The following is a 64246-nucleotide window of genomic DNA, read 5'->3' as shown; positions in this document are numbered from 1 at the left end:
GTGGTAATTTTTTTTTTTTTTTTTTTTTTTTTTTTTTTTTTTTTTTTTTTTTTTTTTTTTTTTTTTTTTTTTTTGAATTTTGGGGGTTGATGGAACTGTCTGTATCCTAAAAATGGCAATGGTTATATGACTCGATGCCTTTGACAAAACTGTACACACCCCCCCCAAGAAAAGAGTACATTTTACTGTATGTGAATTAAAAAATAAATTTTAAAAATAACAATAATGTGCAGGGGCCCAACGGAGTCCCATCCGAACTTCACTCTCAGACGTGCCCACCACTGGATCTTTTACTGATGTCAGGGCTCATGGTCTTTGGATATAACCACTGGCGCTGGCACGCAGTAGCCCTCCGTCCACCAGCTAAACACCAAGTTCCAAGGCACTCTTCCATCTTTGCTCCCAGCTAAAGGGTGTTTCTCCAGGCACAACTACTCCCCTTGTTGCTATACCTTCCCATCCCGATCGGCAAGGAGGTGTAGGGCATAAACTCTGCCTTGCCGTCTGTGGCAAATCCCTATGTCTCTCGGAGGCCAGTGTTCAGAGTTTCTGGACTTTGACATGAACAAACACTGTCAACTTGGTTCTGGTGTCTGACCAAAGCCTTTGCACACTGAAAAGGATGCTTACCATTACTGGTGTTTCTAATAATATCTTAGTTATTAAAGCTGTACATTTAAAATCTTCTTTGTGTTCTTAACATTGATTTCCAAATCTTGTTCTAACTATAAACTGTTGGTTTTGTATATAAACACTTTTGCTTATTCCTTGATCGATGCTCAATCAAAACGTAATGGGTTAAGCTGTAAATATTGTTTGTACACTTAATCTAGTTTCCTTAGACATTTCAAAGTCACCCACATATTTCATCTGTTTGATTTCCAAAAACATTTCCAATAGCTAACAGGACAGACCTAAAATCGAATGAAGACTTCCTGAGCATTCAAATACGAACATACTTAAACTCATAGATTTAATAAATCAAAATCTTTTAATAGTAAATGTTTGTAACTTAAAATGTCTTCAACATTTTTAAATTAAGATCGCAGATCTAATTTCACATTCCTTAAGCATTTCAAATTAAATTCAAAGTATCAGATTCTCTAGTGCGTTATCTTATATAACGAAATATCACAATAATCAGAAACTTATTCCTCACTTTGACATGGATTACTGATATCATGGGTTTGATTTACCTGCCATAATCTCTGTGGATGTTTTGACATCCTACCAAGGTAACCTATCTAAACTCAGGACTGTGATACATTCCTGGTCCGAGATTCTGGGCTGGTCAAGTACTGGTTGCTACTTCTGCAATGGTTTTACCCAAATTTCGGGTTAACAAACTAATCCCCTTGCAGTAGTAATGGGTTTTCAAGACCACCCCTATCTTGTACCTCACTCCATTGACAGAATTATGTTACCACTTCTGAAACCCTTAATAGCCTGATTTGCATCAGTTGAGCTTCCTCACCCACTACCTAATAAATTCTGCTTCCTTTCTATTTATTACTTTTTTGACTGACTCATCCACCCCATTCTAATTATAGAAATCGTTGAAGGAAGCAACTCATTAGCAAGATTTTTCTTGTGTTTTGTCATTACATGACTTCAGGTTGATGAAGGGAAAACAATCTTAGAAAATTATAGTGTTTAATGCGTTTTTCTGTGACAGACATCTGTGGTTTTAGGTTAATTTGGTCTGCATTACCTTTGAAATGAAAGTAAATGTCAGAGATCATCATTTGGCTTTAGTCTACTCATCCATCCATGCATCCATCCATCCATCCATCCATCCATCCATTCATTGTGTGTCTGCCATGGTGGTGGTACTGTGTAGGTGCTGGGATACATGCACAAAAGACACAGTCTGCACCTGAAAAAAGCATGCCAAAATTAGGTCTACAATGGAGCCAACTCACTAATTTATGTTCTCCAATCTTTGATCAGATCATCTTTACTGTGCCAAGGCCATAATCACAATCAACTTTGAAACCCAACATAAGAAAGAACTGAATACATTTCAGGCAGACATGTACTGAGAATGAGTAGTTAGGAGAAGCAAACACTCATTTTCAGGCAGACATGTACTGAGAATGAGTAGTTAGGAGAAGCAAACACTCATTTTCTCCATCAGCTTGCTCATTGATTGACTATCTGTTCAAGGCACTTGGGCCCACGCTTGCTCAAGGTGTTCCATTTTAGTTGAGAATGCATGGAATGAGAGATTTGTGAGCAGGAAAATGGGATAGGTGAGCCCCAAGTCAGAGCAGAAGGAGATTTCTATTGGCTGGATGGTGTGGAGCTACTGAGGTCGGGAGAGACAGAGCCTGTGCTGGGCCTGCATTGACCAGGACTGCAGGTCCATGACTCTGATTCATTGATTGAACACATACTTACTGCATTCCCACCTTATGCAGACACTTGGATTGGGTACTGGGAATACATCTATAAGCAAGACAGATCAAATTCTTTCTCCCAGAAGATCAAAATCAGGGGAAAGGAGATAGCAATAAGTAACTATATAGACTATGAAGTGATGGTAAGTGCTATAAAAAAATAAAGTGGGGTAGAGGGACAAATAGTTGGGGTGGGGGTGCCATTTCAGGTTGGTTGTCAAAGAAGCCCTCTCTGATGAGGTAGTATAGTGAGTTGAGTAGTGTCCCCTCAAAATTCATGTCCACCCAGAACGTCAGAAATGGGCATTTATTTGGAAATAGGGTCTTTGTGGATGCAGTAAATTGAAGGTCTCAAGATGATGTCCTACTGGATTCAAGGTGGGCGCTAAATCCAATGATGGGTGTGCTTATAAGAGGAGAGGACACAGAGGAAAGCTATGTCAAGATGGCAGAGAGATTGGAGTGATGCTGCCCCAAGCCAAGGAACACCTAGGGCCATCAGAAGCTGAAAGAGGCAAAGAAGGATCCCTGAAAATGTTAGTAACAATCAAGGGATAAATTGTTCACTGGCCTAAAGTATATAGAGTCCCCAGAAGTCATCCAAAAATAAGTTTCATATAAATATAAGTTGACTTTCTACTCTAATAAGATCCATATGTCTGGAAATTTTGGTTAGATTGTCCACAGGGTTGCTGAGAGGATTAAATGATTTAATAAAGGCTAAAGCTCTTAGTATAGTGCCTGACACCTAATAAATGCTCAACCTATCTTAGCCATTTGTAGCTGTTTTGATGATGATGTTAACTGCAAACTCCTTTTCTGTCAGCCACAATACCAACCACAGGCCTGGGCACACCGTATAACATTGAAGTAGACGCTCAATGAGTGATCGGTCTCCAACATTTGGGATTTCTTCCCCACTGTGAAATATCAGAGCTTATTTTATGTCTTTTAAAAAATGTTCCAAGTATTAGTCGATTTAAAACAGCTGGTGATTCAACTCAACTTTATTTTATTAATTTCTGCTTTTGTCTTAATGTTCAGAATTTTTTGTTTGCTAGTGCATTCGTAATACATTTTCCTGAGAGCACTTGTTTGCATCCCACGAGATAACAAGGTGTTCATAGTGACTCTATTGATAATTAAGCAATGATGCATATAAGGCGCTTAGCATAGTGAGTGCACAATAACGGTCCGGTGCTTTAACCTCATCCTGCACTTGGCCAACACCTATTTGACATTCTCGGGACACCAGGTAAGCCGTTGCTCAGCCATGCCACCTTCCGCGCCTTTCTCCACTTTTCTTTTGCCCTTGTAACGCCTCCCAGTCTCTCAGGGGGCTCGGGCCAAGTCTTCCCGCCCCTAACCCCACCCCCGCCACGTTTCCTTGACACCATGCGCGTGTATCACAAGTTCTATAATCCTCTGTCTCCTTCCGCTTTCTAAAAGCAAATCTGCAGGACTACGATGGAAAAAAATAGTCCCTCGACTACAGAGTTCTTTCCACAAGGAGGCGGAACCGGGGCGGGGCTTAAGAGCGGAAGGGACAGGAAGTCCGCGATACTTGTGGCAGGATTGGGCTCCGCGCGCCCAGGGGGCGGGTCAAGAAGGCGGAGGGATCCGTGTTACGCAGCGCACGGCCCACCGCCTCCATTTAAGGCGGGGAGAGCGGCGCGGGCGGCAGTTGCTGTGGTTTCCGAATTGAGATGGTTTGCTTTTTGTGGGAGCTGAAACTCTAGGACACAGCGTCTCGCGTCCAAGTTTAGCTGCGGGTGACTACAGATCAGGCGGTCAGGAGCGCAGCTTCTCATCTTCGGACCACGGTCGGCCCTGCTTTCCCTTCGCCACTTGGTTCCCGTATCTAGGTCGGCTCCGGAGCGGCTGGGAAGGCCGCGGGCGAGATGTTCAAAAACACATTCCAGAGCGGCTTCCTCTCCATCCTCTACAGCATTGGCAGCAAACCCCTGCAGATCTGGGACAAAAAGGTTAGGAGCTGGGGGGCGGTGGCTGGGCGGGGTGCACGGGTCGCGCCCCCTCCTCGTCCCGGGGCTGGGGACGGGTTGGCGGGTAGTTGTGCCGAGTTGGAGCTCCAGAGAGGCCAAGCGGGCGCTGCTGTGACCTGTCCCCAGGCTGGCGTGACAGAGGCGCGAAGTGGGGACGTCGTGTCGGCAGCGGGGGGCGGGGGGGTTGCATGTGGGGTGGGCGCGGCTGGGGTTTAAGTGTCCTGAGGCCATGGTGTGGTTGGGACAGTGGTCCCTCGCCGCCGTCTTGACTTGGTCAGTCAGTTCCTCAGAGAGAGCCTTGGTTTCCCCCTTTATATAGTGGGATCGATAGTGCCCATCCCCTAGTGTGAAATGCATAAACTTGAGGTTGCTTTGGGAACATACAGATGAAAGAAGCTGCTGTTCACTGATTTCACAAATATTTACAGATATCCTGTTTTGTGCCAGGCACTGTGCTGGGCACAAGACACAGAGCCTTTGTTCCAGGCACCCTTATAGGGGTACAGCCAGAAGGCAGTTATGTTTGGATTTCATTCATTTGCTCCTTTCCTTCCAGTGATGTCAAACAAGGCAGAGTTCGTGGCCTTTGGTACCTGCTCCACATTCATTGCTTCTTGGGGTCTGCGCTGTGCCTTCCATGCTTATGTCTACATCAGGAAAATTGCAAAATGGTGATAAAGTTTTGTTTGGAGTAATAAGCTCAGAGCCAAGTACCAGCCTCATTATTTTTATTGAGGTATCCACTGGATAACACTTTCACTGACCCCAGGAGATGATGACCCTGTCCTTCATCTCCTGTCTTTTTGGAGCTATTGAGTAGGGGACACGTGTGTCAAGCATGCTGTGAGTTGGTCTGCATTTTATTACTTCATTGTTCCATTTCTCATGCATGTTCCCAGTCAGCTGTACCCTTTTTTTTTTTAAAGGGTGAGTTAAAACAGGTACTCTATTGCGGAAGACAGGTGATTCCTCAGGGGATAACGGAAAGAAGTGTTATGTTGAATGGTGTTTTTATAGAGATGGATGTGGAGTAATCTAAATAAGCAGTTTATTGGTAATGAAGCCAAGAATCTTGGATTTCATCTCAGAACAAGTCTTCGTCTTTCTGTATCCACAGAGAAGCGTTTTGGGTCATGCAATGATTGGGAGAGAACACAGATAGCCTTCTGCCTGTCATCACTAGGGATTTCTGCATTTCCAAAGTAGCTTTGAGGGTGGTGTGTTCTTAATGTCATTTTTATAAGATAGTTGAAAGATCTGAATATAGTGAGTTGTTTGGGCCTTATGCTTAGGTGAAAAATCTGACCATCTTTCCTCTTTCACAGTGCTTCTATCCACAAGTTCAGGCTAATACCAAGAGTATTACACAGGAAAGTGGTTCCTCAATGTTTTCCCTGCATTACTGAGGTTTTCAGTTCCATGGTTTTGTTCACATTGGAATAAATACTGTAAACTCTGAAATTGCATCTCTGCAAAGAGAACCTGAAGTGAATGTCCCTGAGAACTTTGTAAGGATGATGGGTTCCCAGCTGTGGCTCGACTTACTTATGGGCTGTCAGGAGGCATGGAGAGAGTGACCTTGTGTGCTGTTGAACATGGAATTGTAACAAAAGTGTCAGTATGAGGCAGTTGAACTACAGGATGGGACTTGATCTAGGAGAGGTTTACAGAGCAGGTCAGAGAACTTAACTAACACTGAAAAACTTCCAGCAGTAGAGAGGCCTCAGCATTTCTAGTAGGTGAAACTTGCCAGAGTTGTCCATTTTAACCCTTCCGGGGCCTAATCTTTTGTAGTGTGTTTTATTTTTCAAATGCAGCTTTTTGACTAGTCAACATGTTTACACACGGAATATAAAAGCAAAGTAACCATGGTGCACTGTGTCCCTTAACAACGCCACTAGAGGTCGGATGGTACCCTAATGACATAAACACATGTGAAAACATTAGAACAACTGGCGGGGTTACATGGAGTAAATTAAACAGACATTTTGGCAAAGAAAACATTTAGAATAGCACTCATTTTGAGCAAAGTTCTGATAATAGTAAAAGTTAATTATGTTTCTACTTTTCGTATTTAGACTGAAAAGTGTTTAGGGGTGAATTTTTTCCCCTGGGGCAAGAGAAGGGAAGGGAGGAAAATGGCAATTTTGGGGTCAGATCCATAGGCTTTGTGCTATATGACAAAATACTCGGGAAGTGTTGGGGATCCAACCCAGTTGGGGAAACACTGGGAATTGATATACTTATCAAAGATTTATGGAGCAACAGTTAAGTCACAGGCACTGTGTAGATTTGGGGAGATAACAATGAGAGAAGAAGACATTTTCCCTGCTCTCAGGAAGTAAAGCAAAGTTATAGTAAAGGCAAAGTTTGATGGAGGGAGGGATGGACTGCCCACATTTATCTAGAAATGATCCTGACCTTTGCCAGTAGGTACATATGGCTATTTTTACTATTTTGATTTCACAAACTTTACTATTCTCCTTCCCAACTTTATGAAGACAGAATTTCTATAGTTTGTTTTCTGTGAAGAATAATCTTGGAAAAATTAAGTTTGTCTTCTGTTTAGGCTCTGTGTCTCCTTATGAACGTGAGGAGTGAATGCCATATTCCTAATACCAGTGAATTGACAAACTCCATTTTCATGAGTGTGGTTACTAACATTTGTAACATCTGCATTTATCCTATACTCTTTGAAGTTCATACCCCCCCCCATTCCATCCTTCAGATCTCAACTTAAACATTATTTCATTGGAAGCTTAGGTTAGGTCTCCTCTATGCACCTGTGGCCCTCTACATCACACTGTATGGCGGTCGCCAGTTTATTGTGTATTTCCCACTAGACTGCAAGTTCCTTAAGGGGAGGAAAAGTATTTTACCTTGAAACCCCAGGGCTAGAGTTGGGACAGTGTGGATTTGTGTCCTGGCTCTGCCCTCTGTCCTGTGCTGTGTAACCTTGGGCAAGTACTTACCTACTCAGTTTTCTCATTTTGTGATGATGCCACCTCCTCCCATGGTCATGGAGATTAGATGACAATGTATATAAAATGCTTGGCAACAGAGTTATGGCATACAGTGTTAAATAGGGTAGGAAACCGAGGAATTTGCTCAAGAGTAGATAAGTCTAGGGGCGCCTGGGTGGCACAGTCGTTAAGCATCTGCCTTCGGCTCAGGGCATGATCCCAGCGTTCTGGGATCGAGCCCCACATCAGGCTTCTCTGCTGGGAGCCTGCTTCTTCCTCTCTCACTCCCCCTGCTTGTGTTCCCTCTCTCGCTGGCTGGCTGTCTCTCTCTGTCAAATAAATAAAATCTTAAAAAAAAAAGAGTAAATAAGTCTATAACTGATGCCTAGGAATAGGAAGTGCAGTAAAGTCAGACTTCAGAAATTAGAATAATTTTGTCATTGTACCAGGGCTTTCCCAGTCCAAAAGCCTTAACACGGCTCTCAGAACACACAGCACATAGTCTGGTGCCCACTTCACTGGTTCTCCAGGCTCACCTCTCCCAGGCTCCCCACCTTAGCAGTGACCTCCTGCTGAACTCAAAGAGGTCGTGTTCTCGAACCTTCAGGCTTCTTTACCTGCTGGGACCCACCCTGCCACCTCCTCATTAGTCTCTAAGTCACAGTGCAAAGGCACCTCCTCAGGTTACATTAGTTTATATCCACTCGCCCCGACAGGTTAAGTTCACTTATATACCCTTATAGAACCTCTACTTCCTTTTCATCATACTCCTCATACTTGAAATTAGCTTCCGAAAATCTATGCCTGGTTACACTGTGAAATTCCTGATGGAGACCTCTGCAATAAAAAGAAAAACAAAAACAAAAACTTATGTGTTTGAGAGCCCGAGAGAGAGGGTAGGGGAGAGGGGCAGAGAGAGAGGGAGAGTATCTCAAGCAGAGCCAGAGGCAGAAGTGGGGCTTGATCCCACGACTCTGAGATTATGACCTCAGCCAAAACCAAGAGTTGGACCTTAACTGACTGCACCATCCAGGAGCCCCAAGACCTCTGATTTTTCAAACCAACAGCTTAGGAGAAATTGATGTTCCCTTAACTTCTGGGACCAGCAAATATTACATTTACTAAAGGACTTTTATGTTTGATGTAGACATTACTTCTGGTTTGTAAAGAAAATACCAGATGGTTCTATTCCCATTTATGCCTGTATAAATCATACAGTTTTCATATTTCAACATATAAATATGTCTAAAATGCTAAAAGTCTACTAGATGAGGATGTTAATTTCATATCATCTTCTATACCTTTCTCTCCTCTCACCTTGTCTTTCAGCTGCTGCTGATTCTTGCCTGTTCCAAAGCTAAATATTAGAGCCAGACTTTTTGTGGTTGTTCTTGGATAGTATTAGATTCCTATTCCCTGTTCCTAATTTTATTTATTTATTTTCCCTGTTCTCAATTTTAAAAATGAATTGTCTCCAGAAAAGTAGTTTCCACACCCTAGTTTTTAATTAGCAAACCTTACTGGTAAATTGTTAAACTGCTGCGGTTTCCAGTAGCAGAGTCCGAGGGCATTTGGATGGGAAGGTAGTACAACTGTTTTTTTTTTTTCCCCAGACTTTCCCTGGATCAGTCTGATGATGTTTCGTATTCTGAGGAACAGCTTTTACTATAATTGGACGAAGGCATGGGTTTTAGTTATACTTGCCCTTGCAAGGCATTGCTACTGGTTAGCAATGCACTTAATTGACCCGTTGGAGCCTGCGAAGCCCAAGCCTCGAGACAGAGCTATGCCCAGCTCTCCCCCACAGAGGTCTCCCTCTGCCTGTTTTCAGACTTAGATCCCAGCCCCTAGCTGTGGGCAGAATNCATATGGCTATTTTTACTATTTTGATTTCACAAACTTTACTATTCTCCTTCCCAACTTTATGAAGACAGAATTTCTATAGTTTTCTGTGAAGAATAATCTTGGAAAAATTAAGTTTGTCTTCTGTTTAGGCTCTGTGTCTCCTTATGAACGTGAGGAGTGAATGCCATATTCCTAATACCAGTGAATTGACAAACTCCATTTTCATGAGTGTGGTTACTAACATTTGTAACATCTGCATTTATCCTATACTCTTTGAAGTTCATACCCCCCCCCATTCCATCCTTCAGATCTCAACTTAAACATTATTTCATTGGAAGCTTAGGTTAGGTCTCCTCTATGCACCTGTGGCCCTCTACATCACACTGTATGGCGGTCGCCAGTTTATTGTGTATTTCCCACTAGACTGCAAGTTCCTTAAGGGGAGGAAAAGTATTTTACCTTGAAACCCCAGGGCTAGAGTTGGGACAGTGTGGATTTGTGTCCTGGCTCTGCCCTCTGTCCTGTGCTGTGTAACCTTGGGCAAGTACTTACCTACTCAGTTTTCTCATTTTGTGATGATGCCACCTCCTCCCATGGTCATGGAGATTAGATGACAATGTATATAAAATGCTTGGCAACAGAGTTATGGCATACAGTGTTAAATAGGGTAGGAAACCGAGGAATTTGCTCAAGAGTAGATAAGTCTAGGGGCGCCTGGGTGGCACAGTCGTTAAGCATCTGCCTTCGGCTCAGGGCATGATCCCAGCGTTCTGGGATCGAGCCCCACATCAGGCTTCTCTGCTGGGAGCCTGCTTCTTCCTCTCTCACTCCCCCTGCTTGTGTTCCCTCTCTCGCTGGCTGGCTGTCTCTCTCTGTCAAATAAATAAAATCTTAAAAAAAAAAGAGTAAATAAGTCTATAACTGATGCCTAGGAATAGGAAGTGCAGTAAAGTCAGACTTCAGAAATTAGAATAATTTTGTCATTGTACCAGGGCTTTCCCAGTCCAAAAGCTTTAACACGGCTCTCAGGACACACAGCATATGGTCTGGTGCCCACTTCACTGGCTCTCCAGGCTCACCTCTCCCAGGGTTGGGAGGGATTGGTGGGGGTAGGGAGTTCATTAAAAAAAGTAAGATTGGCTTTGCTTCTTTTTTGGAGGAATGAAACACTTGTAGCCCACATTTTGATAGTAGGAATGTGTCATGAAATAAAAAAGAATTGACAAGTCAAAAACAATTGGCACTTTCTCATTTAGAGAGCGAAGTAAAATAAAACCCACTTCCACTGTAAGCAATAAATGTTGACCAGTTCATTTTATCTTCATTTCAAAACCAGGCCTGCTTAGCGACCTCTGAACTGGAAGGAGCTAAGGAAAGGAAGTCAATGCTTTCTGAGGCTGTGTATCTTGTTATATGTGTTTGTCAGAAACTGGACTGAGGAGGGGTTGGCTTCCTGGAAGATCTTTACAATTTAAGGTGGTGATAGCCAGATTGCCAGGGTGGTTGGGAGGCCTTGCCCCAAATTGTCCACCCCCCCTTTTCCCTTTGATCCTAGTTTTAGAGCCTAGAGAGGTTTTGGAAGGTTTCCTTTCATTGCTCATATGTCTAATTGATTGCGCCCCCATCCCACCCCTCTTTTCCAGTGAGTTTGTATTTGCAGCCCTGTGAACTTAATAAAGGAGAAAAATCATAATTCACTAACAAATCAACTTAATTTGATTTGAAAGCTCTGGCAGCTGATGATATGAGAATACTTAAAACTCCAGAGAGACTGATGGGCATTCCTTTGAAAAAACTGCCTTTTTTCCTGAGTTCTCTTGTTTTATGGACTATGTTAATTAACTTTGTAAGAATTAAGTCTGTGAGTGTGGTGGTTGATGTGTTGCTGAGAGAAATTTCTCTTTAGGAAGTTATTGAAAGTCTAACTAAAAATGAGCTTGCCTCTGGGGCAGAAGCAGAAGAGAATACACAAAGTCTGTTTTGGCTTCCAGTCTGTTGGCTTCTGCGTGCAGTGTAAGGCATTGTTTTCTTCTGTAAAGACTTGAATAATCGCATTTGCTGGGGTGAAGTCATCCGCTATAAACTTTGAAATGGGCAGAAGCAAGTTCCCTAACATTTCCTCCCTATGAAATCTGGCTGGACTTTCTGGAGCTGAGAGAGAATTCTCACTGTGCTGGGAGAGACCTTCTGGATGTAAGATCTGAGGCCATGCTTTCAAGCAGCATTGGGTAAATTGCAACAAGTTGCCTTTTAGTTGTCCTTGAACCCTTGATCTTTTCAAGTTAACCATCTGATTGTTGGCATTATGTACCTTTTAAAAAAAGAATGAAGCTGTATGAGATGTAACTGTAATTGTGTTAGAATAATTAGCAGTATGTTATAAAATTAGTGTTTGTATCTTGTTGTAATACTGGCGGCTCTTAGCAATATGACTGCATCATGTTATTTGGAAATGGAAATAATTTCTCATTTGATTCCTCCTTCACCAACAAGTCTACAGCTTGGGCTAGCAAACAGAGGAGGAATATTGCCACTTCGGTCCAAAGTATTTATAGGGGGGATGAGGTGGGCAGTGTTGGCATGTGCTACACAGACCCAAGGCTTTGTGCTCTTAATCTCCCTGGGAAAGAGGCCCAGAATTCGAAGCAGGAGGGCATTGGGTGTCGCCAGCTTTGTTTGAGAAGCACTTCAATGTGACATTTGTGTCTTAAGAACCTAAGAAATGCTGCATTGGCAGAGATCTGGGGCCCATCCACCATGCATTCTGTCTCTGATAATGGGCACCAAAGGCTGATTTGTGGGAAAGCATTCTTCTCGCTGGCAGCCTCCCCGGCTTTGTGATATACCCNTAATTTTATTTATTTATTTTCCCTGTTCTCAATTTTAAAAATGAATTGTCTCCAGAAAAGTAGTTTCCACACCCTAGTTTTTAATTAGCAAACCTTACTGGTAAATTGTTAAACTGCTGCGGTTTCCAGTAGCAGAGTCCGAGGGCATTTGGATGGGAAGGTAGTACAACTGTTTTTTTTTTTTTCCCCAGACTTTCCCTGGATCAGTCTGATGATGTTTCGTATTCTGAGGAACAGCTTTTACTATAATTGGACGAAGGCATGGGTTTTAGTTATACTTGCCCTTGCAAGGCATTGCTACTGGTTAGCAATGCACTTAATTGACCCGTTGGAGCCTGCGAAGCCCAAGCCTCGAGACAGAGCTATGCCCAGCTCTCCCCCACAGAGGTCTCCCTTTGCCTGTTTTCAGACTTAGATCCCAGCCCCTAGCTGTGGGCAGAAACATCGCTGCTGAAATGGACAGCTCTCATGGCTTAATGTAAATTGGAGCATGTGTCATTAAGACTAGGATGCCAGATGGCTGAGGGCTCAGCTGTCTGCCAGGATAAGTGGGTGGAGCCAGAGAAATGAAAGGTGGGGGTAGGGAATGCATACAACTCATGTGTTATTTTTAAAACACTTGAAGAAATATGGAGCATTGGCCAGCTTCCTCCCTATCCCAGGAGTACTTTTTTCCCCTCAGCTTGACCCTCCTCCCTGGAGCTTACATTGAAAAAAATATATATATATATCAGTGTTCTTTATTAGTTGCCCCAGCAACCATGGAAATCCTGGGAGAGTGATTGCAAGAAGGGCTTGAAGGTTCCCTTCCTGGTTCTGCAGAGGCTGNATTTTGTCATTGTACCAGGGCTTTCCCAGTCCAAAAGCTTTAACACGGCTCTCAGGACACACAGCATATGGTCTGGTGCCCACTTCACTGGCTCTCCAGGCTCACCTCTCCCAGGGTTGGGAGGGATTGGTGGGGGTAGGGAGTTCATTAAAAAAAGTAAGATTGGCTTTGCTTCTTTTTTGGAGGAATGAAACACTTGTAGCCCACATTTTGATAGTAGGAATGTGTCATGAAATAAAAAAGAATTGACAAGTCAAAAACAATTGGCACTTTCTCATTTAGAGAGCGAAGTAAAATAAAACCCACTTCCACTGTAAGCAATAAATGTTGACCAGTTCATTTTATCTTCATTTCAAAACCAGGCCTGCTTAGCGACCTCTGAACTGGAAGGAGCTAAGGAAAGGAAGTCAATGCTTTCTGAGGCTGTGTATCTTGTTATATGTGTTTGTCAGAAACTGGACTGAGGAGGGGTTGGCTTCCTGGAAGATCTTTACAATTTAAGGTGGTGATAGCCAGATTGCCAGGGTGGTTGGGAGGCCTTGCCCCAAATTGTCCACCCCCCCTTTTCCCTTTGATCCTAGTTTTAGAGCCTAGAGAGGTTTTGGAAGGTTTCCTTTCATTGCTCATATGTCTAATTGATTGCGCCCCCATCCCACCCCTCTTTTCCAGTGAGTTTGTATTTGCAGCCCTGTGAACTTAATAAAGGAGAAAAATCATAATTCACTAACAAATCAACTTAATTTGATTTGAAAGCTCTGGCAGCTGATGATATGAGAATACTTAAAACTCCAGAGAGACTGATGGGCATTCCTTTGAAAAAACTGCCTTTTTTCCTGAGTTCTCTTGTTTTATGGACTATGTTAATTAACTTTGTAAGAATTAAGTCTGTGAGTGTGGTGGTTGATGTGTTGCTGAGAGAAATTTCTCTTTAGGAAGTTATTGAAAGTCTAACTAAAAATGAGCTTGCCTCTGGGGCAGAAGCAGAAGAGAATACACAAAGTCTGTTTTGGCTTCCAGTCTGTTGGCTTCTGCGTGCAGTGTAAGGCATTGTTTTCTTCTGTAAAGACTTGAATAATCGCATTTGCTGGGGTGAAGTCATCCGCTATAAACTTTGAAATGGGCAGAAGCAAGTTCCCTAACATTTCCTCCCTATGAAATCTGGCTGGACTTTCTGGAGCTGAGAGAGAATTCTCACTGTGCTGGGAGAGACCTTCTGGATGTAAGATCTGAGGCCATGCTTTCAAGCAGCATTGGGTAAATTGCAACAAGTTGCCTTTTAGTTGTCCTTGAACCCTTGATCTTTTCAAGTTAACCATCTGATTGTTGGCATTATGTACCTTTTAAAAAAAGAATGAAGCTGTATGAGATGTAACTGTAATTGTGTTAGAATAATTAGCAGTATGTTATAAAATTAGTGTTTGTATCTTGTTGTAATACTGGCGGCTCTTAGCAATATGACTGCATCATGTTATTTGGAAATGGAAATAATTTCTCATTTGATTCCTCCTTCACCAACAAGTCTACAGCTTGGGCTAGCAAACAGAGGAGGAATATTGCCACTTCGGTCCAAAGTATTTATAGGGGGGATGAGGTGGGCAGTGTTGGCATGTGCTACACAGACCCAAGGCTTTGTGCTCTTAATCTCCCTGGGAAAGAGGCCCAGAATTCGAAGCAGGAGGGCATTGGGTGTCGCCAGCTTTGTTTGAGAAGCACTTCAATGTGACATTTGTGTCTTAAGAACCTAAGAAATGCTGCATTGGCAGAGATCTGGGGCCCATCCACCATGCATTCTGTCTCTGATAATGGGCACCAAAGGCTGATTTGTGGGAAAGCATTCTTCTCGCTGGCAGCCTCCCCGGCTTTGTGATATACCCCAGGCTCTCTGGCTTCCTATAATAGTCCGTGGTGGATATGTTATCCAGGAATTTTTTAAAAAATCCTCCTTGAATCTGTTCATCCTTGCCAACTCTCAGGGTGACAAATTCCAGAAGTCAGCAAATATTTGAATGCTTAGTTTGTGCCTAGCATAGTACTAAGCATTGTAGAAGAGACCAACAACGCTTAGTACTTGATCCCTACCTTTGAGGAGACAAGACTCAGTTGCATCTTGCAGAAAAAGCTGGGCAGTGGTGTCAGATGTCACATGGGAACACCAAGCACACCATAGGCAGATCAGATTCATAGGAACACAGGTCACAGAGACTGAGGTCTAAACACAAAATGCCATAATAATCCCTTGTGAAAAATACAACTATTTGTCAGACTTGACACTGTGCTCTCTCTTTATATGCAAGCCCAGTGGAAGGCCAAAGGATTGAGTCCTTGACTCTGACAGGCCAGTACAGCCATTTTCACTATACCTGGAAAAAGACTACATCCTTTTGGTGCCTGCTGTTCTAAAGCTGGTTGATCTTTTTCATGTGTGAGTACACGCAGCCCTAACAGGCCAGCCCCATGTCACAATGCCTGTGCCCGACTCTGCTCCATCCCTGTAGGTACTTCAGAGTTGAGAGCTTGAAGGTAATTGTGCTTTCCTGAATTATTTTGAGAAGGGAGACCTGTATTGAGTATTGATCCGTCCCCATCTGTACCTCCTACATATGCGGCAGCCAGTACAAAACAGCGTGGGATGAAGTGCTAAATGATGTCCTCTAGACCACATGAGCCGGACGAACAGATCAGAAAGAAGAGAGGTCGGTGTGGGATGAAATGCTAAAGAAGGCTTCTGTGTATGGCAAAGATGAGACTTGAATTCTTACTTTAGAAAGTTGAAGTGTAAGAGACTCGTAACGATAGAGAACAAACTGAGAGTTCCTGCGGGGGAGGTGGGTGCACGATGAGCTAGATGGGTGATGGGCATTAAGAAGGGCACTTGTTGTGATGAGCACTGGGTGTTGTATCCCACCAGTTCAGTGAGTCAGTGAATTCTACTCCTGAAACCAGTATTACACTGTGTGTTAACTAACTAGAGTTTAAATTAAAAAACCAAAAACTTAAAAAGCCGAAATTTAGGGAGCAGAAGGTAGGGAAGCGGGAAGTAGGAGCACAGTACTAAGCGTTGTAGAAGACAGAAACGATGCTTCCTACTGGGGGCAGAATGCTTTCATGTTTTGGTTGCCACCCTCCTTCTCAGTGACACTCAGCGTCCGGCCTTTCTGGCCGGAGTGCATGAGGCAGTACAGGACAGTGGAAAGCCTAGTCATTAATCCTGACTCTCTCAGGATCCTCATTTGCATTCCCCAGGTGTCCATGTCCACATCTGTAAGGTACCACTGACTTTGTGATTTCTCTTGTTGTTAGGATTAAGTCAGAGAGTGTACATGAATGTCCCTGGTGCACAGTGCATACAACATTATCCTGATGTACAGATTGCCAGGTCACCTGCAATTCCTGTGCTGGTTGATGGGACCCTGTCACAAAGTTCTGTGTTATGCCCCAAGGGCTACTGTGGTCTTCTTTAAATGGTCCCATTTGGCCTTCAAAGTCTTAACAAAGTTATTGCCAAATATTTCAGTACTGATCAGTTTAATTTTCTTCATTGTAGGTGCGGAATGGTCACATCAAAAGAATCACTGATAACGACATCCAGTCCCTGGTGCTAGAGATTGAAGGAACAAATGTCAGGTAAGCGGCCCCTCCATTTGCCCAGAGACACTGTGCACGAGCAAGGCAGTACTTCGTAGAGGTTAATAGCACAGACTGCGGGGGGCTGACCATCTGGTGGGGTGCCAGCTCTGCTGCTTACACCTTGCCTGGGGCAAGTTATTTAATCCCCTTAGGCCTTAGTTTCCTCATCTGTAAAATAGGGATAACGGGACACCTTTGTTATGGGGTTATTGTGAAGATTAAGTAAGTGAATTGTGTATGAGCACACTTAGTGCCTGCACAGCCTGTAGTAAGTGCTGTGTGTTAGTTATCTTATTATTAATACGTAACCAAGGTGTGTGGACATGCATGGAGGGGTGGCACTAATCATCTGGCCTGGGCCAGTGTGGTTTTCTGGGCCACAGTGGTCTTAGTTTGGGGTTTCTATCACTTGATGGTTCTCTTAGACCAGAGGGGAGTCTTCTTTGACTGGAGGAAATTGCTCAGCTCGTTGGCCTGGATTTGTTTTTCAGGTATTTTCTTGCTGATGTCTAGCTCTGTGTGAAGCTTTTGTTTCAGAGTCCAGCGTTGGTATTTTGTAGAGCCTCAGGATTAGGGATTATTGGGTGGTGTATCTGGATCTTTTAGATCTACTCTCCAATTCAGCTCTTGGACCGAGTGTTTTCGCGGTGTATACCACAGAAGAAAAGGCACCTGGTGTGTTTATTAGTGTCTCCTCTCTCTGCAGCACCACATATATCACATGTCCTGCAGACCCAAAGAAGACGTTGGGGATTAAACTTCCCTTCCTCGTCATGATTATCAAAAATCTGAAGAAATATTTTACCTTTGAAGTCCAGGTTAGTAGATGCATATGAAAGTGTATACTCTTCGGTCTGCCGGAGGGATAGCCTGTCAACTTGCAGGAGAAGAGTAGCTCTAGGAAAGTATCCTCACTCTTTTGCGTGTCTTCTTTTCTGCCTCTGCTAGACACTTGATGCAGCCATTATTATTATGACATAAATTTGGTATTAGTACTCAACCTTTAACGCAGAGTTTTTAAAGGAGCAGCAAGCACCTAGGAAATCTGAATGATAGCTACAGGATTTCAAAGCTTGAAGGTTAGAGTAGTGTCCATTCAATACTGGTTATTGTAGGCCTGTGTTCTAGTATGTTTGATTTTTCAAATGGAAGAATGTTTATGGAATCATTCTGTGGTCTCTGGCCCCTCGGCTGTGTCATGTGCACTAAGCAGCTGGTGTTGTCTCGGCAACGGACAAGATAAACTTGCTCCTTCCGGGCCATCTGCATCCAGTGTGACCTGTATCTGGTCTGTTTATTCTCCCTTGGGCCTCAGCCTTGGGAAACCAGGCTGTGGGAGCTCAGGCCCTTGCCTCACCAAGGTGGTTTGCTTCTTCCAAGGTAGAGTGAATGTGGTGGCTCTTTTTCTATGTTTCACAGGTACTAGATGACAAGAATGTGCGCCGGCGGTTTCGGGCGAGTAACTACCAGAGCACCACCCGAGTCAAACCCTTCATCTGTACCATGCCCATGCGGCTGGATGATGGCTGGAACCAGATTCAGTTCAATCTGTCAGACTTCACTAGGCGGGCATATGGCACCAATTATATCGAGACCCTAAGAGTGCAGGTACTGGCTCCTTTTCTGATGGAGCCCCAAACGGGAGAGGGGAATGTGTGCTGCCTGTCACTGTCCAGAGGGCTCAGAGACGTCCAGGACACATTCAGGTGTCTGCTCAGATACAGTGGGAGAACACAGCAAGCAAAATATCCCTCTTGCCAGAATCCGTAATATCCCTAAGCCAGGCTGAGGAGATGCCAGAGAGATGAAGCTTTGACAGCATCATGGGAGGGGCTCTAGGAGAAGCAGGAAAAGAGGAAAGCCGATCATATTTTGTCCCTTAAAATAAGTCTTGCACCCACAGATCCATGCAAACTGTCGCATCCGACGGGTTTACTTCTCAGACAGACTGTACTCAGAAGATGAACTGCCAGCAGAATTCAAACTGTATCTCCCAGTTCAGAACAAAGCAAAGGTAAGCTGGCCTTCCTCAGAGGAGGCCAGATGGGGAGTTGGGGAAGCTGCAAAGTGCGCTCGTCTGAGGTCAGCTGCAGAGTCTCTCCATGTTGACATGGGGGCTGGAGTACCTTTCATCCTACAATCTTCCTAAGGTCTTCTTCCACCATCAGCGCTGAGTCAGGATCAGTCCTGTGCAATGTTCTGTTACTGCGTCTCCTCCTCCACAAGGTGATCCTGCCCCTCTCGTGGGGACATCCTGCTGCTTCCTGCTCACAGACCTTCCTTGGAGAATGTCTTCCATCCGAACCTCTTTAGCAGCCCCAAATTACCAGCAGCCCATTGGGCTCCTCTAACAAAATGGTGGCTGCTTACGTGCCTGACTGCTGCTGACATTACGCATTTCCGCACAGCGCAGCGTCCCCTCCGGTGTCATCAGAGATTGGGGTGGGGGGTGGTCAGTGGCACTCACCATTTATTTTCTGATAACTTAAACTGATGCTTCTTCTGTTTGTTTCTTTTTCTCCAGCAATAACTGGAATGCAACTCTAAGGAATAGCCCCTGGACATGGCTCTTAGTTTAAAAAGGAAACTACCTGGAGGACAATGCAAAAAAACAAATATTTCTGTTAGTTTACTGTGCTGTGGTTCTTTTATCTATTACTTGGTGTTCCCTGTTGTGGACACCAGTGACCATGCCATAATGCCGTAATTGCATTGTAAGTACAGTGGGGAATTAGCCGTCCTTTGGAACATGAATGCTGGAGTTTATCCTGCTGCCTGCCTCAGTGTGTGGGGAGATACACTTACCATGAACTTACAGATTTAAAAATGTCCCATAGGCAATTCAGACCAATATTTCTTCCTACGGTTTGTTCATTGTTTTATATATTATCTAAATATATGTATATGCTGTGTAATACTCATAATCCGGAAATGAATAAAATACTATATTCTTGGTTTGTAAACTTGTTCTTAGTTTATTTTTTTAAATATTTTTCTTTCCTTTGTGATGTGAACATAGCGTTCTTTCCAAAGAATATCCCATACACTCGTGCTATGGAATAGCTTGCAGTAAGCACTTAAAGACCAAGACAGACCTATAGATACTGATTTAGAACAACTTCCAGGATGAACTAAATGGAAAAAAATGTGAACAGCGTTTGACCAGTACAATCATCTTACTGGGGGTCAGGGCCCATGTAAAGCTTAAGACAAAGTGGCATCTAGTCCAGATGGCTCTTTTTATTATTATTATTTAATTATTTATTTGCTTATTTATTTAGAGAGAGTGAGCATGGGTGAAGGGGCAGAGGGAGAGAGGGTGAGAGAATCTGAAGCAGACTGAGCTGAGTGCGGAGCCTGACGTGGGGTCCAATCTCACGACTCTGAGATCACGACCTGAGCCAAAATCAAGAGTCAGATGTTCAACTGACTGAGCCGCCCAGGCACTCCCAGAATGCTCTTCAATTCCTTAGGAAATTGTCCTGTTGGAACCCCACATCCTCTCTGCAGCAGCACACGCAGTGTCCCTCAGCGTGGCAGCCGATCCTCACGTCCCTGTTTGAGCTCCAGATGAAGTGCTTGCCTTGAATTTAGTACTTAGAGGAAAAGTGTTTCCTTAAACACTTGAATCACATGAGAACTGAAACCATACCCCTCTTTCCCTGCTCACACTTCTTCTTGGGCTTATGCTTGGTTAGTGGAGTGACCGACTCTGGCACAAATAAATTCACAAAAGTTAAACGCCGACATGATGCAACTCTACCATATGTAACATTTCTGGGGGAAAGCAGTATGGGGGCAGAGATAAGCATATGCAGATATGTCTAGGTCTTGAAGGATACAGGAGAACTAGTACAGTGACATCTGGAGAGAATGGTTATTGTATCTTGTATAGACTTTTGTATGATAAATTTTTTTTTGAAAAGTAGTATTTATGTAATAAGAATTTCCAAGTCAAGGGGGGCTCCTGGGTGGCACAGTCGTTAAGCGTCTGTCTTCGGCTCAGGGCGTGATCCCAGCGTTCTGGGATCGAGCCCCGCATCAGGCTCCCTGCTCTGCTGGGAGCCTGCTTCTTCCTCTCCCACTCCCCCTGCTTGTGTTCCCTCTCTCACTGGTGTCTCTCTCTCTGTCAAATAAATAAAATCTTAAAAAAAAAAATTTCCAAGTCAAGAAAAGGACAAAAGGCCTTCCTAGATCCTGGGTTCACCCCAGGGAACTCCCCCGGATCTGGTTCCATTCCACAGGGATGGCACTGGAACTATGGGCACCAGCCATCTTGACTTTGATGATAGGTAAAAACAGCGCTGACTTCAACATGGCCATTGCTCCCTTCTGTGAGGTTAAATGCCAAGAAGCACTATTCTCCCGTGTCCTCCTCCTCCAGGGTGTGCTGTGGGTAAGCACCATGTCTCAGAGGCAACCGGGGGGCTGTGGTGGGGGACAGGGGTCTGGAGGGAAAGGGGCTCCACTGCTACCTTGCGCGCCTCACGGAGTTTGTTTCTCCCCACAGTTGCTGAGTACCTGACACTTAGGTGGGCTCAGTCAGGACAACTCTGCCCTTTCTTTTCCTGCTAAAGACTAGACGGGAGCCACCTTCCTCATGGATGCCACCCCTCTGACAGGCACCAGTGGGTCAGTGCGCAGAGGGCCATCTGCCCAGGTGACAGTGCCTCTTCTTTCAGGGCCAACCCCAGTCACAGCTGGGTGTCGTCCCGCTTCTCCATCCTTAAACATACTAGCATTGCCATTGTTAGACTCCATGTGCCTGTCTCCTGAGCCTTCAGGGTTACATTACGGTTGGAATCCTCAGCAGTGGGGGGCGGTGGGGTGGCCAGGGACCTCAACAGAGCTGTTTGTCTCTGGTCACTGTATAGTGAAATCTTCCTTCCAATATGGGGTCTATTGTGGCATGAAAGATGCTTTTGTGGAGACGAGAAAACCCGGTTAACTTTCCATCACTCTTCAGTGCCAGGCCATCAGTGAAGTGCTCCTGGAAGTCCAGAGAAACACAGTAACACACTCTCCTCCACACAGAGCCCCTTTCACCCTGAGGCACTTGTCGGACTATGTATGGGGATTACCTCACCTCCTTCTTTGGGGTGGAAGGCGGCAGCTGTTGACTTCCCAGATGCTTTACATATCCCTCCGAGAGGAAGTGAGGGGGCGTTGAGGGTGATGGGATGTATTATCTAAACTGGACCCAGGCCAGTGTGAATTGTAGCACCAATGACTGCACGGCCCCTTGCCCTCGGCCTTCCAGCTCACCAGGAAGATGGTGACAACCAGTTATGAGGCCGCAGAAAGGAGGAAGGGACAGGCTGTGAGGGTTAGCGGCCTCTTTCACGGTGCCAGGGCCAGAGTGACCTTAGATTATAGAAATTGAAGCAGCCAGAGTTGCATTATGAGGCCCCTGGAAGTCACGGCGTGTTTTAGAAGGAATTGCCTTCCAAATGAGAGCATTAGTTAATGTCATGAACTCAGTGGGATAGGTATGCAACCATTCCCAGCAGGACTCATCTTGGGGGAGAGTGGATCCACTATGGCCCTTATTTGCCACTGGCCCATTGAATGCTTTCCCTGTAGCCAGGCCAGCCCCCTCCTGGGGCATTTCTCAGGAAGACAGGTATGCCAGAGAACAACCTCCAGGCTGATTTCCCCAGCATCTCAGCAGCTTTAGCCAAAAGCCTCAAGGATCAGGGAATTCACTGAGAAAGATCTTGGCGCTCTCTTTGTCTAGCCCTCTGTCCCTCCATTTTACTGCCGAGGATACCACAGCCCAGAGAGACACGGGCTAGCCTCTCAAATAGTGGCAGGGGTGGAACAAGGACCTGGATCGCCTGACTGGAGTCCTATGCCACCCCTGTCGTCCTGGCATTGGTGGTCCCTTGCCTCCTGTGTGGCTGACTGTGAACTTTTGGTAGAGGGTAGTGAGAAGTCAGAGAATCCCTCCAGGTGGCTGAGCCAGGTCAGACATGGCTGCCGGAGAGAGCTCGAGGACCAGACTCAGCTCTGCCTTTGCGGTGAGGGCTGGCCTGGTTGTCACTTCATGGTTGCACGTTAGTGGACCTTCAGCGACGGAGGCTGAGGGTACAAAGTGGTAGGGGCAAACATTTGCGTTTCACTAATGGGTCACACAAGTAACCCATGCTCATGGGAAGTTTAAACCACACAAAGAATATGAAGTAAGATGGAAGCCCCAGTTCCCATTTCTGAAAGTGTTTGAAGTAAGTAGTTAACACTTACTTCACATGCATTTGTGTTACTGAATTTTCACAGCCCGGAAACAGGCCCTATTACTCTCTTTTCACAGATGAGGACACCAAGGCACAGAGACGAATGTGCCGGAGCTCACACAGTGATACCCCTGCTGACAGAAGCAGATTTCAAACTCAAGCTGTTGAACCCGCACGCCGGGCTCTTAAATCCCTCGACGTCTTTGACCTGCTGTTTCCTCTTCTACAAAAGCAGCCAGGTGAGGAAACTCACCTCAGAGCTGGGCTGTGAGAGACGCCCACGAACGAGGGATCCGATCAGTTGTGTTGTTGTCACACCACAGAATACGATACAGCCCTGAAAAGGGACAGCGTGCGGCAAGGGGCAGCAACAGGGGCAGCACACAACCGCCACGCAGCACAAACAGCAAGGAACCAAGGTACAGCATGTTAGGAACGAGTCCACTTCTGATTTTCAGAAAAGCCAAGCAGTGCACTGTTCTGGGTGCACTGATAAACAACAGTCCCTAGTGACAGGCAGAGGACTGAGTATCTCCGAGCTCAGGAGACTGCTTTAGCTGTGGCAGGTGGGGGGGGCGAGGGGCTGGACAGGATGGGATGGGGACGCCGTGAGTGAGGCAAGAAGTGCTGCCGGGGACTTCCGCGGGCCACCAGGGCTTTATTTCCTAGCCTGGGCAGTGTTTACACACGGATGTTTGCTTCAGTACAATTTGAGTTACACACTGTTGAATATGTCCTTCTGATTGTATTTCTCACTTTTAAAAAGGTCACAGTTAGATTACTTAGCCCTGGCCTATTAACATGCAGGCTCTTGGGGCCCAGCTCATTAAGATGCAGATTCTCTGGCCGTGGGTCTAAATCTGGCCCAGAAATCTGCATGTTAACACCTTCTCCCTGGTGATTTTGGTGTTTCGGTCACTGGAGAGGCTGCTCCAAGTTGGAGTGAGCAAAGTCGAGTGCAGAGAGGCCAGATGCTGGGAAGAAAGGAAAGCATAAAGCAAAGCACCTCTCAAGGTTTAAGTTCCTTTTATACAAAATTCTAGTATGTCACTTACATCTCTGCCCCTTTTCCAGAACCTGAAATATGGAGTCCTATAATGCAAACCACCACAGCCTCTGGGCTGTGACAGAGGCCCTCCAGATCGTAAATCCACCAGGCACTGAACATCTGGATGGAGCATGAGCCTTGGAAAAATTGTGCCTGTTGGTATCCATGGTGTCTGAAGCAAAGCAAAACAGTGTGCGAGGGGTGGGATGTGGAAGCACGTCGGATGGATCCCCTTATTAAGGGGCGGAGAATGTCACCAAGAGCCTCTGCTGTTTCACTGCATGAGGGGAATGGAGATGAACAGGGACTTTTATGAGTTCTCTCGTCACTTGGGTCTCCCCCAGCTCTCTTCCTTAAAGTCCTCAGTTGCGAACCCTCCCAGTAGTTGGGAGGGAATACAGTCAATTCGGGAAATGCAAGAGAATCAGTCCATGTGTACAGGAGCATTTGGGTTCCAAGGTGCCCTCCGAAGCAGCCTCCCTTCCAAGACTGCTCTCATGTTCCCTAGAACTCTGAAGAATAGAATGCTTCCAAGCCTCTTTTCTTCGTGTTGGAAACCTACCAAAGGCAACATGTCAGGGTCTTGGTGACTGTCAGTAGCCGCCACCTGCGAGAGGTAGCGCTGAGCCGTAGATCTCTGTCCCTCGGGGCTGGAGACCAGCCAGGTGCCTCTCTGAAAGTACAGCCCAGACCGCGCGTAGGACGTTGTCCAGTAAGCATGTGAGAAAGATTCGTGCCACCTTTTCCGAAAGCTTGGCCAAGTGTCTCTTTGCTCTCTTCTGATGCATTTCCTTGGGGAATGGGAGGATGTGTGATAGGGGATCAAATGGGAAAGCAGGATCACAAGGGAATCCTCTGCTGAGTGTGTGCGGGTGGGGGCAGGGCTGAACTGCAGACCCCGCAGGCGTTCCAGACTAAAACATTCTGCAGGGCTCAGGTGGCTGGGCCTGCCAAACTCTTAGGCCCCATTTTCTGGGGACACAGGTACCTAGATAACGTTTCTGGCCAGTCACGTATTTGGACTTGGCTCATTTCCCCAATGAATAGGTGTTTCTGAGATTCCTGTATAACCACAGGAAGTAGAGATTCTTTCCCGGAGTCTGTGCTCATGTTGGCTGTGCTGGCAGAGGGCTGTGGAGGGGAGATGCTCTGCACCACAAGCGCTGTACTAGCCCCTGCCCTGGCCCCAGGGAATCCCAGCCTGGTGAGTGATGAGCATCACCTTCTTTCACTCCTGGCTGGGTACTTCGGCCGCTGTGAACCTCATTCAGACATGATGTCTCAAGCCTAAATTTCAGGCCTGTTGTAAATATAAGGGCCAGCGCATTTCCCAATGAAGGCTCATTTCCCAGAGGGATAGGCCCTGGCATCAGCAACAGCTTCCCTGCCCTCTTAGGGCCCCATTAGGCAGAAGGCCCCAACTTCCCAGGAATCAAGGGACTTGCTGTGACAGCTGCCTGGGACAGCTCCACCCAGAACAGTGAACTGGATGCCTCCTCTCAGCCTCCCCTTTATTTCCTGTCTTTTTTCAAGTGTAAAAATAGAGTTCAAAGCCCCCATAGTCCCACCACCCCAGATTACCATTGTTACAATCTTTCACGTACTGCTTCCAGTGTGTCCCACGTATGTTGTGCCAGCCTGTGAATGAGGTGGCCTGCAATGAACGTTGCCTCCTGGTATTGACTCCTTGTGCAGTGCTGGCCCCGTGACTTGCTTTAACTACGGGATGTGGCAGAGGTGACGTTGTGCCCGTTCTGAGCCAAAGCCTTACAGAGGCCTAGCAGTTTCTGCATTTTTACTTTTGGAAACGCTCTTGGCACTCAGCCACTCTGCTGGAGCCCTCATCTCCGAGATTGCCTCGAGAGGCACCTGGATGAGGACTGACTGGGAGGCCCAAACTATGTGCAGAAGCACGGGCTTAGTTTCCAGCTGAGCAAGGCTACGCAGGTGGCTCCCAGCAACACCAGCCAGGGAACTGCCCAGAGAGCTCAGCCCAGGTGCAGGAACCAGGAGTAAATAAAACGGTGGTTTTAAGCCAGGAAATTCTGGGGTGGTTCACTAGGTAGCGACAGATTACCAAAACCTAAGGGACACAGGACACAGGTAACAAGCATAGCTGGCGGGTCCCCTTTAGTACCTACCCCTTCCCTGCACTGCCCCCTTCTCAGACGCCAAGGATAGGAAAGGATAAGTTAATGCACAGGACAGAGCACGTAATATTTATTTACTTGCTATCATATATCTTATCTCAGTTCCAAAAAGTGTATGAGGTGGTTTACCAAAAATATATGTAATGTAAGATTATCTTCAAAGTTGGAAGAGTATGAGGGCAAAGCAGGGAAGGGGTGGAAGGGAGAAGCAGGGCAGGAGGAAAAGCACCGCCCACCAGGCGAAGGTTCGTGAGGATATGCCCGCTCTCGTGTTTGTGTGGGGTGCGGGCTCTAAACGTGGCCTTGAGAGCCCTTGAGACCAAGACCTGGAGGGAGAAAGCAAGAATCAGGCCGCCCTACGAAAGGGACGGCTGGGAATGGGTGTGGAGCTGGCAGGTGGGAGGAGCCGGCAGGTGGGAGGAGCCGGTAGGTGGGAGGAGCCGGCAGGTGGGAGGAGCCGGCAGGTGGGAGGAGTGGGAGGAGAGAGTGGCCCCTGGGTAAGATGGCGAGTCCCGGCCAGACTCTAGCTCTGGCACAGAGGAGCCACCCTGAGAGAAAGGCAGCAGCCTGGAAGGTAGGGAGCGCCCTAATCCTCGTAAGACGTGCCTGGGCGGGCACTGCGGTGATAAGAGCCCTGCCTTGGGGACTCAGCTCCCAGCTGTCTCGGGGCCCTCCTCAGCGCCGTCGTGCTTCCCCTGGTCCTTGCGCCTGAGCTAGCCCGGGGTGAGAGGTCGTTGCTCAGAGTGAGGCCTGGCCAGCCCATTTCAACAGTGAGGTCCAAAAGAGCTCCCCATCTCCTCCAGCTGAGGGTGGTTCTGCCATTTCAATGTTGTGTCATCCTTGCCAGGCATCTGTTCCTGTGAGAAATACCATTAGGGACGGTGTGCGGTCAGGTAAAGGCTGTAATTTCCAGCCTTTGAATTTTGTTAGGGGGTTGGGGGCTGGAGGAGGGCTTTCTGGAGGAGGACTTTGAGGAGTTAGGGGGCATGGACACTGGGCGGTAAAGGGAAGGGCAAGCCGGAGGGAATAGCGGGAGCAAAGGCCCAGAAGTGGGCACTGGGCTTCCCGCTGTAGAAAGAGTAGGCAGTTCCTTCTTCCTGACTTCCAGGCAGCAACTTCAGGCTTGGAGGTGGCCCAGTGGCCACAGGTGAGCCTGCCTGGGGTCCTGGGCTGGCGGAGGCTGCCGCCCTCCAGCTCCCCTCCTGCTTCCTGCTTCAGGGGAGGAGGACTTTATTTCAGCAGGGAAGGCAGCCCCGACACTGGGGTAGGCAGCCTTCTCCTCGGCCCCACATCCACTGCCTCAGCCTCCAGCTCTATGGATTTGGGCCTGGGTGTAGGGCTGAGGGTGGGGGGCTCTCTGGTTCTGTTCCCCCCCTAATCCCCTGCAGCTGTTGTCCTCCCCAGCAAAGACAGTTGTGTTGGAGGGAAGGGAAACAGTTATTTTGAGTTGGTCACTGGCTTCTGACCAGGAGACACGGATGGCTGTGTTGAGGCCTGGCAGCAGGGTGGGTTGGAGGGTCCAGAGCTGGGCCTGACTGGGAGGGCAGCCCTCATGATTAACTGCAGGGGGTGTTGGGAGGCAGGACATGGGCCTCCCCGAGACCAGGGCTTGTAGAGGACAATGACAGGCCAGGGAGGAAACAGGCTGGAGATGGGGCATGCAGAACCTGGAGCTAGTGTCCTGAGCGTGGTCTGGATTGGCTGGAGGGGGTGGGGAAGGTGGACACAGCTTCCCCGTATTGGTCCGTGTGCCACTGGCAACAGTGGGGAGGGAAAGAGCTCCCTGTGACAGAGACAGGGGCTGTGGGGGAGCTGGCTGCGCAGCCTGTGGTCACTGCCCAGACCCCCCTCCTTCTAGGCAGACCTCCCCAACACCTCCCTCCCAGCAGAAAGCAAGTTTGGTGGAGATCATACTCTCTGGTGGCACCTGCCCTTCTTCCCCATGGGGTCACTGCAGGACAATGAGATGAACAGATGAGAGCACTCTGTGAGGGGGAAGAGCCACGTGACCAGAGGTTACGCCCTTCTCTCTAGGACATGCCAATGTGGGCTTGAATGCCGGCTCTTACCCGCCCTGTGAACTCAGGCCATAGAGTTGACCTCCCTGAGCCTTTTACAGAAACAAGAATTACAATAGTGATAGGCACCTTATAGGGCTGTGGTGGGGATCCACTGAGAATGGATGGACTGTGCTTAGGGCAGGACCCACCAGGATCATCAGGGTTGGCCTCCCTCTAGGGCCCTGGCAGCGTGTCTGCCTTCATAGAGGACGCCAGGAGGGATTTCATGAAGAGGAGAATGGAAGAAATCTTCACCAGGGAGGAAGGCAGAGGTTCCCAGAAGCTCAGGGAAAAGGGAGGAGCCCATTGGCCTGTAAGGCCTGAGAGGCAGGGCCCGTGTCCTTTTTCCCTGTTGTATCCGCAGCACCTAGGATAGTGCCCGGCACAGGTCTAGGGCTCAAAGCACGTCTTTTGAATGAATGAATAGACTTTTNAAAAGGGAGGAGCCCATTGGCCTGTAAGGCCTGAGAGGCAGGGCCCGTGTCCATTTTTCCCTGTTGTATCCCCAGCACCTAGGATAGTGCCCGGCACAGGTCTAGGGCTCAAAGCACGTCTTTTGAATGAATGAATAGACTTTTGAGTGAATCACTGGCTCCCTGGAGTGATGACCTGCCCTGGGCTTTTGGCAGGACTCAGCCTTCAAATCCCTGTGCCTGGAATTTGAACACGGAAATACAGAGAGGAGGGGACAATTAGCATCAGGGGCTCAGGAAGCCAAAGTGAGAAATGGGGCCAACAGAGCAGGGGTGGAGTGGGCCCTTCCAAGGGCGAGGCGACTGAGACAGCATGCAGGCTGTCCCTCTCTCGCAGGTGCCCCCCAATCGCCCCAGCTACCTAAGTGGTCAGAGGAGGGAAGCGAGAGAGGGAGGAGCAAAGTGCTCCCTTCCCCCATCTGAGAGACCCTCCAGCACGGGGAGCTCATTCCCCTTCATCTGCAGGCCTCTCACCAAGTAAACCCTGAGTCCTGCTCTGTATAGGTCTTGGCACTGGGAGCCGGGGCTGAACCACAGCCCTTCAGAGTGGCCTCTACGGTGGGTAGGAATCCAGAGAGGGCAGGAGGAGAGAGAGCACTCCTTGGAGGAGTCCATGTCTACTGTCTGCACTGAGAGCGGAAGGGTGGTACAGGGGGAAAAAAGGCAATGACTTTCCAGGCAGAAGGAACAGCGTAGGCAAAGACCTGGAGGCTGGAGAGAGCCTGGCCAGTTTGGGGAACTGCAGGATGTGAGAGGGGGGTGGGGGTGGAGAGACATGGGGTGAGAGGGGGCACTGGACGGGACCTCCACTCTGGAGTCAGAGCCTGCCTGTGCCACAGCATCCAACCTGGCACCAAGAGGGGCAGCTGCACTCAAGTGACTTGTCCTCAGAGCAGAGCCAAGTGCCAGGCCTTGGGGCTCAGCTCTGCTGCTGGCTGATTGTGGGACCTCTTCCTGGGATGACTCCCCCCATCTGCGCAGTGAAGGGGCTGCCTTGATGTTCCCTAAGGCCCTGTCCCTGGCTCAGAGGGGCCTGGGCGGGGGGTGCGCTGTGGGCTTGTGGGCCTGGGGCAGCAGGATGCAGAAGGGGCATGAAGACAGTCGCGAGCAGGGTGCAGGCTGCCCTGTGTGGCCTTTGTCAGGAAGCTCCTTTCCCAGGGACCAGCGCTGTCCAGAAGGTGCTGCCAGCATCACTCTAGGTCCTTGGATCAGGCTCAGAAGAGACAGATTCCGATGGCTCCTGGCTGGGTGGCTTTGCTCTTCCCTGGAGAGATCCTCTCCACTTTCCCCACCCACACAGGAGGTCTGGGTTCCATGGTGCCGGGCCCTGGGCTGCCTGGATTTTCAGGGACGACTGACTCACAGCTTTGGCAGCCCTTTTCCTCCAGCTGAGGGCTGAGGGGGATTGAGCCTTTCTCTGGCGTCCTTCCCACCCCTAGCTTCCTGCCAGCTTCAGGCCTTTGCAGATGGGGTGAGGGTCACGTTTTTATCTGGGGCTTTGCTGTCCGGGTCCCGGGAACCCTTTCCTGCAGATTTTCACCTGTGCTCTTTAAAGATGCACCTGCCAAACAGGTGTTACTGACCCACCTGGGTGTGGGGGGGGGCACTAATGTTCCAGAGGGAGCAGGAGCCCTGCCTGATGATACATAGCTTGGCAGGGTCAGACTTGCAGCTGTGAGGTGTAAAGAGCAGTCGAGCCACTCCCCATTCTCACAGGGAGGGCGCTCTGCCGGAGGACCCCATATTGGATCCCATCCAACCTGCAAGGGAGGGATGGGGCCACTGGAACTCCAAAGCTGCTTCCCAAGGGCATCCTCAAGAACATTCCCTAAGGCCTAAGCCCTTCTGTCCTTGGGATCCTGCCAGGCAGGGGGCCTGGTGTGTGTGGGGTGCCTGCCGCAGGGAAGCAGGGAGCACAGCAGTTATAGGCATGGCTTTGGGGCTCAGCCAGCTTTGACTCTAAATCCCAATTCTACCTCTTTCTCAGTGCCTAGCTTGAGAAAGATGCCTCAGTCCCGGGTGGAGAACTACTGTGCCTCACTCTCAGGGTAGGAGGAAGGGTAAATGAAAAGAAATGATCTGTTCGTTCTCTCCTGGAAATATGCAGCCTGCACCCACTGTGGGTCAGGCTTGGGGGCAAGATAAAGGAAAGAAACGAACAGAAGTGCTCTCACGGAGCTTACCTTCTAGCTGGGGAGACTGACAGCAATTGCACCACAACAAGGGACAAAGGATGAGGCCGGCTAGAGGGTGAGCAGATGGGGAAGGGCAGGTAGAGTGGGGAGCGGTGAGAGCAGGCTCTCTCAGATGGCGGCCAGCAGGCCAGCCTCCTGGAGAAGAACATTCTGGTTCCCCTGGGGGGGATGGCCAGCTGTTGAGAAGCCTGGAAGGCTGAGTGGCCGAGGGGTAGAGCAGGTGAGGAAGCCATCAGCGAGGCAAGGCGGGGAGGCCGGCCCTCCCCGTGACAGGTCCATAGGAAGTGGCCCCTCAGCAGCTGTGGAAGGTCAGGGCCTGTGTGGACACAGGACGTGGCAGCCATGAGACCACTTCCGAGTGCTGCAGTGGGAGTGTGTCCTTTCTCCTTTCCTGCCACCACTAGGCCTCTTCCTCAGGTCCTTGGGCCCTGAGGCCTCCCCCACTATGGCCTGTGACCCTCCTCCTTGGGGCTGAGCACCCCCCAGCTGCGTGTCTGCTCCGGCCAGTCTCGGGGGCTTCACAAAGGCGCCTTTCACCAGAGGGCACCGTGGGGGGACTGGGCGGGAATGTAGTGCCCTCCTGCCTGTGGGCATAAAGACCCCCTTTCTCTTCTGCTGCGCCAGCCTCTCGACTGGCGGGTGGAGGGGCCAGTGCAGGGAGATTCTTGCCCTTCCCTTTTAAAGTATGGGCGAGACTGGGGCCAGGCAGACAATGGTGGTGATTTACAGTCTGCCGGGCCCTAGGGCCGCCTGCTGGGGTGGCACTGATAGCCAGCAGTGCCCAGAGAGAAAGAGCCGTGCACTGCTGTGTCTGGGGGTGCCTGCCTGGGCCCCCACAGAGGGAACCCTGACTCACCAGCTGTCAAGTGACAGTCTGAACTTGTGCTTTCAGAACCACCCCCACCCCAGCTCTGTTATTCTGGAGTTCCGCCTCAACTGGCCTCCCCTTATGTCGGTGAGGGATTCCTCCTGGCTAGCGTTTCCCTGGATCTCCCACCCCTAACCCATGTCAGGTGTCTCTGATGGCGGCTTTGACATTCTGTGCTGGACAGACACCTGCCTTCAGAGGGAGCTGAGCTGTGAAAGCCCAGGGGGTGGGGAGGGCTCCCAGTCAGGAAGTGACTTGGAAGTGAGTTGGGCAGGCCTATGGCTTTCCAGGTGGAGGGGTCAAGTGCAAAGGCCCAGAGGAAGGACGAGCCTACAGCCGAGATGTGCCAGTAAGTGGGTGGAGGCGCTTGTCAGGGTGTCAGGGCCAGTGAGTCTGGCACCAGAAAAGGGACTTCATCAGGAGGGCAATGAGCCCTCCCCAGGGGTCTGGGACCGAGGGGGAAGAGAGAAGCCAGGAAAGGGGTCCAGGAGCAGGGGAGGTGGGAGCTGGGGGAGGAGCCAGCGGGGACCTGCTGCTGGTGAGGGGGTGGCCGGGCTACTGCCCCGACAGAGAAATGAGAGGGAGAAGGGGGCAAGAAAGCTAAGGAGAAGGCAAGGAAAGGGAGAGTGAGATCTCGCACAAGAAGACAGGCATCCAGAGAGAGGGAGACACTGAGCAAGGGTGGAGGGAGAGGGGAGAGGAAGGAGGAAGAACACATGTGGGCCAGAAAGCAGGAGGCAGGGAGGGAGTGAGGGGGAGCGAGAAGGATCTAGGCCATAGCCACTCAGAGGAGCCAGAAGCCAGAGGACATCCCGCAGTCCTTCCTGGCCTAGAACTTCCTCTGCCCGTGCCCATGCCCCCACGCCCAGCACCCCCAGCCCAGGCCTCGCTGGCCCAGGAGAGAGGCGGGGGCAAGGAAGGGCCCAGTCTATTCTCCAAATCACAGAGGAGGAAACAAGGATGATCCGGTTGGACATAAGCAGCAACTTCTTGATTACACAACGGAGCAGGCCAGCAAGGGAAGTGGCCCCGCATTGGACCCCTGGCATTCCCAAGGTGGGGTACTGGTGGCCATGACCCCTCAAAAGACATGGACTGAACCATGTTCCTCTGGGTTGGCAGGACTCAGTTGTGGAGGGAGATGGTTTTCAGGTCGTCTGCCTCAGTTTCCCTCCATTAGGCAGAGATGTACTTAGGAGCCTCGGTTTGCTGATGGGTGGGGGCAGGGGCTCTGGAGCCCATGCTGGGCCAGTGGTGTGACGGTGTGTGCAGCCAGGTGGGCCTTGGGACCTTTTCTCCACCCCAAGCCTTCATTCCAGGAAAAGGGAGAGGGGTGGAGGGCAGGGCTCCACTGAGTGTTTCCAGGGAAAAACTGATCCTTCCATAGAATAGGCAGCCAGTGCCGCCTACCCCCACTTCACCCGTCCACCCCCATCCCACTCCCCTCCCATTCCTTCCTCCCTCGCTTTCTGGCAGAAGGAGCCTAGCAGCTGGAAAAACCATGCTCTACTCCCGGCTCCCACCCTTAGCTCTGCTGAGCCCAGGGCACCCCTGCAGATGGGACAGGGGTGTGTGTGTGTGTGTGTGTGTGCGCGCGCACGCGTGCACACGCCTGTGGTGCGGCCCGAGTGCAGGTGGGAAATGGAGGCGCCTGGCCATCACCACACATAGCCATAGGTGTGGGTGAGACAGGTTGCATCAGTGGGGAAAAGAAGCAAGCCTGAGTTCACCACCCAGAGTGTCAGTCTTGTCTGAAACATGGGCATGACACCTGCCCTGCTCCCCTAATAGGGCTGAGGTGAGGATCACAGAAGCTAGGGTGGGAAGGGCAGAAGCATGTCCCTGAGCTCCCTGGATATTGGCTGTCCTCGTACCAACACTTGAGACAGGTGCTGTTCCTGTCCTCATTTGCCAGTGAGGATCCTGAGGCCCGGGGACCTAGTGCCCAAGATTGCAAAGCACATCAGGGGCAGAGCTGGGATTCCAGCTTCCTGCCTGGTGGTCTATGTGGTGGCCTGTTTTTCTCTCTTCCTTCCTCCAAGCATGAACTGAACCGGTTCCTGGAGGAGCTGGCAACACAGGCGCACTCCCCTTCCTCTCTGTCTTCTTCCTGGCCCAAACCCTACCACAATTTCCCTGCCTTCCCCAAATAGGTTGCTTGGTGAGCTAGGAATGCCTAGTGAAGCTTCTGGACACCCCTCCAGCCCGTCCCTTTTCTGGACACGGCCCCTCCTCGTATAGGTTGCTCAAAGGGACCCAGCCCTTCCCCAGACCCCCCTCTCTGCACCCTTCCCCCTCATCCCAGTGTAAACACCATTGCCCTGTGGCTGGATGACCTAGATCCCCAAAGTCAGCCCCAGCGTTGGTCAGGCTGGAGACCTGACCACCACCACCAGGGGGCAGGAAGCAGCAAGAACCCTGCCCACTCCCCAGTATCACCTTTTTCCTGTCTAGTTCACCTCTCCCCGTCTCCTGAGACCTGTGAATCCTTATCGCCTCCTCCCTCCATACTGATATGACTCCCAAATTGTGGGGTTGGGATGCCCTAAGAATAAGTAAGGAATCCTGGTTCTGCCATTTATTGTAACCATGAGCAGGTGGTACTACCTCTTGGAACCCCATTTTCTCTATTTGTAAAGCAGCTACTTACCCATTCACTCACATCTACCCATTCATCCATCCACCCACCCTCCCATCTACCTAACTGCCCAACTACCCATCCATCCACTGATATGTACTAAGTGCCAGGTCCTGGTACAGGTTGTGGGGTGTTAAATGGGCACATGAAGTATAGATTTATCATTTAGTCTTCATTTCCATAATTAACCTTATTTCTGAATGTTAGAGACCTTGATTTCAAATAAGCACAACAAACATAGGAAGGCAAAGCTGAGGCCAATACATACACTCACTTCGCATCCTGTCAACAGTGGCCAGCCCCACGAGCCCATGATAACTGACCAGCACCACACTGAGGGTATCAGAGGACTGTGGGGACACTGCTGCCACCCCCCAACACAGGTCATCCTGAGTGGGCACGTCCAGCACAACCCAGGCAGACTGGCTTCACAAGCTTGCACCCCTACAGCAGGTCTGTCTCTGTGGAGCCATGGTTGGAGAAATGGGTGACATAAAAAAACTCCTTTTAGAAAGGCTATTTTGAAGCTTCTAATATTTAGGCTTTTGCACAAACCATCTTCTATCATGTAAATCCCAAAGTTGTCTTTAGGGTGGGGAGTAGATCTGAGAGGCCCCTTGGCTGGGCTGGGCAAGTCTGGGGAGGCTTCCAGGAGCAGTAGGCATTTGGGATCCTACTTGCCAGTCTAGAGGTGACCTGTATAGGGATGATGCTCAGGCCAGAGAGAGGAGTGGAAGGTGGACAGGGCTGGGGACAAGTCCAGAACATCCTCTTCACAGAGGCCTATGGCCTTCCTAGAGCCTGCTTGACATATAGCCAGGCTGAGTAAGACAACCAAGGGGAAGGAGATGGGACACAAGCAGAAGGAGATGGGGCCCAGGGGCATAGACACCAGGCCTGCTGAGAAGGCCCTGGGGCTCAGGCCTTGGACTCAGCCAGTATCAGTCCTGAAGCTGCTGCCCTCCCTAGTCTGCCAGATGCTAAGTGCTCTCTGGTGGAGCACTCTGCTGGACACTCAGATCCCAAGGCTGGTGCCCCTCCCTCAGCCGCCATGCTGTTGGTTGCTCTCTGCCCACCCCTGTCCAGAGGCTGCCCTTGGCTGACGGGCGCTGCATTCCCTGGAGATGCCCGGGAGGTTATGAGCAATGACAGACGTGGGCGTAGAGCAGCCCAGTCCCCACGCCTCGGGAGTCCACACCTTTTTTGGTGCCATTCATGCTCTGGAGTTCCTGGGAGATCAGGTTGAGGCAAGATTTCTCCAGAAACCACAGCTTCTGCCTCTACCCTAGTCTGTTTCCCTCACTTTTATAGAAAAGTGGCTTGAGGCTCTCAGTAAGCCACTTGCACAAGAATTCACGTGTCAGGCTCTGCTTCTAGGGAGCTCAACCTAAGATACTCACAGAACTGATGTGGTGGCCTCTCCTTTAGAATGGTTTCAGGGCTGGGTGGGTTATGTGGCCCAGTCTCGGGGGCATTGGAGAGCCTTCCAGAAGAGGCAACCTTTGAATCGGGGTCTTGAACGTTGAGTAAGAACTGTTGAACTAAACAGCTAACTGGGGCTGAATGCTCCTTGTGATAAATCTTGCCTGATTTAATTGCTCAGGTTGTGGAAAGATGCAAGAGGCCAGAGGAGCAATATGAGCAAAGGCCCTGGGGCAGGAAAAGGCAGGGCGTATTCAGAGGAGAGCAGACCTGTGGCTGGAGGGGAGGAGGATGGAAGGGAGGTAGGAGGTGAGACTAGAGGTTAAGTTGGGCCAGAATAGAGGGTTGCTGTCACCAGGCTATAAGCTTATGTCACTCAGCACCACACAGTGGTCACAGCGGATGGACTGTCATACTCTCTCTTGCTGAGTCCAGATAGAGCCTCAGAATCCCCACCCTGCGCCTGGCAGGCCCCATCAATCTACTGAATCGGTACCTGAGGTGATACCCATTTACTGTCCTTGCTCCAGGGCAAGCCCAGGCTGGGTCTAGGATGTGACATGTGGGCCGAGTCCAGAGGCTCGAAGAGGATGGGCCCAAGTACAGTAGGGGCCTCCCCAGGGAAGCAGCCATTGTGGCCCATAAATAGGTTAGGCGGTCAGGAAACGGGACATCCTGACAACACAATGAGGCCTGGGACACAGGGGTTTCCTCCAGGCTGAGGGCTGAACGGAGGCTGCTTCTTGGGCCAAGAGCCTCGCTGAGGCAAGACTCCTTGATGGCTGGCCCCAGATACCCGTCTCTTCCCACAGTCCTCAGAGGGACTCAGGGCCCAGCCAGGGCAGCTCAGGACAGGCAGGACAAGCCAGGACAGGCAGCAGAACCCTGAGGGGACAGCGATTATGGGCTCGGCTCCCAGTGGAGCCTGGCAGCAGGCGGTGGGGGCTGCTGGGGCAGCCAGGCCAGGGGCCAGGGGAATGGGGTGCCCTCCCCTGCAGAATCCGTGGGTGCTTGTGCCAGGCCCCCTGACCCCAGGAGCCTGTACACCTCTAACAGCTGGGTTGGTGGGCCTTTTCCTCCCCAGGGCTCCCCAAGGGCATAGCAAGTACCAGGCTGACCCTACCTGGTTCCTCATTAAAGAACCAGGCAGCCTGGAAAACCACATTCCCAGAAGAATTTTAAGAAAATCGAGTAATAAAACATGATGTCCTATAGGATCCCAATTTTGATAAAATGCACACAAACATAAAAATCTGAATGTGTGCTTGTGTGCCCAGACATATGCCCAGAAATGGCAGGGAGGGGGCCAACAAAACGTCCACGTGGGAGGTTTTCGGGGGATTTTTATTTTCTTCTTTGTTCTTTTCTGTATTTTCTAATTTTTCTATAATGAACTTTGTCATCATGAAAAACCAAACCAAACAAATCAAAACACCCAAATCCTGCAATGCCTCTTTTCCTTTAAGTACAGTGTTTACAAAGACTGTTTAAAGAAGTTGGGGAATGTTGATAATCTAATGCTGAGGAGAAAACAGGATACAACACTGTATACATTGTATGTAAAGGGCCAACTACTTGGGGAAGGAAGGGGACAGGAAGGAAGCACGCGAGGCATCCAGGCCGACGGCTTTGGCAGGGGCTCTGTGACAGACCCATCCATCTACAGTATATGAGAATCCCCAAGCCCTTGCGGACACTGAGTATCTCTAGTCTTGAACATTTTTGGTGATCCAGTGCTTGGAAGATAGAGTCTCATTGTATTTCGATCCAATAGGTGGAAGATAGAGTCTCATAATTTGCACCTCCCTGATCACTGAGCCTCTTTGCCCCCAGAACCATTTTATTATGAAAATTTCAGCATACGGTAAAGTAGAAAGAATTGTACAAGGAGCACCCGTTTACCCACCACGTACGTTCCGTGATTAACATTTACCAGACTTGCTTTAGCACATATGGATCTATCCATCCATCAATCCTTATTTTTTTGACACATTTCAGAGTAAGTTACAGACATCAGTACACTTCATCTCTAAATGCTGGAACATGCGTATCATTAACTGGAGTTCAATATTTGCTTATGATTCTTTTTTGTTTGTTTTATGTAAAATTTACACGTGGTAATGCAAAAATCTTTTTTTTTTAAGATTTTATTTATTTGAGAGAGAGAGAGCACACAGGAGTAGGAGCAGATGGAGAAGGACAGGCAGATTCCGTGCTGAGTGCAGAGCCCGACGTGGGGCTTGATCCCAGGACCCTTGAGATCATGACCTGAGCCGAAATCAAGAGGCAGAGGCTTAACCGACTAAGCCACCCAGGCGCCCCGGTAAGGCAAAAATCTTAAGTGTATCTTTTGATTGGTTGTGACAGTGCATACATTTGTGTAACCCAGATCTCCATCATGATACAGAACATGACCCCCAGAAGATTCTTTCTTGTGCCTACCTAGTCAGTCTCTGCCCCATCCTCCAGAGACAATCACGGTTCTTACATTTTCCTCACAGATTAGCTTTGTCTGTTCTGGAACTCCCTATAACGGGGTCAGACAGTTCGTACTTGTTTGTGTCTGGCTCTTTCACTCCATATTTCTGTGAGACTGAGTGCGATAGTGAACTGTGATGTTGAGTAGTGTGAAATAAATCCAACATCCATTGCCTCATCTTTAGTGTATTGAATATCCATTGTATGGTATCCATTGTATGGATACACAAATATACATTCTCTTGTTGATGAAAACCTGGGCTGCTTAAGTCTTTATTTATGAATAAAGCTGCAGCGAACATTCATAGGCAAGTCTTTTTTGTGAAGCCGTGCTTTCATTTCTCTTGGACGGATACCAAGGAATGCAACTGAGCTGGTCTCTTTCTATGTTTGCTAAACTTGAATTTTCCTTTTGCCTATTTTTTGGTCTTTTTCTTATTGATTTGTAGGCCAAGAAAAGCCAGGACAGGCATTAAGGCTGAACCCTAGGGATGCAAAAAATGTTAAGACATAGTCCCTCTCCTCAGGTTGCTCACAGTCTGGCGGCATAGACAGACATAGACATAATTGGGATGGGATAGGGTGGCTGCTATGCATTCATTTATTCCTTCGTGTATTTAAACTGTAAGTCAATCATGTCACTCCTTTGCTCAAACCCTCTCTTGGCTCCACCTTACTCAAGGTAAAAGCCAACAAGGCCCTACATGATCTCATGATCGAGTCCCTAAACCTCTGACCTCACCTCCTACCGAGCTGCCCCATTCAATGTGTTCCAGCTGCTCTGGCCCCTTGGTCTTCTATAAACCCACCAAGCCTGGTTCCTGCCTCAGAGTCTTTGTCCTGGAGATTCCCTCTTCCTGGAACATTCTTCCCCAGATTCCCACATGATTTATATCCCGTATTTGTTTCTCAGGGCTGCTATCACAAGTTGCCACACACTTGGTGGCCTAACAACAGAAATTCCTTCTCTAACAGTTCTGCAAAAACCCTCTTCCCGAGTAAGGTTACTTCCATAAGTTCTGGCTTAGGATGTGGACATATATTCTGGGGGCCACCATTCAACCTGCTATACTTCCCAATACCCCTTCAGGCTTTTGCTCAAATGCTACGTTCTCAGAAAGACTTTCTCTGGCCACATTCCAGATCTCTCTTACCCTTTTTCCCTGCTTGATTTTTCTTTCTAGTATTTGCTCTCAGATATACCATGTGTAGTTTCCTCATTCATTGATTTTTATTGTTTGTTCCCCTATTAGATTGTAAGCTCCAGGAAGATCGGTTTTTGTCCGTACTATCCTTTGCTATATTCCTAATGCACAAAAGCACAGAAGATGCTCGGTAAATAACTTGTAAAAATGAGTGAGTGAATGATCATACTGAGCACGTGCTCTGCTTTAAATAGGATAGAAACAGCAGGAGCACAGGAGGAGGGGAACAGTCATTCTCTTTGGTGTCCGGTCCAGGCCAGCTACGAAAAGGGTATGTTTGAGCTGGGTGGGGTGGGAATAGGTAGGTATGGGGATCCCCCAGAGGCAGGAAGGGCAGGACCAAGACCCAGAGCCCGAGTGGAAAAGGGTGAGGAGGCTGGTGTGGCCAGGGTGTGGAAAAGGGGGGGAGAGCAGGGAAAGCATGCTGCACATGAGGCAGGAGCCTCTTTAGTCTCTGTCTCCCACCTTTTCTGCCCTGGTTCCCATGAAGAGGAAAATATCCCTTTCTGTCTCCCGCTGGGAGACCCAGACTGATGGTCTGCCCCCAAAATGGGTGGGCAAGGGGAGCCCCACGGTTATTCTCAGTGGCCACATTTGTCAAGGTGCACAGGTGCACTGGTTAGCACTCCGTCGGCTGTCAGCACAGAAGCCCAGCTCAAGTTGGCTTAAGCTAAAAAGGGCACTTAATTTGCCCTCGTATCTGAACGGTCCGAGGGGAACCTCACTTTAGGGTTGACTGCATCCAGGGCTCAAGGGGTCGCCAGTAATCAGTCTCCAGTTCCCTGCTGGGTTTTCCCTGAGTGGCTCTGTAACAACCACCAACACGCTGACACCTCCTGATGACACGGGAGTGGCCCGCAGCTCCACACCCACAAACCCGGGAGGAAAAGACCCCTACCTTCCCAGTAGCAGTGGTGGGTCTAGAGAAAACCTTTGATGGGGCTACTTGGAATCTGATTATCTCTGAACCAATCACAATAGCCAGCAGCATGATGGTATCTGCTGATTGGTCGAGCCAGAATCATGTGACCAGCCTGCATCTGAGGGGCAGGGCCAACTCCACCCCAACTCCACCCCAACCCCAGGGACAGAGGATGGGACGTTGGCTGTGATTCCTCCAGGGAGAACCAGACGCTGGTATGAAGAGAAGGCAGAATGAGTTCTGGAAAGCCACAAGACTTGTGGCTACAGCGAGATGAGCTGCTGGGGTGCAGATATCCCTGCACCAGTTGCAACTCTTCCTTTCTCTTACTCAAGAAGACACAACGGGGAGACAAAATTATAGGGTGTAGCAGAGGCTGTCAGCCCCCAGGCCTTTACTGGTCTAGGCATGCTGGTCCAACTTCTGGCTGCCAGCTCCTGCGTTTCTTTACCTGAGAACTTCCCCTGGTACTGCCCATGCGCATAGTCAGCCAGAGAATGAGCACCCCAGAGCAGCCCCCAGCCAGTTGTTGATGGGTGTTGGTGCATAGCGAGCGCCCCAGCTCCCCACCTCTCAGGTGGGATGGTAGATGTGCGTGTGCTACCCCACCGCCCAGAGTTCTCCAGGGGGATAAGCTCTGGTTTCCCATGTTGGTTAACTAGCTTGATAACGTGCCCTTTATTCTGTCTTCCTTTCCCTTATCACTTTCTTGCTCTTGTCCTTGTGTTCCTGGGTCACCAGCATAAACTACACTACTTTCCCTGGAATCCCTGTCTCAGGCTCACTTCTGGGGGAACCCAAAATGAGACACAGGGGTCCCCTTGCAGCTGCTTTCATCAGTTTTCAAAAGCAAATTGCTGGCAAATTTCTGTTGAGACACCACACAACTACGTGTGACGTGGAACTTCCCAAAGAGTTCCAAGTTTGAGAAAAATCTTTTGGACTGCCTCTGCGGAGGGTGGGGTGGGAGAAGAGGATACTCGGGAGGGAAGTCTCATAAGGGCCTGAAACAAGGCTCAGTGGGCAGATGGCTGATGGCTGCTGTGGCCCTGAAGGAAGGGCAGAGGACCTCACTTTCCACACGGAGGACCAGGGCCACCAGCAGGGAACATCAGTAGTTGGAAATATTTGATCCCACGTGGGGATGGTGCTGGTGCAGGGAAATGGACACTCTCACACACTGTTGGTGGCAGTATGACCTGGGGCAACCTCTGTGAGAAATTGGTGACTTTAAAAATGTACGCACCCTCTGATCCTGAAATTTCGCACCTAGGAATTTATCCCCGAGATAGGCATGCTTGCACATGTATATTAATAACAGCATATTGCCCGAATATATGACAATCTTCTATTTCCCAGAGAGATCAAAAACAAAAGCAATGGCACATCTATTGGGCTATTGTCAAAACCCAGAAAATGACACGTGTTGGAGAGGACGTGGAGAAATTGGAACCCTGTGCATCGTTGGTGGGAATGTAAATTGGTGCTGCTGACGTGAAAACAGGGTGGGGTTCCTCAAAAAGTTAAACATGGAGTTACCATATGACCCAGCAATTCCGCTTCTGGGTAGATACCCAAAATAATTGAAAGCAGGGTCTTAAAATTTGCACATCCATGTTCATAGCAGCATTAATCGTAGAAGCAACCCAAGTGTCCATTAATGGATGACTGGATAAGCAAGATGTAGGATATCCATACAATGGAATGTTATTCAGCTTTTCAAAAGAAGGGGATTTGGACACATGCAACAATATGGTTGAAAGTTGAGAACATAAGTGAACTAAGCCAGTCACGAAAAGATGATTACTATATGATTGCACCTCTATGAGGTACGTAGAGTATCAAATCCATGGAGACAGAAGGTACGGGGCTCCTGGGTGGCTCAGTCGTTAAGCCTCTGCCTTTCGCTCAGGGCGTGATCCCGGGGTTCTGGGATCGAGCCCCGCATCAGGCTCCTCTGCGGGAAACCTGCTTCTTCTCTCCTCCTCCCCCTGCTTGTGTTCTCTCTCTCGCTGGCTGTCTCTGTCTCTCTGTCAAATAAATAAATAAAATCTTTAAAAAAAAAGGGGGGGGCACCTGGGTGGCACAGCGTTTGAGCGTCTGCCTTCGGCTCAGGGCGTGATACCGGCGTTGTGGGATCGAGCCCCACATGGGCTCCTCTGCAGTGAGCCTGCTTCTTCCTCTCCCACTCCCCCTGCTTGTGTTCCCTCTCTCGCTGGCTGTCTCTATCTCTGTTAAATAAATAAAATCTTTATAAAAAAAAAAAAGGTACAGTGGTGGTGGCCAGGGCCTGGGGGGAGGGGAAGTTACTGGGTAATGGGCATGGAGTTTCAGTTTTGCAAGAGGAACAGAGTTCTGGGGATGGATGGCAGCGACGGTTGCACAACAATGTGAATGTACTTAATACCACTGCACTGCACACGTAAAATGCTTACGGTGGTAAATTTTATGCTATGTGTATTTTATTGCAATTTAAAATCATAAAAAAAAAAAAAAGAAACCAACAACACATCTGTGGGTCAGCTTGGCTCTAGAACTTTCAGGTATGTCGGTTAAATATTCAAGTACTTCAAATATTTAATGTATTGACTTAGCTACACACAGGTATTTTAAACTCACATATTAGCTAAAACAATACACCACTTTAGAAAAGTAGCTTTGTCCGCTCTGTCACATTTCATTAAATAATTATGTCCTATTTTCTGCATTACACTCTGCCCACACATCTCTGTCATTTCTTCATCACTGTCACTGTGATCACTCTCTGAGTGGCCCTCTCCACTTTTCAGTGTGACTACCGTCTGATGTGTTTGTAACGGGCACCTAAGACACTGTCCCCGAAATTTAACCCAGGTCCCAGTTAGCCATCTGCCAAATATTAGACGGTACAGATCCATTTCATCTCTTCATATGAGTGCAGAAAAACACACAAATATTTTGATGAATTTTTCACGAACAGAACACATCCATGTAATCAGCATCTAGATCAAGAGAAAGAACATGCCCCGCCCACCAGAACCCCAAGTCCCCTCCTGGCCACCATCCCCCACTCAAGCAGAACCACTGGCCCGACTTCTAACACCAGAGGTTGGTTTGACCTGGGTATTTTTTTTTTAAATCCCCCCCTTGACTTCATTTCTTTATTTGCAATATAGGGATCTTTTTTAAAAATGTTATTTATTATGGTAACACGTATATTTTTTAAAAAGTTGCCATTGAAACCATTTTTAGGTGTACATTTAGTGACATTAATTATATTCACGACATTGTGCAACCATCATCACTATCTGTTTCGCAAGCTTTTCCATCACCCCAAACAGACCCTAAACATATGTGTATGTTTATACCACGGTTATCCATTGTACTGTCGAGGGACACCGGTTTGTTTGGCTATCACAAATAGTACTTAAAAGAGTACTTAATAGTATTAATGCTGTTATGTGGTTTTTTTCAACATCACAAAGCAATTAACTCAATTCTGACATCATCTACCTGGAGATAGCGTGGGAGCCCACAGGTTAAGGGCTCAGTCCTGCAGGACGGCCCTCCTGCACCGGCTCCGCTGCGCATGGCAAGTCCGGGCTGTTAACTGTGCTTCGGCTCCACAGGCCATAGATCAGAGGTTCTAACAGCCCCTTCCTTGGGTTGGATTATTTTGCTAGAGCCACTTACAGACCTCAGAGAAACGTTTTCCTTCCTAGATTATGTTTATTGTAAAAGGATCTAACTCAGAAACAGACAGAAGAGACGCAGAGGGCAAGGCATGGGGAAGGGGTGAACCTTCGCAAGTTCACCATACAGGAAGCTCTCAGAACCCTGAGCTTCTGGGTTTTATGGAGACTTCATTACATAGGTGTGGTCCGTTGAATCATGGGCAATTGGTGATTGAACGCAATCGCTGGCCTGTCTTCCTTTGCTGGAGGTTGGGTGGGGGGATGGGATGGAACTAAACTTTCCAAGTCTCTAATCACTGTTTGGTTTCCCTGGGGGCTGTCCTAAAGTCACCTCGTTAACATAACAAAAGACACCTTGTAGCTCCCATCCCTTAGGAAATTCCAAGACGTGTGCCAGGAACCTTGAAGACCAAACATAAATTTATTAGAAATCACAGTAACACAGCGCTGTATAAATATTCATACACATGCCTTTTCATGAGCAGGTGCATGCATATTTGCTGAGTCTACGTCTAGGAGTGAAGCCGCTGGGTCAGGGAGTGTGCGTACGTTCAGCTCTCAACAGGTGATGCTAGACCATTTTCCAAAGTTGTGCGGTTTGTATTCCTATCGACAGAGTGTGAGAGTTCTGGTTGGTCTGCATTCTTGTCAACGCTCAATAGTGGTTTTCTTCTTTTCTTTTCTTTTTTTTTTTTCTTTTTCATTTCAGCTCTTCTGGTGGGTTAATAGTAGTCTTGCATTGTCGTTCTAATCTAAATTTCCCTAGTGGTTAATGGAGTGTGTTTTCCTATGTTTGTTGGTCCTTGGGGTATCGTTTTTTTAATGAAGTGCTGACCAAGTCATGTATCCATTTTCCTTTTGGATCATCTGCTTTTGCATCATATTGTTCTGTAGAAGTTCTTCATATATTTTGGATACGAGTCTTCAGTTGGACATGTGGATTGCAAGGATCTTCCACTCTCTGGCTTCCTGTTTATTCCCTTAATGGTGTCTGGTGAACGGATGCTCTTAATTTTTAAAGCACTGCTTTCTAAAGTAATTTTTGAAAGGTTTGTTTACGGTGTTATTTAACACTTGCAATTGTGAAGTCATATCCCCAGGAAAAATACTAAATCTGTGTTAAATGTCTTTGCCTCCTTTTCTCCCTCCCAACTCCTTCTGCTGGGTGTCTGCCATAAACATCCAAAATTAGAATTCACTGAGGTCATTCCAGGCTATTGTGTCTTCTGCAAATAGTACTTCCTTGTTTAAAATAAAGGAATCAGAAAACTTCAGGTAATGGGAGAGACTTTATCAAAACTTGTATAGAAAGAGACTCCTTTTCTGAGAGATTTGTTTGGAATGAAAAAATGTATTCCGGAATGGCTGGTCTGTAAAAGAGTGTTTGTGGTTCCACTGTTGTAACAGAAAAATACTGAAAATACCCAAATGTCCTAATTATGGCATCTTCATTCAGTGGAATACCAAAGAGCAGTTTAACAAAGACAAGCCGTATTTATGCATAAGAATATAGACTTTAAGGGGTGCCTGGGTGGCTCCGTCCATTAAATGTCTGCTTTTGGCTCAGGTCATGATCCTGGGGTTCTGGGATGGAGCCCATGGTCTTCCGGCTCCCTGCTCAGTGGGGACGCTGCCTCTCCCTCTCCCTCTGACCCTCCTCCCAGCTCCTACTCTTGCTCTCTCTCTGAACAAATAAAAAAAAATCTTTAAAAAATAAAAAAAGAGTACAGACTTTAGAGGGGGAAAGGCCGGGAGTGGGAGAGCATATGTGATAAACCCTGTGCACCCGTTCCTTGTATATGCAGTCTGCTGGGAAGAAATCACACCAGTGGCAGCAAGGGGGTGGGGATGCAGAGGTGGAAGGGCGAGTCACATTCCTTTGCAAATTATTNCCTTGCTCTCTCTCTGAACAAATAAAAAAAAATCTTTAAAAAATAAAAAAAGAGTACAGACTTTAGAGGGGGAAAGGCCGGGAGTGGGAGAGCATATGTGATAAACCCTGTGCACCCGTTCCTTGTATATGCAGTCTGCTGGGAAGAAATCACACCAGTGGCAGCAAGGGGGTGGGGATGCAGAGGTGGAAGGGCGAGTCACATTCCTTTGCAAATTATTTGGGACATTCAAAATATTTTTTAACCCACGGCCATCTATTATTTATTCAAAAAAAAAACTAAAAATTTGAAAAATATGAAATGTGGAAACTTGAAAAGAAATACTTTTTTCAAAGATTTTATTTATTTATTTGAGAGAGAAAGAGTGCGCGTGCACAAGGAGAGGGAAGGGGCAAAGGGAGAAGGGGAAGCAGACTCCCCATTGAGCAGGGAGCCCAACTTCGGGATCATGACCTGAGCCAAAGGCAGACACTTAACCGACTGAGCCACCCAGGTGCCCCATGAAATACTTGCATCCTAAGAAATACATGCAGTCATTTTGTCTGAGCCCTGAATGGTTCCCTTCCAACCTGTCAAATTCTCTCTGCCCCCTTACTATTGGAGTAAGGACCAGGGTGAGGGCTAACCATAGGGGTGTCTCTCTTTGGGACTTTACTCTCAGCAACAGGGGACCCAAAGCATGGCAAACTCAGGGCTGGTTTCTCCATGAGGCACAATGGGCCCAGTGCCTGGGGTCCACAATTGTTCTAGAGGCCCATGGAAATGTTTTAATTTATTTAAAATCACTAGAAAGGAGCGCCTGGTGGCTTAGTCGGTTAAGCGTCTGCCGTTGGCTCAGGTCATGATCCCCGAGTCCCAGGATCGAGCCCTGAGGTGGGCTCCCTGTTCAGCGGGGAGTCTGCTTTCTCCCTCTGCTCCTCCCCCTACTTTTGCTCTCTCTCAAGTAAATAAATAATTATAATCTTTAAAAAAATAAATAAAATAAAACCACTAAAAAAAAAAAGGAGACTACAATCCAGCCTGGATTATAGTTGTCTTTATACCAATACAGTCATAAAATATTATTTTATACAATTATGGGTATATATATATATTTTTTTTTTTCAAGGAAGGGGGCTCATGATGGCATAAAAGTGCCTAGAAAGTCATAACGTGGCCCTAGCTACATAGTAAATAGTTTGGGGACCGGATGGTCTCTGATGTGACTGAACCCTTCCCCTGCCATAGACAGCACAGTAGTTCCCCCCTTTAGCCCCCCACCCCGGGGGTGGTGCCTGAAATTGCGGATAGAAGTGAGCCTGTATATACTATGTTTTTTCCTATACATACATGCCTATGATAAAGTTGTTTCTTTTAAGATTAAAAAAAAAATTTAAGTAATCTCTACACCCAGCGTGGGGCTCGAACTCACCATCCCGAGATCAAGAGTCTCAGGCTCCACCGACTGAGCCAGCCAGGCACCCTCAAGTTTAATTTATAAATCAGGCACAGTAAGAGATGAAGAACAGTAACTGATGATAAAATAGAGCAATTGTAACAAGATACTGTAATAGAAGTTACATGAATGTGCTCTCTCTCTCTCTCTCTCTCTCTCTCTCTCTCTCTCTCGTCTTACTGGGCTGTGTGCACCCTTCTTCTCACGATGATGCCAGATGATAAAATGCCTGCGTGAGGACAGGGGGGAGGCCAATGACACAGGCGTTGAGATGCGGCGGCATCGGGCTGCTGTTGACCTTCTAACAATTCCAGAGGGAGGATCGTGTACTTCCGGACCGCGGTTGACCTCCGGTAACTGAGGCTGCAGAAAGCGAAACCACGGTTAAGGGGGGATGGTTGTACACAGTCGGCAAGGAGTGGCCGCGTTCCAACAAAACTTTATTTATAAAAACAGGTGGGGGCCAGGGTTTGGTCAAGGTCATGCTCTGCTCTGAGGGCCAGTCTGTTTCTGCACGTGTTAATGAGTACATGGACTGGGAGAGGGGGATTGCCACCAGGCCTGGTCCCCGTCTGGTGGTTGAGTTGGGGTGGGGGGGGCAGTTTGCACGTCACCCCAGCCCCTAACCTGCAGAGTGGCCTTGAGCCAGTTGCCTCCCCTGCTGGGCCTCAGCTCCCTGTCTGTAAGGTGGAGGCGGTACCTCCCATTTGCTGGACAATGAAGAGACCGTGAAATGGCACAGGGGACATGGAAGGGCCTGGAATAGGAAAAGGAGATTCCCACCGGGCAGCTCAGGGCAGAAACGGCCAGCTTCCCAAAGGCCTGGCAGCCTAGGGAACACACTTTGGCAGAGGAAAGAAGGAGGTGAGGGCAGCCAACAACGTGACCCGAAACACAAACAGTCCCCAAAGAAGGACCGAAACTCTCAGGTTGGTGAAAACATGCTTGTCAGGTTTTTGTCCTGCCTCGGAGCGGGACTGGGGGAAGGTGCTGCAGGCCGGGCTCCATTGGCAGTGGCCAGGAGTGGCTGGGCGTGGGTCCAGACAGGGGTTTCCCGGGCGCACCCGTGTGCAGTGCATGGTCAGCCTGGACGCCCGCTCCGAAACTGCCTCTCGCACCTCAGGGAGGGAGCCCCACGTTCCTGTCTTTCCCAGGGCTGTGCTGTGGCCAGCTCAGGGAAAGCTCTGCTATGTCCTGGAAGGGCGGTTTGGAAGCATCTATTAAAAATAGACAACACCCATTTCCAGGGGTCTGGGGAATTGACCTTCTCTCCAATGTATCAAACGGAGCCCTGGCAGGATACAGAATTCACGCCAGGCAGTCTTCATGACTTACACGGTGTTGTCAGGTGTCACTGGACGCTGTGAGGGAAGATGCTAGACTAGCCCAGTGGGGTGACAAAGCTATCCAGAGCCCAGAGGTCAAGGGGAGGGAGGGCATCACCTGAGCCGAGTGCAAGGGTCTGCCGTCGGGGAGCTGTTTACCGCTGTCAGATCCTCTGAGGGGAAGCCAAGCGTGAATGGGGTGAGTTGGGGGAAGGTACCCAGCCTTCCTTCTCTTCTGCCCTTCAGACAGACACCTTTGTTGGTAGAACAGAGGCCAGAGGGCAAGCGAGCCTGCCAGGAAGTGTCGTCGTGGGGCCAGGCTCCCAGGGCAGGTGGAGCAGAGCAGAGATGCCTGGCCAGGGGCGTGTGGAGAAAAGCCTGGAGAAATGCTCTCGAGCATGCACAGTGAGGCGGGTACGGGAACAGCACCGGGGTCTGTAATATGAACACATTAGGGGCAGCGTGTTGGTGGAGGGAATTGTCTTGAAAATCGATTATGCCCAGACTGCGTCGGTCAGCCAGGGCCTGGGAGCCTTTAAGCTGCAGAGCTGACTTCACCCTGAGTCGTCGTGATTTAACACACACGGTTGTGTTTTGCTTCGCCTATGTGTCCAGTGCGGGGGTGGGGGCGGGGAGGCGCGTTCTCTGCTCCACACAGTCACTCAGGGAGGGACTCAGCTGAGGCAGGCTCTTCCATCTTAGAAGGCTCCCCCTTCTCCACAAGAGGCTTCAGGGATCAGCCCTCCAGGGGGAGGGAAAGAGGGTTGAAGCCCTTCTGTGTGAGCTGCCTCTCACTAAAGTCCCACCTGCTGCTTCTACTGACAGCCCTACCTACGGAGGGGGTGGGGCCGCCTTCCTGTACCCTCGGGGAGGACAGGGAACCTTGCCATCCTTACCCCTAGTTATCTCTTCTGCACAAAATGGAGAGCACTGAAAGGAACAAGGTTGATCTGGACATGCTGACGTGGAAAGGCGTCCAGGACCTAATACTAGGTGAAAACACGAGCTGCTGACCACCGCACATGATATGATAACATTTATGTTAAGCGAACAGATCGGTCATAAAACAAATACTACGTCGATGATGACTATATGGATATAGTCTGTAAATGCACGGAAGTGGTCTGGAATGACCAACACCACACTGAAGGGGCCGGGACCTCTGAGCAGTAAGAAGGTTCTGGACTGTAGCCTTATCTGCAGTGTTTTTACTTTCTACACCGAGAGTGGATGCATATAGTGCAGGCGAGTAATAGAGTGAGGGCTGGGACCACCGTCCTCCAGGGACCACAGGACCATCTCTGAGTCCAGCTCTGCCACTAACTTTTTTGGGACCCTGGGCAAACCATGGTGCCTTTTTGGACCTCAGTTTCCCCAATAGGAAATAGACCAGATGCACTTGAAGTCCCCTTTCTGATATGCTATGGTGCTAATTTTCCTTCTCTTCTGGCCTCTGTCCTCTGCGGTCTGTAGCAGAGCCCTCCCCCAATGCCCCTTCCCTCTCCCTACCCCCACCCCCCTGTCCCTGCCCCGTGGCGGGATTCCACGCTGCGGCCACATGGATGATTTCCAGAATCACCATCTATGTAAACATGTTTGCATACCGTTCCGTCAAAGAATATGCTGCATCTTATTTAACAAATGTCCTGTTACGGGACCCTTTGGTTGCTTCCAGCTACTCCCACTGCAAATAAAGGTGAATGAACATTTTTGCGCACAAAGGTCTTCTCATGTTTTGAAAATAGACTTCCTTCTTATTGGTTCCCAAACTGCTCGATGCATTTATGAAACTGAACAAGATCACATGTTTGCAAAGCCTTCTGTTAACTTGTACGTTCACCTGGATGTGAGGGAAAGTGAGTGGGGCTGTGCATCGTGGGACCTGGCAGACCTTGGTGAGCAGGGCATTGTGGCTGAGGACCGCGTGTCTGGGCTCCTAGAGTTGTCGCTCTGTTCCCAAGTTGTTATGTTCTTACTGAGCCCCAGACTTTGGTGACAAAGAACTGGATTAAGTGATGGTTGTGTTTGGCTGTATTTTTCTCAGTTACAAATCACAGAAATTCCAACTTAAATGATTGACTGAAGACAGTATTTATTGGCTCTTGAAAGAAAGTAAGGGTATTGACGTCAGGTCGGGCTGTATCCAGGGGCTCAAACAATGTCATCTTTCTGTGTTTTGTCTCTGTTCCCTTAAATGTTGCTCAGTTTCCAAGCAGGCTCTTCCCAGGTATGACTTGGACCACTGGCCCAACCCTAGTAGGAATGCAGGAAGCACTAGGGGACTCACTCCACCTGGTTCTCACCTGTCCTTACAGCTGGGGGGAAGGACAGCCTTTCTGCAGGTCATAAAATGAGCGCAGGAGAGGGCTGGCTCTCTAAAGGGAAAATCAAGGTGTGCAGCTGAGAAACAGGTGGATGGGTGCCAGGTGGGCAACGCCACTGGTGCTCCCACAGTGAGCGGGGCCTCACGTTTGAATCCCCATCTTATGGGAAGGGCTGATTGCCCATGGAAGTGGCCAGTCAGAGCTGGGCTCTCACCCTGGATTTCTGAGCGCTGATCCTGGACTTTTCCTGACTCATCCCACTACTCCTTCTCTAATGCCCCTTGCGAATGTTCTGGGGTCTGCTCCTGCCATCCCACAGCCTAGAGCAGACTGCTGGTGTGGGGTGTCTGTGTGGCCAGCATCCTTATCAAATGATGTGTCCCCTCCTGGTATCTGGGAACAAGGGGAGGACAGGAGCACAGCCCCCTCCCCCCCATATCCTGCCCCACCCAGGAAACTAAGTTCTGTTCTCTGGGACCCATTCCTCCATGGGTGACATCACCTGCACACAGAGCTCCTTGTCTGCAGAATGGTTTCCTCTCCATTAGGAACTGAGTAAGAGGCTCTGGTGGGGAGCTGGGGGTAGGGACAGGGAAAGAACCTTATACACATCAGGAGGGGCTAGAGGGGGATTCTGTCTAAGCAATGAACACAGCTGGCATGGATATCCTCCTGGAACCAGCATGGCTCCTGAGAACTCAGAGCACTGACTAGGTACAGTACCCATTTTTGTCCAGCCCTCAATTTGCCCATCTGGACACGAGGGGCTTGGGCTGAGAACTTTGTAGCTCTAAAACAAATTGCTTAACAAAGGGCCAATTTCCTTACAATATAAAGAGTTCCTATAAATCAATAAGAAGAAACACCCTGAAAGAAAACTGGGCAGTGGGCATGAGCAGACAATCCTCACCTCTCCTAAAAAATTCCCAAATTGTGCAAATTCAGCGTCAGTTAACAGACTACAAGTAAAACCAACAAAGCAATATTACTTTCACTAATCATGTTGATAAAAATGATCTCATGGGATGCCTGGGTGGCTCAGTTGGTTAAACTGGCTGCCTTCTGCTCAGGTAATGATCCCAGGACCCTGGGATTGAGCCCTATGTCATGTAGGGTTCTCTGCTCAGTGGGAAGCCTGCTTCTTCCTCTCCCTCTGCTCCTCCCTGCCCCCACCCTCTCTCAAATAAATAAATAAAATCTTTAAAAAAACAAACAAAACCAAAAACAGACAACACCAAAAATGATCTCATACCTAGTGTGTTTTGGGAGGGTTGGGGACAGGGGGATGGGTGCTCAGCCACTTGAGGGAGATGCTACTTTCTTTCTAAAGAGTAATTTGTTGGGGCGCCTGGGTGGCACAGCGGTTAAGCATCTGCCTTCGGCTCAGGGCGTGATCCCGGCATTATGGGATCGAGCCCCACATCAGGCTCCTCCGCTATGAGCCTGCTTCTTCCTCTCCTACTCCCCCTGCTTGTGTTCCCTCTCTCCCTGGCTGTCTCTATCTCTGTCGAATAAATAAATAAATAAAAATCTTTAAAAAAAATAAATAAAATAAAGAGTAGTTTGTCAGTATGTAGTAAAAGTCTTAGAACATCATGGGCTGGTGATTTCACTTCTAGGACTCTCTCTGAAGGCAAGAATCCTGGAAGTTTGCAAAGGTAGTTTATCAAAATATACAGTCGCCAGAGAAATATTGTAAAATCAGAGATCATGCTACCTTCCTCCTCACCCCTTAAAATACTCTAAAGCCTTCTTGTCAGGCTTAGAATAAATCCAACACTTGACTCCCTCCATTGCCTGGACCTGTCCCCACACCTCCCTTTTGTCATGCTGCTTGTCTCCTTTCTGTTACTTAAACACTCCAGGCCTGGTCCAGCCTAAGGATCTTTGCACAGCCTATTCCCTCTGCCTGGGATGCCCGTCTCCCTCAAATGTGAGTCCCACGAGGGAAGGTCTCTGTGTTATTCAGTGCTGGATCCTTGGCCTGACTCCTGACATCAGCAGACATTTATTGAATAAATGAAGAGTCAAGAGCATGAGCTTTCAGGTCAGAAGCAGGTGTGGGCTTGAGTTCACCACTGATTAGCCGTGTGACCTTGAGCAAATTCCTTCCCCTCTCTGAGCCTTGTGCTCTTCTGGTATGAAGTGGAAACACAAGAACTACCCTGTGAAGTTCTTATCAAGATCAACTATAGTAAAGCAGATCGGCTGGTTCAGAGTGAGCCCTTGAGAACTATTAGCGATAATTATGGATGCTTCTAAAATACTATCTGTAATTGTCTGGCGGTGGGTTGAGGGAACTCCTCTAGGGCATCTATTGAATGCATTTACCAAAAGAATGTCAGAATGTCGTAGGAAACAATCTGTGGACACAAAAAGGGGTTAAAGGTATATACTGTTTACTCACTTCTTTCATCATTATGGGCATATAATGCATGCTTAAAAAAAATGCAAGGAACCGATAAGGTAAAAGTTTTCTCCATCTAATGTTTCTCATCCAAACCTCATGCTATATGAAATGGGAAAAACAGGTAAAAAAAACAACATGCCTGGGGCGCCTGGGTGGCACAGCAGTTAAGCATCTGCCTTCGGCTCAGGGCGTGATCCCGGCGTTATGGGATCTGGGATCGAGCCCCACATCAGGCTCTTCCGCTATGAGCCTGCTTCTTCCTCTCCCACTCCGCCTGCTTGTGTTCCCTCTCTCACTGGCTGTCTCTATCTCTGTCGAATAAATTAAAAAAAAAAAAAATCAAGCCTCACCGAAGCCTTCAGGCAGCATTTTTAAAAAAAGAAAAAAAAAAACAACATGCCTAGTATGAACTCACTTTTTAAATATAAACTATGTTCATATATACTCATAAGGGAAAGCCTGTGGGTTTACATTCAAATGTTAGGACTATTTGGCGGGAGAGTAGAAATATTTCGTCGTCATCTTTGTCTTTTCTGTGGTTTCTGATTGTCCTTGATGGCTATGTATTACCTTTTGCAACCTGGGGAACAGTTAACTGAGCCTCCCCAACTCCCTACACTTGCCACCATCTGGCTCCTTGATTTCGAGGGCCTGCTGGGAAGACTCAGGTGCTCCATGTTGTCTTAGGCAGCGTTACTGAGGCTGGGGGGTTGTGTCAGGGACCCGAGAGAGAGCCCTGGTTCTCAGTAAACATTCAGGGGTTGGAGAGATGGGTGCTTTGTGGCCATGGCGTTTGGCGCTATCCTGTGAAGAGTCCTAGATGGGTGAAAAGAATGCGTTAAGCTAAGCACAAGTTTGGAACCCTGGGCATCAGTCAGGACAAAAATCTAAGAAGTCAAGACCAAAACCAGTAACAGCTCACACTGGCTTAAGAAATAAAGGGAGTTTATTGGTACATGTCACTGAAAGCCGAGGGCCCTAGAGCTTCAGGCACTGCTGGATCCAGGTACTCCAGTGGTGCCTTCCAGAATCTTCAAGGCTCTGTTTCCCTCTGTGCTGTCCCTGCTCTGACGCAGGCTCTCTGCATGTAGTGGCAAGATAACCCATTAGCTGCTTCAGGCTCCTGCTCCAGTAGCTCAGCAATCCTGGCAGACACAGGGCTTCTCTCTCCCAGGGGCTCCAGAAAAAGTCCCAGGAAGGCCCTGATTGGCCCGGCATGGGTTTTCTGCCCACCCCTGAACCATGAGCTGGGATGCTGATTGGCTGGTCCTGGGTCACAAGATCATCTGGCCACCAAGGGAATGGGGTCAGCTCTACCAGAATCCGAGGCCTGAGAGGGAGGGAGGGGTTGTTCTCACAGGACAATGGGGGGCTATTTGCAGAGGGCAGAGCTCCACTCCACGGTCTGTGCTCTATGAAGCACAGACATGCCCTTTATCTGGAAGGCAGGATTCATCACAGCACCCTGCCCTCAGCTCTCCAAAGAGCAGAAGAGGGAGGTCACATGTGGGGGTGGGGCAGGGAGAGTAGTAAAAGACTGTGGGGTGGGGGGTGGGGGTGGAAGGGAGTCTGCCTGAAGACAGGAAGACCAGTCAGGGTCAGCGAGGGATGGTGGCCAAATCAGCCCCCTTCCAGACCTCAGTATCCCCATCTGTACAGAGAGGTTGATCTGACTGAAGCCTGCAGGTTTTAGGATGGTGCTGTGTGTTTTTGATGAAGTTATTGGGGTATAACTGCCTCTCCCTTTCCAGTGACTTGGAAGGATTTCTTAACGGAATCCAGTTTATTGCTGTGATCCATGCTGGCAGGGGACTGATACCGTTTTTTCCAGGAGGGGCCTTTTAGCCTGGCTGGAAATGAAGGGGAGTTTGGAGGCTATTTCTGGCAGACTGAGGTGGGTGAACAGTGTGGGGGTGGGAGGTGTCGGGCCCCTGGGGAGAAACCTGAGTCAGGGTCTGGGAAGAAGGGCTGGTGCCAAGGGCAAGGAGGGGCTCGGCAGCTGGGAGGGGAGCTGGTAGGACAGGAATATCCCTCCTCCCAGCACCTGTCCCCAGGATCCTCGACCTTTGACCACATTCCACAAACACTCCTGGAGAGAAAGGCAAGGAGGGAAGCTTCCTCAGTGCCCATCAGGTACACCCGCACCTAAAATAGAGATATTAGTAACAAACTATTTGGAGTCTGACATGGGCCAGGGGCTGTTCTAAGTGTTTATTTACAAGGCTTCGCTCGGTCAGGCCTCACAAGCATATGAGATACGCATGCTATTAGCCCCATTCTACAGATGGGGGATCTGGGCTCAGAGACATGAAGTACCCTGCCCAAGGACACACAGCTCATGAACAGTGGAGCCACAGTTAGCAGCTGAGTGCCTGTAAGGATGGGAAGGCTACCATTTGCAGTGATGTGGGTGGAGCTAGAGCGTATTATGCTAAGTGAAATAAGTCAGTCAGAGAAAGACAAATACCATATGATCTCACTCATATGTGGAATTTAAGAAAGAAAACAAACGAACATATGGGAAGGAGGAGAAGAAAAAAAGGAGAGACGGAAACAAGCTGTAAGAGACTCTTAACAATAGAGAACAAACTGAGGGCTGCTGGAGGGGAGGGTGGTGGGGGATGGGCTAAATGGGTGACAGGCATTAAGGAGGGCACTTGTTGGGATGAGCACTGGGTGTTGTATGTAAGTGATAAATCACTGAATTCTACTCCTGAAACCACTATTGCACTGTATGTTAACTAACTAGAATTTTAATTAAAAAAAAAAAAATGGGCCAGCTAAGCTTGAAGACAAGGAATGGTCAGGACATGGATGCTGGGTGAGCCAGAGGAGGAAGGAAACTCAACTATTTTGAGGAGGGAGGGTGGGAATCTGGAAAAGGCAAGCCTTCATCTGGGCCTTGAAGGATCTATACAATTGAGACAGCATGAAATGTGCAAGGAAGGGTTTTCCAGTAGGAGGGAACAGCATAAACAAAGGCATAGAGGCAAGCCAGGGCAGGGGACAGCTGGGACAGGGTTAGCAGCCAGGCAGGGGCCTCTACCAGTGTTTTGTGGGTCACAAAACCACTTGAGCAGTGGGGTGAGTGTGGTACTACTGTGCCCTGCAGGTGCCTTGAGGCCTGGAATCTCTGGCATTTTCTGAGAGAGCCGAGGGGTGGCTGACCCCTACCCCCTCGTGTGGTGTCACGAATTGGAGGGTAAAGCCTGGCAGCCTTGGGCCCCAGAGGCAGGACTGGACATCGGACCTATGTGGAGGAGTCCACTGTAGTCTGGGAGGCTGTGGATGGACAGGAAGCCAGCCATTCCTTCCCGTGAGCCAGAGAATGGCCTCTGTGTGAGCCACAACAAAAAGGCTTTTCTGCCAAGTCAGAGGGGGAGGAAGCGGCCAGCTTGGCCCCTGCCCCAGCCTGAAAGGGGGCTCTGTTGGTGGCCCTGGGGTCTTCGAGGCCTAGAATGTGTGGGGAGGGAAGACCAGGGTGGGCAGGGGCCTCCTCATCGTTGTCTCTATTCTCCAGCAGCGCCAGCAGGCTCCAGCAGGGTGAGCTGGGGCCAAGCTGCTGTGCAAGTCAATCTGTCTGTGTTCTTCTCCTGTCTCTATCGTGGCCATGTCCTAGCTGTGTGACCTTGGCCCAGTCACTTGACCTCCCTGAGCCCCACTTTTCTCATGAGTAAAATGTTAAGTGGGGGAGTGTGCAAGTCGACGGGGGTCGTGGTCGCCCATCGAGCACTTGCCGAGTGCCAGGCACCGTGGCTGGCGCAGTACAGCCACCCATCCTCCGTTCACCCCCACAGTGGCCCATGCGGCAGGTCGCGTTACTCCCTCCTCTGAGATGTAAGCACCGGGGGCATGGGGCCAAAGCCCAGGATGTTTTAGACTCTAAAACCCCAAGCTGTGCAAATAAGAGGAAAAAAGGCTGGAAGAAACACGCCAAACTGTCAACACTGGCCTGGGGAATGAGATGACTCCTCTTTTTGCTTCTTTTTGTGTATCTGTTAAGTCTTAATGATCTTACTTGGGAATCAGCAAGGCGGGGGCTGTGGAGCCCATGGTGAGTCTAGGTGCAGCCACATTAAGCAAAACCAATTTAAAGATGCAGGTTCCAGTTGATCCTGGCAGGGCACGGGGGGTGTCAAGTCGCAAGGCAGGGCTCTCTGGGGCTGGGGGAGGCAGGGCTAAGGCCTGACACCCAAACCTCAGAGACCTTCACACCCGCGGGCTCACCAGATGGGCTGTTCCTTCAGCCGCTGGGCTGCTCTGAGATTCTACCAGAGAGCTTGGGGGTGGAAGTCTCCTCGGGCGATTTCCTGAGAAGCCGAGGCCTTCTCTGCCAAGTCTCTTCCCTGGCCCGGGTTCTGAGGAAGAGCTCGGTGAGAGGTCTCATATCCTCTCCTTTTTCGTCCCTGTGCTCCCACTTGCCTGGTGACCTCTGGGCTTCTGGGTGAGGCTAAGGCTTCAGGCAGAAGGCAGACCTGGGTGTGGCCCTGTGGCTTCTGCCACAAGAAAGCTGACAAGATGGTGTCTGCCCTGGACCTCCATGCTGCCCGCCAAGGCCCCTGTGGTAGTGGTGGGGGGCTCACGGGCCATTTCCTAGCTGAGCCTGAGAGGCCTTTGGGGCTTCTGAGGGCCAGCATTTCCTACTCTCCTCAGCCAGTTTTCAACACAAAGAGAGGAAAGGGTGGGATCAAGGGGGCTGGGAAGGAGGTGTGCAGCTGAGGGGAGGGTGGGGCCTGGAACAGGTTGAAGGACCCTGCCCCAGCTATTGTAGAGGCTTGGCCTGCTCCATGGTTGGGGTGGAACCCCACTACAGCTGACCATTGCATTTCTGGGGGTGCAGGCCAGTGCCCAATAGCTTGGCCGAGAGGATGCATGTGGGGTCCAAGGCTTGCCAGCCATGCCCAGACCCCAGGGGCAGTAAAGCTTCAGTCTCCTGCTCTCCTGGGCCTCATCTGCAGGCTGCCCAGGGTGAGATTTCCTGCTTCTTCAAAGATGACAGGGCACATCTTGGGTGCCCCCTCCCTGCAGCAAAGCATGTGCTAAGGGGACCTTTCCAAATCCAAAATGGTACCACTTCCAGTCTCTTGCCTCAAAGCTGGGTCTTCAGGCCACCCAGAACCCAGTCTGGGTGGGTGGAAGGAGGGCTGGCCGGCCTGGCCTGGTGTTCCCACCCCTCCTAGACATGTACTGCGTGTGGGAAGCTGAGATGCCCTTTCTCACTGTGCATGAATGTCCAGTAAATTCTGCGTTCTTTCTCTGCCTCACCTCAGCAGGGCCAACCCTGGTCCCCTGCCCCAATTGCCTCTGGTCTGTGGAGGGCAGTCACCACCCCTCACTCTTCCTCTGAGCTCTGCCCCTCCCAGGGCCACTGGGAAGGAACCCTGTAGAACTGGGAATAAGGTCTCTTCCGCATGGAGGGCAAGTGCCCTAATAGCAGCTCCTGTCCCCCGCAGTCCCTCCAGCCTTAGGCTCCAGCCCAGGGCCTCTGACAAAGGAGGCCACACTTGCCGGCTGTACAATTTAATCAGTGCAAAGTATTTACAGAAAACTGTATGGGGGTGGACACTGCCCTCCACCCCTCATCCCTTGGCTGGCTCTCTGGGTCTGAGGACAGAGTGGGGAGCAAGCCGCCGGAGCCTGCTTCAGGCCAGCCCATGAGATGCCTCTCCCTCCAGGGGCCTCAGGGGTCTGGGTGGCGAACCCGCTTGCTCAGGGCTGAGGGGAAGCGGAGGGGAAGGAGCCGGCTGTACAGTACCATTTCCACAGCAGCCTTGCCTCCTGCTTACTTTGGGAAGGAAAAGAAGGAGGAGGCATCCCTGCCCTTGGGGCTGAGCCAAGGAGAAGGGGAGTCTCCAGACCACAGTGGCTCCTTTGGGGGCTCCACAGCCACATCCCACAAGTCTGCATGAGGGGATGAGCTGCTGGCCTCTCTCCACCAGTGTCCATCTTCCCAGAGCCCTGGTGGACAGGGAGCTGGAGGGGAGGACCCCACAAGCCTGGTGCATGGTGGGCTGTGGGCACCCAGCAGCACCCTGTCTTCCTGGGACAGCTAGGAGCCAGGCAGCTGGTGCCTGAGGTTGGTGGGGTTCCGAGACCCCCGAGGATGGTGGTGTGGGTGAAGGAGAGTGGGAGGAAGCCCAGGAAAGGAGACCAGGGTGGTCATAGCTCAGAGAGGGGTGGATGGGGGCTGGAAGCCCAGCCTGGGGGGTGAGGCCCCTAGGTGGAGGGGCCTTGGCAGACCCCCTTTGGTCCTTGGTAAGGCAGGCCCAGGGCCTCTTCTGCAGAGAGGGGAGGAGATGTGGGCTCAAGGGGTATGTGGGAGCTGGGGACTATGGGCCGCTCGGCTGGCCAGGGCCAGAGTAGGCGTCTTAGGCATGAGAAGCTGGGTAAGGGGTTGAGAGGGGTGGGTGGGGAAGGAATCAAAACTCCACATGACTCATGCCCAGTCGGCCACCTCACCCTTCTGTCCCCTGTGGCCTGGGGCTGCCCCTGGGTGAAAGCTCTTCCCAAGGCAGAGATCCAGGTGGGTGCAGACCAGTCAGGCCCCACCAGTCTCCAAAGCCAGCTCAGGCTGAGGAGGGCCTGGGGCGGAAAGGAGCCTCAGAAACCCTTTAGCCACTTTCCAGCTGGGCCTTCTGACCCTCTGCTCCTCTGGCTGTGGCCAAGCCAGAGGTGTTGTTGGGCGGGGGGCTCACTCCCTGTCCGGAGCAGAACTACATTTAGAAAGCTCTAACCCCTGCCCTGAGGGACCGCTGTTCCTGGTCAGCAAAGTAGAAACAAATACTCAATTAGTGTGCAAAAAAAACAAAAAAAAACAACAACCAACAAAACCTGGGCATAAATAAACAACAGGGCAGGGCTGGCAGGGATGTCAGAGGGCCCGGAGGGGCCCCCACCCAGGGGCTGAAGGAGCCCCGGGAGGCTCTGGCCAGGTGCCCCCAGGAGCCGTCTGAGAACCACAGGCCCCGCCAGCCCCGGCGCCCGTAGCACCGAGAGGAGCAGGAGAGCGGCGGCAGGTCAGACCCACTCCTGCAGGGAGCGCTTGCAGTACAGCAGCACGCGGGGCGCGCCCTTGCGCTGCATCTGCACCAGGGCATAGGTGAGGCCCAGCACGCAGAGCAGCAGCAGCAGCGGCGGCACCAGCACCAGCACCATGTTCACCGTCCGCGCGACCTCCTCCATCTGCACCACCACGCGGCTGCCCCCGTCCTCGTCTGTCCCCTCGCCGCCGCCCGCGCCGGCCTCTCGGCCCTCCTCGCCCTCCTCGCTGTCCCCGCCCGCCCCAGGCTCTGCACCCCCATCAGGGTTGAAGGGCGGACGGGCCACATCGGGCCATCGGGGTCCCGTGTCCACGTGCTCTTGGCAGCCCATGAAGTCCCGCAGGATGGATTTGGGGTAGCCTGGCTCCATCCGCAGGCGGTCATTGTCAAACTTCCAGTACTTGGTGCCCTTGTAGAAGTACGTGTAGGCTGCGGAGGGCAAGCAGGGATGCGTGCTGTCAGGTTGCAGACCCTCAAAGAAGACCAGGACATGCTGAAGGCGCCCAGCGTTAAAATACCCCCCTTCTCACCTGCTGGCCTGAGCACTTTCAAATCGGCCCCCTCTCAACATACAGGAGCCAGACCGGGCTCAGAGAGGGGCGGGTTGGGGTCAAGGGCCTGACTATGCTTCCAGCGCTTCCTGGCTGGGCTGCCATTGACTGGGACGGTGCACGGAAGGGTCTTGCAGCCCGCTGGGCCCGGGGTGACACTCAGGGGGCCCTGCTACCCTGTCCCAGGATTGGCTCCGCCCCACACCAGAGAGGCCGGTGTTTTACTCAAGGCCGCACAGCTACCCTGCAGCTTGGGCTGGAACAGAGCCCAATGCTGCCTTGGACAGCCTCTGCGGCCTTGGGCACCTTGCCCACGTCCCATCAGCCCCAGGAAGGGTCAAGTCTGAACTATGGGTGAGTCTATACTCTGCTGGACACAATGAGATCAGAGTGATGCCATCATACACAGACATACAGAGATGCACATGACTGCCTAAGCCCCGGCAAAGCCAGCAGGGTCGACCTTGAGCCCAAGGACCCAGAACCTGAGAACCAAGACTAATGGTTTTTCTTAAGGTCGCCAGAGACCCCACTGGAGAAATAAAAGCTACAGCTCCCTCTTGCCCAGTTATAGTGACAGAAGTCAAGCTTCCTTTGCAGGCGGGAAAGTGGGCACACTGGGAGGACCCTTGCCCCCATCGCCCTGGGCCAAGCTCACCGCCCTCGGGCTTCAGGCTCCCTCTGGGCTGCCCAGGCCTAGCTGGACTCTGCAGGGAGCAAGGCTGTCCCAAGTGCCAGCTCTGGACACAGGCAGACCTGGATTGGACTCTTGACTCCCCAACTCCCTTGCAATGGGACTTGGGGCTCTTTACTCAAACTCTCTGGTTTAGTTTGTCTGTAAAAAGAGGATGGAGACAATGCAGGAAGGATCAGAGAGTCATGCTCTGGAAGCCCCCAGCCCAGGGCCTGACACAGCGGTGTCCCCCATACCTGCCATTGCAATCCTGGTGAATCCAGGGGGTGGGGGGATGGTGAGTGCTAGGCAGACTGCAGGGGGTTGGCCTGGGTACCTGCATCGTTGCTCAGGAAGGCCCCTTTAGGGGAGTTAGGGATCCCTTGCCAGACACTGATGGGCTTGGGGTAGCCAGGGTCTCCACGCTGTGTCTCCTCATTGAAACGCCAGTACCTGTGACAGAAGCACTGGGCTGTGGGTTCTCTCTGGGTAGGAGGGGTTGGACTGGAGCCTTCTCCCTTTGGGGAAGGGGTTGCTCACCTGTCCTCTTGGAAGAAGAAGGTGTGGCCTGTGGGTTCCCACCAGATGGCCGTGTCGATGCGGTCATAGGGGATGCCCAGGCCATAGCTGGTCAGTGGCTGAGGGTAGCCGGGCTCCAGGTTCGCTTCTCGGAAGAGCCAGTAGCGGTCACCTGTAGGAGTGGGAGGTGGGTGAGGATGGGCCTGGGCCTGGGGGGGGGTGCGTGGGGGGGCACAGGGAATCCGATCTTGAGCCCACAAATCCATTCACACCCACGGCCACACTCATCACACACACACGCATTGTCTTTCTCTCTCTCTCTCTCACCACACACACACAGAATCATACACACCCTTGCACACAGGACAGGCACTGACCCCTATACACACCCAAGACAACACACAACACAATTCACTTGCATGTCATACACACTTGGCACTCATGGGCACCTGCGACATACTCACTAACACGTGTCCAAGTCACTCACTCACACTTACATATATGCCACGCAGGCACACTATATATGGCCTGCATTCCCACGTAAACATCCACCCCACCCCAAACACAGTTCTTTTTTTCTTTTCTTTTTTTTTTAAGATTTTATTTATTTGACAGAGAGACAGCCAGCGAGAGAGGGCACACAGGCAGGGGGAGTGGGAGAGGAAGAAGCAGACTCATAGCGGAGGAGCCTGATGTGGGGCTCGATCCCAGAACGCTGGGATCACGCCCTGAGCCGAAGGCAGACGCTTAACGACTGAGCCACCCACGCGCCCCCCCAAACACAGTTATTGTACATAGAGAAGAAAGAGGCAGAGCCCTGCCTGGTCTCTGAGCCTGGGGCGGGGGGTTCTTTTCGCTGGGTTCAGGCCAGCAGGGGGCTGGGGACACCATTGATCTGTCGGGGTACTGCCCTTGAGGCCCTCCCCAGGGGGGCAGAACCCAGAGGGAGGTCTGGTGGTAGGGAGCTTCATTGTCCCTGCAGGCCAACCCCAGAAATCCTGCCCGAGTGGGCTCGGGAGATCTGTTCTTATGAGGAGGGGCTGCCGGAGGCACAAGATACAAGGAAGGAGGGAACCAATGCGGAGCCCCCGTGCTGCTGAGGACGGACAGTGGCCTCCAGTCGGAGCAGCCTCTGGCCCCCAGGGGCTCGGGTGTCTCCTGGTTTCTGTCTACGTCCCGCACCCGGGCCTTGACTCGTCTCCCCCCACAGTGGGCAATAGGATACTACATGCAATGTAGCCCTTTGCTACTGACCCACTGGGTCAGAGGCCAGATCAGAGGATAGGGCAGGAAGGCTTCCCAGGCCTCCCACCTACCCCAACTTACCTTTAAAAAAGACAAAACGTCCATCTTGACGCTCGTAGGCAGCACTGATGTCACTGGGCAGACCACGCCAGAAGTGCCCGATGGGCATGGGATAGTTGTCCAGGACACGGTTGTGCCGAACCCGCCAGAACCAGCGGCCCTGGGGAGGGTGTGGGTGTGAGTGGGCAGGGTAGGCCTCATCCTGGGAGAGGCCCCTCTTCAATCCACCCCTTCCCAGGTCAGGGAGATCTGAGAGGTAGCTCAGAAGGCCAGGGCAGCCCAGGGAGGGAGCCTTGGGCGGGGCATAGGCCCCTGCGTGTCTGTGTCACCCTGGCCAAGCCCGTTGTCCCTCAGGCTGGTTTCTTCTTGGTCTAGGGTCTGATGGCTCCCCAGAAGCTGCTCAGTGAGGGTGGGGTGGGGGTGGTGGGGGTGCCTGGGTAACCAGGTGGGGGAAAGGCCCAGGAGTGGGATGTGGGGCTTGCTCTCCTGCTCTGAGACGGGGCCAAGGGGCTAGGGGAGGCATGGGTGGGGGCCAGACCTTGAACACGAACATCTCCCCACGCAGCATGGCTACTGTGTCAAAGTCCCCGTCGCAGATGTTGGGGCCGTACTGGTCAGGCCGTTCCGTGGCTCGGGGCTGGGCTGGGGGGCCTGGCTTTGGGGGCCGCTCCGGCTTCCCACCTGGGGGTGGTGGCTGGGGGGGTCTGGGGGGCCGATGGTCTGGCCGGCCCGGTCGCCGGGGAGTCACAGTGGGGAGAGGCCGGGTGGGCTGTGGCTGGCCATCCGGGGTGCCTGCAGAGTGGGGTGGGGGGGAGTGGGAAGTCAGCAGGTAGCCCCAGAACCCAGCCAGGATGCCAGGTTCTCCTACTCAGAACCAGGAGACCCTGGGGC

At 50.1% G+C, this 64246-nt stretch overlaps 2 protein-coding genes across 3 annotated transcripts in view; one reads left to right on the top strand and one right to left on the bottom strand.

The window, feature by feature from the left end:
* The first annotated feature begins 4038 nt into the window (after positions 1-4038).
* On the top strand, positions 4039-19478 carry CFAP20 (cilia and flagella associated protein 20). 2 transcript variants are annotated; one of them, XM_034638538.1, is made up of 7 exons: positions 4039-4384; positions 15384-15581; positions 16433-16512; positions 17222-17333; positions 17935-18123; positions 18419-18529; positions 19040-19478. In XM_034638538.1, exons 2-7 carry the CDS (start codon positions 15549-15551, stop codon positions 19043-19045), a joined length of 531 nt encoding a protein of 176 aa, XP_034494429.1. In that variant the 5' UTR covers positions 4039-4384; positions 15384-15548; the 3' UTR covers positions 19046-19478. The 2 variants fall into 2 exon arrangements, with proteins under 2 accessions (XP_034494429.1, XP_002912319.1); XM_002912273.4 differs by lacking the exon at positions 15384-15581.
* A 36456-nt stretch (positions 19479-55934) lies between these two features.
* The window catches only part of MMP15 (matrix metallopeptidase 15), a 23857-nt gene continuing 15545 nt past the window's right edge, over positions 55935-64246 (bottom strand). Inside the window, exons 6-10 of the mRNA XM_034638245.1 lie at positions 63894-64147; positions 63377-63515; positions 62072-62222; positions 61869-61984; positions 55935-60736 (exon numbers count right to left, since the gene is read on the bottom strand). Coding sequence (XP_034494136.1) covers positions 60285-60736; positions 61869-61984; positions 62072-62222; positions 63377-63515; positions 63894-64147 — 1112 coding nt within the window. The 3' untranslated portion in view covers positions 55935-60284. The remainder of the gene's footprint in view (positions 60737-61868; positions 61985-62071; positions 62223-63376; positions 63516-63893; positions 64148-64246) is intronic.

The sequence above is a fragment of the Ailuropoda melanoleuca genome, chromosome 12, assembly GCF_002007445.2.
Source record: "Ailuropoda melanoleuca isolate Jingjing chromosome 12, ASM200744v2, whole genome shotgun sequence".
Classification (NCBI taxonomy): domain Eukaryota; kingdom Metazoa; phylum Chordata; class Mammalia; order Carnivora; family Ursidae; genus Ailuropoda; species Ailuropoda melanoleuca.
The sequence above is the reverse complement of the archived record's forward strand: the minus strand, read 5'-3'. Positions and strand labels throughout refer to the sequence as shown.

What these genes read in the sequence shown, in the direction of transcription:
- CFAP20 (XM_002912273.4), top strand. Translation starts at nt 4,301, where the DNA reads ATGTTCAAAAACACATTCCAGAGCGGCTTCCTCTCCATCCTCTACAGC. An exon ending in ATTGAAGGAACAAATGTCAG is followed by an intron (nt 16,513 to 17,221) that starts GTAAGCGGCCCC and finishes CTCTCTCTGCAG; the next exon opens with CACCACATATATCACATGTC. An exon ending in TCGAGACCCTAAGAGTGCAG is followed by an intron (nt 18,124 to 18,418) that starts GTACTGGCTCCT and finishes TTGCACCCACAG; the next exon opens with ATCCATGCAAACTGTCGCAT.